The following is a 69,431-nucleotide window of genomic DNA, read 5'->3' on the forward strand; positions in this document are numbered from 1 at the left end:
ATCTTTCACCATAAAGCCCAACAACTTAGGCATGGGTATGCAATTACACTTCTTACTTTCCCGCTACCTTCTTTCTCATTACCGATAAGACTCATAATATGAAGTTATACCAACAACCCCAGATTTGGATGGTCGCTCTTACACAAATTTTTTTTATATCATTTGACCACTATTTTTTTTTGATGACTAGGGAACCCGCAGTCTCTACCCTTTCATTCAACGATTTCTTAACGTTCAAATTTTCACTAACTCCTGAACATTAAAAAAAATATTTGGCAGAATTTTCTTTGTGAATAAAACTATCCCAAAGTGTACACCGGTCCAATCTCAACTACAATCAACGCACACAACATTCCATGTACTCTGTATCACTCTCAGTTGCACATATGATGTTAAAAAAAAACTTTCGAATCAACCGTGACATCTAGCAGAGGAGGATATGCATGTCCTAGCCGTCTGCGGAACTTATTACAACAATAGACTAGATTCAACTCAACACACGAATAAGGAATGAAAGAAGGGGAACCATCGTAGATGTTCAGTAGCCTCAAGGTCATAAGTATGGGCGCCTACATACCGATGAACAAGACTCTACTAAACACTGCTCCATGGACCCGGGACTTAAAGCCTAAGCTCTGATACCAACTTTGTCACGTCCCAAAATACCCCCTAGACGTGATTGGCACCCAGCACACACCACCGGCAAGGCGAACCACATTTTCATATCCTAATCATAATTTTGCAGCATTAACCAAATTAAATAAGCACTCAAATAATATAATAATTAATTGTGGATAATTAGTGTCTCAAAATATTAACCAAATACTCTTGCCTAAATCCCACACTAGACCATGGAGCATCTAAGAGAATTACAAAAGTCTTGGGTTTTTAAATCCCAAAAGAAAAAAAAACATTAATAAATAAATGATAAAGACACTTTTAGTAGCCTCCACGAACAAAGCGGCGGCTCACCTCAACCAATAGATCAACTCTAGCAAACTCGTGAGCTACTAACTTCGTCGTCACCAATAGTATCTGCATGGACATGCAGGTAAGGAGTGAGCTATACGTAAATATAACCCAGTAAGATCCTCGACCCGCCACTTTAAATACCCCTGGAACAAGTGTTAGAAAATACAAACACACAACAAGCACAAAAATATTATGCGCATAAATATATCATTATATAATAGCAACCAAGGTCCAAACCATTGTTTATCAAATATATTATATATCTCAACACAATTTACACTACGAACCGTCATAAGTGGCAGTTAAAGAATTAGTCAACACTATGAATCCACGGCAACATACACAATGTGCCAAATATGTCAGGAAGCATACACAATGCTAAGGGAAGCATACACAATGCTCCAATATCATCAAGAAGCATACACAATGCTAAGGGAAGCATACACAATGCCCCAATATAATCAAAAAGCATACACAATGCTAAGGGAAGCATACACAATGCCCCAATATCATCAAGAAGCATACACAATGCCCCAATATAATCAAGAAGCATACACAATGCCCCAATATCATGGCTCACAGCCGTATCACATTACGAAACAATTTATAAATAGAGTTTTAGAGTATTTGAAAATAAAGTATATGCGGCTGGCCTTAAGAACCATCGATTCTGCCAAGCACACGCTCGCCCCAACACATGGACCAGGCAGACAAAACATATTTTTAAAACGGATTTTGAAAAGCAAGTACCCAAAGCTTAAAGTCTCACTTACCTCAAATTCATAATTCAATCACTCTTCCCAATAAATCAAAACTGCGTTCTCGAGTCTCCGGATTGCCTCAAACTACACAAAAACGGATTTAGAATGGTCAAAACCCTTAGGGTAAGCCATTTCTATATTTTTAGAGGCTTAAACGGTTAAAGTCAAATTTTAAAGGACGAAAACGCCCTCTGGTCAATGTGTTCAAAACTTGACAAGACTTATGTTTTAGGGAAGCTTTCGACAAGACGATTCCAACAATATATAGAAGTCTAAAATTTGATGTTGTTTGCCCCTTCAAAACAATAATTTAGGTTGAAGAACCCTAGGGCTAAACTTTCTCAATTCCTCAAAATATCCCATGTTTTCACCATAAACATTCACCCATAATTACATAATAAACTTAAATAAAAGATCAGAGGCATTACCTTGATGATTTGGGTTGAAAATCCTTATTTTTCTCCCCTCTTTTTCTTCCCTTCTTTTCTTTTCTTGCACTGCGTTTTCCTTTTTGCGTTCTATCTCTGTTTTCTGATTTTTGTTTCTCACGTTTAGACCATCAGACTTTAAACTCCTTTTGTTTTTTCCCCCCCCTTTTTGGGCTTGGCCCATTTCTTTCTTTTCCTTTTCTTCTCAATAATACTTAATTCCCTTTTGATAAATTATAAATTAACCCCCCATTAAAATTGAGGTTGTTACAATATCTCTTTTTTAATTATTTTTCATTTTTGTTGGAGGAGGGTAGATATGGATTTCAGCGGGGAACTTTGAATAAATTGAAAAGATTTGTAGAAAATATTATCCATAGAAAATTCTCCCCCTGTTAGATCTGAAATCATTTTTGATATGTCGTTTTCCTTTTTGGAAAGAAAATTTATGGAGATGTAAAGGAATCACATGTTTTTTGCTGGGTTCAACTCATAGCTATTAGTTTTGCCAGGTTAAAAACTTTATGGCTAATTTTAGTTTAAGGCTAGCGGAAGAAATTTGATGGTACGTTATCACCGGCCGTTTGTGTTTTTATCCCTAAGAATTATTCACTTTTTTTCCGGAATCATCGTTTGGTCATGAAAATTTCAAAATACAATTTGAAGTTGTATTTGGAATTTGAAAAACAAGAAAAACTTGTTTTTTAAGTTTTTCACTTTTTTCACAACTAAAACAAGTACATTTCAACAAAAAAAAATTACAATTTCAAAATCTATGGCCAAACACAACTCCAACTCCATCTCCAACTCTAAAATTCCCAAAAAAGTGAAAAGTTTTTTATTTCTATGGCCAAATGCTACTTAGATTTTAGCTAATACTTATTGCTTATAGTTAGAAAATTTTGGTAAATCGGCAATGGACTAAATCCGTTCCTATTCAAGTTGAGTATGCACGACTTCTATCACAAAGATAACTCTTTACATAATCTATCTATCTATATTATTATAAAAGCAAGAATATAAATATTAGTTGAACAAAATATACTTTAAATATTGAACGACTTTTATACCCTTTAAGCTATATTATTGCTTTAAAAAATAATTAGATATTCGATAAAATTGTAATATCTTGACTTTGTCTAATAGTAGACTTTGAATTCAAGTAGAATTTCGTTCGCTCAGTATTTTGGTATTTATGTAAAATTAAAACTTTTCCTCAATTAGAAGTTTGATTCCTTTAGGAGAACAGCCAAACATAATTTGAATTCGCGATAGTTTTGTTACCTAATGGCGGCTCTGTTAGAAGAGCTCAATTATTCCATTGGCAATAAGACTATTATGTTCCTTATTTTAATTGTGTAATGTAATGTAATATAAGTTCTTTTCTGTACAAATAAGTTAATGTGCATATACACGTCCGTTAGATACTTACTATTAAAAATTAGTTCTGATTTTAAGTCTTTAAATATTAAAGTTTACTATACGATGTAAACCAAACTTATAAGCACATTAGAACGAATAAGAAAATATATTTAAATAAGTTTAAAAATGACATGCCTTACGTAACAAGGTCTTATTTATCGTTTTAATTTGTCTTTTAATAGTTATTTTTAATATATTTAATTATAAATATACATCATAGGGAGTGTAAGTGTAGAATTTTCATAATGCAGGAAGTGTAGTGCTTGATTTTAAAATACACGGAGTCTATCCGTAAATGACTCATAGTACATGAGTGTTTAGTGTAATCAATTCTTATAAAAATAATAAAGAAAAATATCGCATATCACGTTCTATGTAGCCAATAAGACAACTGAACACCCAAACATTCAACTTAACACCCAAACATTTTAACATTTAATTATGTTAAAACAACCTCTTGCAAAAATGAGGGTAATTAAGGCTGCGTATAAGAGACCCTTATGGTCCGGTCCTTCCCTGAACTCCGCGCATAGCGATAGCTTAGTGCACCGGGCTGACTTTCGTTAAATTATGTCACTAGCAATAACAAAATGAAAAAAAAAATGTATATTAACATTTCAATTTTCCTGTTAATTAATTCATGTAAAAAGATTGAGTCACCAACAAAGGTAATGGGATCTAGGTAAAAAGTAATTAGTCAAACAAACAAAAATTAATCTACAGCCACCACCAATATTACTATTTCTTGATTCATAAGATATTCTTTTCCCCCTTCAAATTGCTTTAAAATTAATATTTCCATGGAGAAAAAGCAAAGAACGCTTTGTGTCATGATATTTTATAACAACAAAATCATTTGAAAATATAAAGTGAAAGCAACAAACATATAATTAATTTAATTTAATTTTTCATTGTTGAAGGTTCGAAATAATATCCAATTATCTTAAATTTAAATAATAGGTCTACATTCAAGTAAAATATACTATAATTTTTATTTAAATTTAATATCAGGAAATATATGTGCAAGACACATATATAAAATCTAGCTACATCTATATTATAAAAGAAGCATGAATATAAATGTTGGTTGACCAAATTACTCTTCAAATATTGAACGGCTTTTACACCTTTTAAGTTGAAATTTTCTCTAAAAGATAATTACATATTTGATAAAATTGTATATTAATTTTCTTTTCCTAATACCTAGGACTTCGAATTCAACTGAAAACTAAAATCCTAAACCGTCGTAACCAAATAGAAACCAATGTGGCCGACGTACTCCCTTGCTTCAATTTCTTTTTAAATTCCAGTTAGTAAGAGACAAGTATTCCTAAATCCTACTTACCCGGAACATTATTAGGTATCTGATTTCAACCAAAATCATTTTTTTTCTTGAATTTTATTAAATTAGCAAGTTCGAGCAAAATAAAACTAACACAAAAGTTTTTCCCTACTATATCTATTACTGATTGTCTTTTTTATTTCCTTTAAATTTTTTACTTGACAATGTCTTGTTTCAATGAAAACTTAAATATAATAACTGAGATCAAGACAACACTGGAATGAAAATACTTTTACTTTCTTGACATTATTGTTCATTATTAGTATTACTTTTTCATTTTCATGATCCTATATTCTTGTTGGTCATGGTGGTTTCATACAATTTTTAGCTTACACCAAATAAGTTGAATGATATAGAAATGTATTAGTGCATGGATAAATTTAAAAAAGCGTAACCAAGAAATGCCAAGTATTTAGTACCTTTAACTGATAATTTTTTTAAAATTTGTTTTTAGTAATAATTTTCAGCATATAATAACAATGAATACAATATATGGTCACTAGCTCAGTTCCTAATGTTGGCTTATTTTAGTCCTAACATATTTTTCCTTATATTCGAAAACATAAAGGATATATATACCAAAAGATAATACCTTAATGGGAAGTATTAAGTGGATACGATCAAATAATATTTTTGTACTCATAAAATAGATATTATATAATTTCAAACAACATTATCTAACATTTATTATGATTGACAGGGAATAACGTGCGAGACACGTTCATAGAGACTAGTTACATTAATAACTATATACTAAACGAAGCAGTCATTAAATTTCATCAAACAAGCGGTGTGTCTGAAGAAAGTGTGAGTGAAGAAGTAGGATGTCAAATGGGTGGGTTGAGCTGAATTTATGCAGGGCAAATGGAGAATTATAGCCTGTTTGGCCAAGCTTCTAAAATCAGCTTATTTTAAAAAGTACTTTTTTTAAAAGTACTTTTCAAAAAAGCAATTTTGGCGAAAATCAGTTTGTGTTTGGCTAATTAATTATAAAAGTATTTTTGAACAACAATTAGTGTTTGACCAAGCTTTTAAAAAGTATTTCTATTTGTATTTTTCTCCAAAGTACTTTTAAAAAAAGTGCTTTTGGGCAAAAACATTTTTTTTTTTGGCTTATGAAAAACTGCTTCTGCTACTCCCCAGAAACACTTATTTTCTTCCAAAAGCTTGGCCAAACACTTCACATTTTTTCAAATAAGTACTTATTGAAAAAATAAGTACTTTTGAGGGGGAAATAAGCTTGGCCAAACAGGCTATTAATAAATGACGGGTCGGGTTATTAACTGTCAAAAAGTTACTTGGACTGAAATTGACTAAAAACGGGTCATAACTCAGCCCACCCTATTCTTACTATGTTTCAATTTCTTATTTTGTTCTTATATAAATTTTTAATACCTAATAAAATTTATTATGACTATATATGACATATCAAATAAAAAAAATATTTTTTTAAATATTTTGATAAGATTTCGCATAAATCAATTTGAGGGACAACTTCTTGTGGCCTGAAATATGTACCTCATTTATCGGTTATATAATCATGAATTCATGATTGGCATTTGCCATGAGTTGGGCGTTTCAAATCAGTGCACAATTCTCATTTTCCACATGCGTTTATCTATGATTCTCCCAAATCCAAATCTTCACATGCGTTATGCTTATACGATTAGGATCGTTCTATCAGCAACTCTCAAATCTTTTTGGTAAAAACTAACAGATTAGAAAAGGAAAATTTCTTAGCTCGTACTAGGTTAAAAAAAAATACTTCCTCCGCTTAATTTGTTTATCTTGGTTTGATTTATAGGCTCGACACAAACTTCGCAGGTGAATCAAAGCAGAACAATTCGGATTCGGACAGTAACACTGCGCCACCGTTAAAATAGCGGACTCACATAACACGCCTGACCATTTAACAAACAGCTGGGGGCCCACAAGATTCCGACAAGAGATAGGGTCCAAAAATTGGTTACAATTTAAAGACGGACACGGAATGTTGCCGACGTTGTCCTCAAGCTTGACGGTAATGTATTTTACAATACAGTCCATACAAAACGGATGAACACAGCGATTTTGATTCTTGAATTTCTTATTGGGTAACAACATAGGCTCGACACAAATTTCGCAGGTGGATGGTTGAGAGTCATCTGGTAATTTTGTCACTGGCAATTCGTGTTCTTGAATATTTTCTGAATGGTTTCGACCTAGTTTTTGCGGTGTGTTTCCCATGATCAGTAGTGTTTGGTTTTTGTTACACTGTGCGAGCATAGGAAAGGGGTCAAATTTCAAACGTTTAGGGTCTTCTTCTTAATATTCGTTCCCTCAATTTTTTTTTTCAAACACCCCTATTTATAATATTAGAAAAACCTATTATAACTCAAAATAAAAAACTTATTTTCTATATGAATTGGACTATGTATCCTAATTAGACATGAATTAAAATATTAAATACTAATCAATTTTCGTTTCCTACAAATTTGAATTATTTTTTCCAACACCTTTGCAGTAACACCCTCTTTTCCAGACTAGCGGGACCTTCTTGGAATATTATAAGTTATCGTAAATATTTATTCATATCGGATGTTTTACATCAAAATTAATTCAATTTCCTATACTTTAACACGGTAAAAGTATGTATTACTTAATTATAATCTACATATATATTTATATAAAGCAGGGCACTAGACCCGTCATGTGACATGCCTCTTTGGCCTCAAATGTTATTTATCCTTTTTGTCATTTTTTTTATCTTTTCCTTTCAAATTTTCTATTAAAAAAATATTCTTCCATTCAATGCAAACAAGCCGTTGCAATTATTCCCAACAAAAACTAAACATTGCATCCCTTGAACAAATGAAAAACTAAACTGCATCCCTTGAACAAATGAAACGTATGGTTACAGTTGATTTAATTTAAACTTTTTAGTTACAATTCCACACTTAATTTCTCATTTTCTATACCATTCTTACATAATATATATTAGTTACAAAATTATTCACTGCCCAACGCATCTTTCTTTTTCCCTGTCCTCTCATCTTTCTATATCACTCTTTGTTTCCCATCTCGGTCCACAATACTGTCTCTTATGCCAAATTAATGTAATAATTACTCAGATTACAAAAAAAAAAAAGAAGACAAATTTAGGAAATTCAAAGTTTAAAAACTTTTTCAACAATATATATATATATATATTTTATCGTAGTTTGTCCCTAACTTTTTGTCCAGTTATTGTTGAACTTTTTAACATTCACCCATACATTATTCAATTGATACTGATACTCTTCAAGTTTATGCCTTGCTGCTTTTTACTAGAATGCTAAGTAACTTCCTCAAAACTACTTCATGGATTTAGGTATGAAGATTTCTACATTTTTCTTGATTTCTTATGTTTTGGTGTTTAGAAATATATCTTAACAACCTTTTGCTTAATTTTGTTTGTAATTGGACTATTTTGAGCTGAAAAGACATTAACTGCATTGGACATTTTTTATTTTTTTTTGGTTGTGTTATCGTGACCTCTTTTTTTTTTTTTTTTATTTCGAAAGATATGTTTTGATTTAGAAATCTAAGTTTCTCAAAGTACTTATTTGTTGTGTAATGAATTTATGTGCATCGTTGGAAAAAAAAAAGATATTCTATTTTTTGCAAAAATATATTTTATGGTTAGTTTAAGATTAGAGTATTTTTAGAAAAACCATTTCATAAATTAAGTTTGTGAAATTCTTAAATTGGTATCACTATGTTGTTATTTCTGATATTTTTTGTTTTTCAATTAAAACTTGTGTAACATGACAAACATTTTTGACAACAACAACAATTTTCTTTTTACTCGGACAATAGTTGAGGTAAAGGATTAATGATGTAGAAATTGCAAATATAGTGCTTGGTTCCAGCGTCACTTGTGTAAAAATTAATAGACAAAGATGATATCTTCAGCGAAGAACCTTTTGTAGTTTTTCTTTTTAATAAAGCAATTAACTATTATAGTTTCAATAGGGAAATAACACTTTTTTTTTGTATCTTACATGCCATCTTTTGTAAGATTTTTTAAAAGGTTACTTTTCCCTTGACAGTTTTATTTTTGTAGACACTTGAGAAAATGCGCGCTACGTTGCCTTCCTGAGATATTCTATATGTTAATAATTACTATGTGATTAATTATGGTGAACACTTCATGGTGATATAAAAAAAAAATTGGGTTTTACCTCTTAGGTTTCTGCTTTTTTCCTTTACGAAGTGGAAATAAAATAGAAACTTGTGTTTAAATGTACACTTTTAATTTGAAACTGTGTGTTAGTTTTACTAACTGTCCGTCCATGCATTAATAATATCATTATCTTCTAAAGATATTAAGTAAAGAGAGTTTTACTGCTTTGTTTGCATAATCTTATTACTATACGATTGTTATTAACATTTCTGAACAACATTTAAATAGGAATAAAGGGCGAGAAGACTTTACATTACATAATTTTTTCCTCTACACAATAAATAATTTTTTCCTCTACGCAATAAGTTCCCTTCACAATAGGAAATTTTATTTATTTGATTTTGTTTATATTTTATTTTTTCATATATATTTTGTTTTCCTTAAACATTTGATTTTTTTATTTTATTTGTGTTTGTCTTAGATTAAAGTTTAATTTTTTATTAATTAAATTTACAAAATAACGTATCTAACCGCGCGAAGCGCGGATCAATTAACTAGTTAAGTAATAATAGTGTATCATGTATCTATAATCTCGTATAAACACTTGGTGCGACTAAGTTTAACCATCATTACAGGTTATGATATACTTAATTTAATAAGTTAGTACTTAGGCTAATTTAACTGTCATGAATATTACTCCTAGAGTTTAAGTCCTATACAGTTTAACAGTACAAAGAATATAATACACTCATGTTACTTATAAAACATGTAGATTTTATAATAAACAATAAATGAAAAAATTATGACTATAATTATATTTTTTTCATAATTAAACAAACAAATGTCTCGTACTAAACCTAAAGAAATATGGACTTTTAATTGGCAAGCATCTTGGGATAGTTAAATGCAGCGAAATCCGCGCTGAGCTACTTTGGATGACTATAATCAGCACTATGGAAATTTAGTAATTTAAGAGTAGTCCGAAACATATTGCAGTTTCAAGTCATTTAACGCATTAAATGTTTATGCTAAATTAATATATGTTTCGTATTTTTATTAATTTGATTTGATATGAACGTCAAGTGTGAAACTGTGAATAAGTTTTATGTCTCTTTCATAACTTCCTTATTTAGTCACTATAATTGACCTGCACTTTACTTGAGTGAAGCCGTGTATAGGTAGCAAAAGAAGAAAAGGGGAAGGATCGCAGAAGTTTCCTACATTTATTAACCTATACTCTATATGATTCTCAGTAATTGAATGCAGCAAAAAGATTTTGCACCTTACATAATCTTTTTGCGGAAATTTTGCTCATATGGGTACGTAAAAAGTTCAATGAAGTTTCTCAGGAAAATGCAAAGGTCGCTCCCGAATTAACCTATACCCTTCCCGGTAATTTAAGTGTCCACTTAGTCTTCATCATTTTAAGAAAAACACTAGTAACTTTTAAACAAATATAATTATTTTGACTAAACTATTCTTAATTTAATACTACTTATAGTTTCTTGATTACTTAAAAATTCACTGATCTAAATCGGGTAAATTTGTAAGAAAATAATTAATTTCATTTTTATTATAAGTGAACACTTCTTTTGAATCAAAACAAAAGTTGGACACCTATTTTGAATTGGAGGGAGTACTTAACTTGAGGAAATGAGATCTTTACGGTTTTACTCACTGACCTCTATTTATATTTTACTCCTTAAGCGAAAAAAAAGATCAACTTTTTCGTGTAAATTGAAAACATTATTAACTATTTATTACTGTGTCAATTTTTTTGTGTAATATTCATAATATGGTTAGTGAATAGCACTTAAACTCTCCTACAAGTTTATTGTCTATGACAAATTTAAATTAGCCTAAGTATTAAATCATGAAAAAGAGTAACTTATTTAAAAGAAAAAATCTTTTGACCTGTTTCGATATTTCGATTCCACGAAAGTTCCGCTAATTAGGAAAAGTCATACGTGGAGGGAAATTTTGGTACAAATATTAAGAAGAAGACCCGGAACGTTTTTAGTTGACCCCTTCCTTTGCTCACACGAAGTGTAAACAACACTTCACTCACACTGATCATGGGAAACACACTGCAAAAACCAGGCCAGAATCATTCTGAAAATATCCAAGAACAAGAATTGCAAGTGACAGAATTACCAGATGAATCTCAACCATTCACCTGTGAAATTTGTATCGAGCCTATGTTGTTACCCAATAAAAAATTCAAGAATCAAAATCACTGTGTTCATCCATTCTGTATCGACTGTATTGTAAAATACATTACCATCAAGCTTGAGGACAACGTCGGCAACATTCCGTGTCCGTCTTTAAATTGTAACCAATTTTTGGACCCTATCTCTTGTCGGAATCTTGTGGGCCCCCAGCTGTTTGTTAAATGGTCTGACGTGTTATGTGAGTCCGCTGTTTTAACGTTGGCGCAGTGTTACTGTCCGAATCCGAATTGTTCGGCTTTGATTTTGGATGAGTGTGGTGAGAATGCGAAGCGATCACAGTGCCCAAATTGCAAGAATTTTTTTTGCTTTCAGTGTAAGCTTCCATGGCATGCTGGATTTCAGTGTGGGGAATTGAGGGATGGAAACGACGTCGCTTTTGGTATGCTTGCTGAGCTTAATAAGTGGAAGAGGTGTCCTACGTGTCGCCACATTGTTCAGCTTATTGAAGGTTGCAAAATTGTTAAATGCAGGTTACGTTAACACTATAATTTGCTTTTTCGTCTTCTCTTCCTTTTTTAAAATATATTTTCTGTATCCTTTGCTTAGGGTTATACATGTTAATACAAATATATGAAGATTCTAATCTTGGAAAAAGCAACAAAAAGAACACTCATATTTATGGATTACAACTTCTGGGGGTTGGTTTTTATGGGAGTCTGGAGTTTTGCTCCTTTGTTTTGGTATTAATTTCAAAAAAAAAAATTCAGACCCTATAGTAGTACTCCCAATCCCAGTGTGTCAATTCATGTGATACACTTACCTTTTTAATCTATCCAAAAAATAACGATACATTTCTATATTTAGGAATAATTTAACTTACAACTCTCCTTTTTACCCTTAATGAAATGATTTACAACCACACAAATATCTATGTCTTGTTTTAGACCATAAGTTTCAAAAGTTTTCCTTTCTTTTTTAAAACTTTATGCCTAGTCAAACTATATCACATAAATTGGGCCGAAGGGCGTGGTAGTTTTGAGGTTAGCTTAAAATAATTTTCTTTTGTTTTGCTGAGAATAAATCCAGATAAACATGTTGAAAACATACTTATAAGTATGCTCTCTTTTAGATGTGATGGTTAGACTTCAACAGAATACTAGAGCAGGTAGAGGTGCTAGATTTTAGTCTCACTGCCGCCCTTTATTAAAAGAATTTCTACAAGATTGACCCTTGAAAAACAATGCACATGAGGAATCAATGTTGAAGACATAATTAAATAAATTGAAGCGTGCCTTCCTTAATGCTTGACAAGACAATCATGCAAATATTTAGTATTGAACTGCAATTGGTATGAATAGAGCGGAGGTTTGGGATTGAATCATATGTAATTGATTCACAGTATTTTAACTACAGGGGAAGTAACGCGGATAGAAAATGCAGGTTTTGGCGGACTTGCACTTAGCTATTATAACCAAAACAAAAACAAAAACAAAAAATAGAATGTAATATTGATCCCTTCCCTGCATCCATGGCTCCCTGGAGTAAGGATCAAAAAGTTGTTGTTAGCAGCAGATTCCTTTAGCTATTAATGGTAAAGTTAATAACCTTGTCTTTCACTGTATACCTACCAAGTAAAAAAATTTAAAGCCTGTATATATTCTCGGTGTCATTCCTGTGTCTGATTAATAGGATCTGAAAATGGTGCAATAGTGATTATCTGAACCAGGAATTGCATATATCTGTACTTTCGCAAACAGGGATTAATTGTTATTATGTTTCTTCAAAATAAGGCCTATAGAACATTTGGCCTATCAATGTTCCACAAAGTTAGGCTACAGGTATGAAGGGCACAGGGAGTTGTCTGTGCCTCTGTGGAAGCGCTCTGCAGTTTCCTGAGCGGACTTGTACATCTATGAGCGTAAGAACTATCTTATACATGCTAAGGAATTAATATGTACGAAAAACTATCTAATATATCTCTAATGCCACTTAATTGAGATGAGCATTCTCAGTTTCCACTTATTTGAGATTTCAATTGCTATAGTTTTCTCTGTTGACATTGATAGGCATTGATCATATCAACCGTTATAGAGAGGACGAACTAGGCATGAGGACAATATAACATTTGATTCCCCTAAAATTAGATCTTGTATCTACTATGTTGATCTGCCAAACATAGCCTAGTTAATGGTCCAGTCCTTTTTCTCCCACCTTTTCTTCACATGTTTTTCAATTATTTAATTGAATGCTTATTTTCCTCACCAATTGAAATGATTATCCTATTACTTCTCTTCAGGAAAGAAACATGGGAGAAGATAGGGAATTTTATGTCAGATAGTCAAGCTTGGCCCTGTATATTCGAGTTTAGATTTGATCTTCCAGTAAAAATAACATATAAAAGAAAAAAGAGCCTATGAAGCCAAATAAATGATCTGGGAGGAAAAGAAGTTGCTCATTAGATCTATATTTTTAAATAAACCAGGTTTAAGACACAAGTTATCAGCATACCTGAGATATTGAAGTGTAATTGCTGGTATCCTAATTTCTGACAGTGCTTCTCATAATTCTGCGATTTGTATATCTTATCATGATGTCCTCTCCTATGCATTTCTTCCATTCTTCTGATTTTGTTCAGTTCTGAGGCCTTATAAAGGCATGCAGGCCTCGAGAAAGATATATTTTGTGTGAATTTGATTGATATTGTCACCCTTCTGCTCTGTCAAGATGTTGCACTATTTTGGAATTCAAAAAAGTGATTTTTCCTGATATTAACCATAAGAAATGGAGAAAGGGTTCAAGTGTTATACTTTGATCTGATTCTCTTATCATGTGGATGTAGGTGTGGTGCCAATTTCTGCTACAACTGCGGAAAACGAGTTTATAAACACTGGTGTGGTTGTGATCCTGCTACCAGGTGGTGGCTATGGTTAATCCAATGCTTTTGTCTTATGTTTGTTATCCTAGCTCTCCTCCTCTGCTGGGATATCCAAACTAGTAAAAGGTCTAAAAACTAGACTTGTGTATAGACATTTACTTCTATGACTTTGAGGTTCAGTGAGAAATCTTAGAATGTTTGCTTCTGTGTGTGCACTTGAGGCAGAGAAAGCAGCATAAACAAGAAAACAAAAACCAGAAGTTTGATTTCGGCTCGGTGAAGACTGACGAGATACATAATTGAAAAATAAATTCCATCTCATCTAAGGAAGAAATAAGAAGTACTCAGTATGACCATGTGGCAAGTAAATATTGAAAAATATTCACCTGAAAGCTGATTTTTCATATATATTTTTCATTCTCACTCGTCTAAAAAGGTTGTAGCTATGGTCCTTGCCAAGTCAAATCACCAGGGGATTGAAAGTTTTAATTTGCTAAAGTACATGGGTAATTAATATAAGCAGTATTTTAAATGTAAACATTACACGGAACAAATGAAATCAAGGAGCCGTTTGGACATGATTTGAAATCATAATATGAAATCAGTAATTTGAAATCATAATGATTTGAAGTTGAAGTTTTGTTTGGACATGTAATTTGGATTTCTTTAGTTGTATTTTTTTTCATAGAGATAAAAACTCCACAAATTGTGAAAACCATCAAGGCTTTCCCAATTCTTATACAATCTTATCAAATAAGCAAATCATAGTTTATAGCAAATTTAATACGATACTAGATGGTCTTTCTATAAACAACATCAATTAATTAAACTTTAGTTCAATAAAAAGGAAAATTGAACATGAGTTGTAGTGTAACTACTCTTTAATATAATTTTCTCACATGATTGGTAAGAGTAAATTTGTTATAAATATAGTATCAACTTGCAGATCATTTAATATTTCATATAAATAGTTAGTAAACATGATTGGTGAATATATCTACCAACTTATGGATATCTTTTTAGAAAATATAAACTTATGAGTCAAGTTTTATATTAAAAAAAAAATCATGATTTGGAATCCCAAATCATGTCTTTTTGGATGATTTGAGATTTAAAATCATGATATGAAGTTGAAGTTAGAATTTTATGCAAATTGCATAAACAAATGCTGATTTAAAATTATGATATGAATCATGATTTATCACACGTTCTAATGCCTACCAATTATAACGTACGATTATTTTAGCCCGTGCTTGATTGAATTTTTTATTTGACATAAGCAATTTCTGAATTGTTTATGTATCATAATTATGGTATTATTTTTATACAACACTTCACTTGAAATAACTATTACTAATCTCGAGATAAAACAACAATAGCATAATTGTCCTTCCAAAAAACTCTGAAGTCTTTTAAGAAGGCCTACATTTTAAATTGGAAACAACAATTAACTAAGTTTATCTAGTTTACACCAAACACGTGTCTTATATCTATCACATTTTTAATTTAATAAAAGAATATCTATCAACAAAGTATATTCACCGAATAATTTCATACATTATCCATTCCCGATAATATTTATAATCCTAGCAGGGTGAAAATGATTTTCACCCCTCAACTTTGCTTTAAAAATCAAACTCTCCCCTCAACTTTGAACAATAATCATTCTCCTCCCTTTATCCATTCCCGATAATATTTATAATCCTAGTCCTTCCAAATTACCCCATCTTGGCAAATGACACAAGGAATTAGCTATACTTGGGGAGTGATTATTGAATACGTTAAGGCCCCTTGTCAACACGTTTATGGAACCATTGTAGATGTTAAGCATAATTTGTTTTTAAAATTAAAGGAGAAAATCAACATTTTTGTCAAATTTATTATAAAATAATAAAGCAAGAAGGATAATATTGCAGAGAAAAAGAGAAGAGAGGAGAGTTCTCTATTTCTCTTGAGGGATGTTTTGACAATAAGGAGAACCTCATGTTCTTACAATAAGGAGAACCTCTATATTTATAGGAAAAAACTGACTTGATCCCAAAGTCACTAACCCTAATTTTTCTCCTAAGATGACATCCACAATGATAAATAATGTTTATAATACTCCTCCTTGGATGTCTATTTGATAGATAATGTGTCTCATTAAAACCTTACTAGAAAAAATCCAGTGGGAAAAATTCTAGTGAAGGAAAAAGAGTACACATTTCTAATAATACGCATTTTAGCTGCCTCATTAAAAACCTTATCAGGAAAGCCCAATTGGGACAAAACCTTGGCTAAGGAAAAAAGAGTACAACGCATATTAACTCCCCCTAATGAGAACATCAATCCAAAACTTGAATCTTCACATTCCAATCTTGTGCACCATTTTCTCGAAAGTTGTAGTTGGTAGAGACTTGGTGAATAAATCAGCCACCAATCTGCTGCACGTTGATATCACCATTCTTTTGGAGATCATGTGTGAAGAACAAATTTGGTGAATTATGCCTTGTCCTTTTATGAATCCTCTCTTTAATTGGCCTCTGTATGCTACTACATCTTCAGTCTTTGGTTAGAGTTGCATCAGCATATAGTATTGTTGAAATCACTCCAAGTGCATTCTTGACTTGCTTTATAAACAGATGTTATCTTATGATTTGATTGTCATGTAGAACAACATCGTATGATTGTAATCCCTCGGAGTCATAACAAAATATATAAATGCATCAATTGCGTAAAGATATGGCACTTCAAGACCAAAGAATTCTACAAGTTTCTCATTTCAACTTCTTTCAACAGATAATATACTGCTTTTGAGAACTCTTCAAGAGTTTCAATGATATTCAAGTCATCAACTTGCACCAACAATATGACAGATTTTGATTTCCACAAAGACGTAAGGATAAATAGAGTCATTTATGCCCTTAGTCAGTAAATATTCATTAAGGTGATAAAATCGCGTTCACCTTGCTTAACTTAATTCATATAATAATTATGCCAAATTTCTATAGCTTGTATAAGCTTCAGCCATTTAAAATTCTTTAGGAATTTTGTCAAGTAATTCATATAGGCTGTGACAACATCTATTTCTATTTAAATTGTTGACACTCAATTTTATCCCGCCTCTCCTCCAAAATATCTGTTTACGCTTCTAATATTTTTGAAAACTTTAAGAAATAACTATTTATATTTTACTATAATTATTGTCATACCCCATTTTAACCCGTGTTAAATTAGAAGTACGACATATTGGTGATTCCTATTTTTGTTTATTTGTTTTAAGGAGTCGCCACCTAATTATTTATGGTGAATTAGGACACCTAAAGTTTATTAAAGTTATTTTCTAAAGTTAGCTCTGTTTAAGGTCTGCGAAACTTAAGATTCTAGGTAAGGGTTCAATTAGTCTAAAGGGAAGGTATTAGGCATCCTTTAAGACCCATTAACAATGGTTAACCGACCGGACTTATGATTAGTTAGGCTAAGTGTAAATACAGTATTATAGAAAAGAGCATAGCTTTGTAAATATAACTAAAGTGGTAAATAGCCATGTAAGGATGCTATTTGAAATAGGACTTGTAGAAAATAATAATTTGTATAAAAGAGTACTTCTAATGCTATTTTGTTAAGGCTTTAATACTTGTAGAGGAGATTCAATAAACGTGAACTTTAGATAAAAAAATTATTGTGTGAATATTGCGATGTAGAAAAATCTAGACTTGTTTTTGTAAATAGGACGCAAAAGGAAATGAGTTTTCTTTCTCTTTTATTAACTTTATTTAACTAAAATATGCATAATTCTTGAAAATGTATTCATAAAATATATTTGGATTTATATTTACATATATCTGAAAAAATATATTACATTACAATATGAGTTCTAGAAAATTGTTTGTAACGTGAACTGTAGAGCAAGAACGGACATGGAACATACATTTTAATTTTTTCTTGTTATAAAGAAGTGTTCTTGAAAATCAATAACAAGAAAACAAATGAATCTTATGGAATGGATTGATTTTCCTTAAATTAACTATTCATTATTAAACTAAACCCCACTAATTTGCTAAAGTTCATCTAAGTTAGGAAAATAAAATAAGATAAGATGTTAGTCATACAAAGCAAATAAAAATACACAACAATAAAAATAAGGAAGAGAGTAAAAGAGTGAATGGGTTCGGCCCATTTATTAAGGCCCAGCTGAACTGTTCACGTTTATTAGACCCAATAAATTCCTCTATATTGCTGCTGTGGGCTGTCTTGTCTATTGGGCTTTGGCCCAGATTTTGTTTTCTTGTTTGGCTGCGGATTGGACTGACAGGAGGGGAAGATTCCGTTGGGCTTTAGCCCAACATCAAATGCGGAAGATGTCGAGTCCCGAATTAGGACTCCATTTTTTCTCCGAGGTGTACATGTAAAAAGATCAGGAGGATTAGAGTCGTACATAATTGCTAAATAAGGCAAAACATATATAACGTTAAACTTCCAAATACACATGTTGATAATAGGCATAAAGAAAGCCGCAGCAAATCTTGAAGATTAGTCGAACACCAAATTTTATGTTAAAGTTAAAATCTGTAAGATCCCAATAGCGTTTCGCTTTGTAAAAGACTCAACGTGTTGCCAGCAAAACTTGAATTCGATTATTAAAGATAGGCAGTCAACAAACCAAACATAAAGATAAATGTCGTGCTAGACATTTCAGGTACTAAAAGTTCACACTATTCGTATATGTGCTTCACCAGTGTTACACCGATCAACGTTTTAACTAACTTTTTTTTTATTAATATTCCAAGTAGCAAAATATTTCTTTTGTATGCTTTTGGTGAAATGATATTTCATTGGCATGATAGCTAGCTATGAGAATAATGGTTTAGTTCTCTGAACATTTTGTGGTGCTAAGATTCGGAACTGAAAGAGCATACTTTGCAACCTTTTTGGACTCAGAAAAGAAAACTTTGAAAGAAAGAATATTACTGATTCTATTAACTTTCAACACTTTTGATCAAAGACAATTAGTAGAACTTTCGGCATTTCTAAAACCTTAAAGAAACCCAATCCGAAGTGAATTATCTCAAATAACAATCAAAATTCTACATTAATGCCTATCAAGTTCATCATGTCTAGAATGTTTTGGCATAAAATGAATATCACATATATTCTAACAGATAGGTACAGTTGTGCATCCGAATATTCACGAAGTCAGCATTTATTTCACACAGAGAAAAAACTTAGGAAAAATTTGTAAAAGGAAAAAAAAAGCAAAACAACAATGACTGCCTATTCCTAGAGTTCAACTGACACCATATTTCAAATTGACACTTTACTGATCAGTTTATATTCAACGAAGCATAATGACATAAAGTTCAACCGGTAACCAGATTTCATCGACAGCCACTAGTATCTATATTGAGCCAAATAAGAATGATAATAGATGACAATATGCATTAGCACCTAGACCAGTTCTAAACAACGCCTGTAATCTATTCGAATGGAGTTATTCTCTAAATGTACATTAATATCCATGCTAAATAATTTACTCAAAACCACATGCTGATTCTATTTCCACATAAATTGTGTTGATCAAAACTGCAATACAGGTAAACAACTTGGTATACTAAGGAACCAGCAGATGACTAATATACATGATTTGACAATATTCAAATTTTTGAACAAACTTATAGGCTTGCTAATAATCGTCTTATTATTAAACAAGAAACTAAATTAGATCAACCACATCTATATGTTAAACAACTAGACATAGATAAGTATTGGTAGTGATTAAGCTGAATTGTTAATGATTAAACCAAATTAGCTTGTACCTAGACAAACAACAATCTAAATAGCATAGTCAGAGTACGAAATATGTTGATTAATCTGGGTAAACCTAACAGACCTACAACTAAGCAAGATTCCTGATAAGTCTTACCTAATAACTAATGAGTCAGCAAATATCCAATAAGAAACAGGATTTTGACTATCAGAACTTCAACCACCAACATCGACATGTTATATAATCACTTTATCGTATTTAAATCTAAGCATATTACATTCGTCCCAGGGTACATCATTTAGAACAACATGATTGCTAATAGGACTGAGCACAGAACACAGATTTGAGAACAAATTAAATCAACAACCAACATCGACGTATCGTACAATCATTTCATCATATCAACCCAAACAGATTACATTCATGACAGGGTATCTTATTTGAACAAATAGAGTAAAAAAGAAAGGGTCAGTGTCAAACTGTTCTAACATATACACAGTATACCTAGAATATACACATCCGAGTGTGTATATCATGTGTATGTCGAACGTATGTCTCCTTCCTACCTTGATAACCCACTGTATATCCTAGGTATATTTAGCTTTGAATAGGTTCTAATTCCTGAGAATTCGGTCTAAGCATCCAAAACTACGATGTACCTCTTTCAAATCCATTTTTAGTAATCAAACATCCTATCCTTACAGCACCCAAACATCAAGCAAATAACAGGGAAACCAAGAAACTACCTAGCTACTACAACGAAAACAGAAATGAGCTAGAATTTTAACTAAAGCGGAAACTAAAGATTAAAAGCAATAAATGTATCAAGGTTTACCTCTTTTGTGTGCAGTGAACGGGGCATCGACGGCATCGAATCTACTCTCGAATGTTAACAGATTGGGAATCGACACAAATGGATTCGAAGAGTTCTATCGTGGCCAAAGTCCACCAAGACAGAACGAACATTGTCACGACCCATCTAGGGGCCGTGACGGGTACCCGGGGCTAGCCACCGAGCACCACTCGTTCTAATACTCATCTTACTCATTTAATGCCCTTTTACCAATTTTATACACAAATTGTAGGAAAATCATATTTTATATAGAAACATAAATACTTATATACATTTGCCTCTCGGCCATCAAAATAATATATACATAATAATAACATCTTGTGAGACCATCTGACCCACACTGCGTATCTACGAGCCTCTACTGACATACTAAACATATAGATGGAACAAGACTCCGTCGTGCCCAAAATATGCATATATACCAAAAGAAGAATCATAAGCACCTCCGGACAATGGAGTGCTCTCAATCAGCTGACAGCTACTAAGGGTCTGGACCAAGCTCACCTCCCTGTCTACCTGTGGGCATGAACACAGCGTCCAAAGAAAACGGACGTCAGTACGAACATTGTACTGAGTATGAGAGGCATAAATAATAAAGAAAGACAGTGTTAATATAATGTGAACTTCAATATGAAACATCTAAATTTGAATGACAATCATAAAAGAAGTAATGCATGCTGTCTTACTCATACTCATCATAATTTCATATATGCATAATATGCAAGCTGCCCGTCCATATCGGAACGGTGTAATAATCAATAACATTAGCCCGCGTCCAGGCCTCCCGCGTCCGGGGTACCATCTCATGCCGCCCACTAGTGGTGTCTGCCCATGCCAAAAAGTCATGGTGTATCCGTATAGCTGCCCGCCTTGGCGGTGACTGCCCGGCCAACTAGGCGCGGTGTAATATGATCATGACATGCTCATCAAAAATACTTGTAATAATATGCTTATCATAGTACATGCATAAGACTCAAGATCAACTATACTCTGTCGGGGTGGCGTAAGGTCGTGATCCCCCGATTTCATTATGGAGTAATTATTGACATTCTGCCTCACCTTGAAAGAATTAGTACATAAGGTGAGTGTGAGAAATAAATAGCATCATTATCAATATGGCATCATCATAGCATATCTCTTATCTTATATAGACATTTATGGACTTAGGCTTCTAGCTTTCCGGAAAATAGGAACTCATGAAGAGGAAACGAACTTATGCTATAGGATTCATGCCATTAGAAAGAAAGGACTAGCCTCACATACCTTTGTCGTTTAGCTATGTTATCGTTCACTTGCTCTCCCCCAATGTCACGTTGTTACCTTCACGGGAGAATTTGTATTAACAATAGTTAATAGATTATAAGGACGCATCGTAAGTTCTAGAGAAAATTGGGCAGCATTTCCCCTGTAAACTTAGCAATCCTCGAAATTCCAACTTAGCCAAACGTCAATCAAAATACCAAAAACAACATTACCAACAATTTCATATCAAACTAGACTTAAATCCATCTTAAATTACTCCCAAAACAACCCAATATACATTCGGATGCCAATGCTTGTATACACTTCATTATTTCCGTATATCCATAATATAACAACAACAACTACAACCAATCCTCCGATATTCCAGCCCACAAAACAGTCCATAACGACCATAAAACAATCCCCAAAATATCATCGCAAAACAACCACAAATATTATACCAAACAGCTCCAAAATATAGTCACAAAATAACCACGAAAATTACATAAAACGGCTCCAAAATATTGTCACAAAACAGCCACGAAAATTACATAAAACAGTCCCAAAATATTGTCATAAAACAGCCACGAAAATTACATAAAACAGCCCCAAATATCGGCACAAAACAGCCCGGTATACGCTTTGTATACAATATCTTTATACACTTTATTCTCTCAAATTCAAGAACAACAACTTATCAACAACATCAACAACAATATCAACAACCTCATATAGCAATATAAGCACCTAGAAATCTCTCAAAGTTCCAATAAAAAAAACAACCCTCAAGGCAACCACATCAACCAACTAATCTATGACTTCATAACATAATTCCATTCACTTTAAACTAGGGAATTCCCCCATGAATAACTTAATTAACAAGAATAGAGTATATTACATACCTTATTGCCCAGAAAACTCAACTAAAATCCTAGCTCCAAGCTTCAATAATCAGCCACACATCAAACACCAAATACTATAATCCTTTCCTAACTAGTTTCCAATTTCCTAAGATGAAATCTTGCTTTGATTTGGAAGAGTTCAACTTGAAAGATTTAGAGAGCTTTTAGGAGGGTTTTGGGAGGGTTTAGAGAGAGTTTAGAGTGAGAGAGAGGGGTAGAAAATGAAAAAAAATCAGATTTTTTTCGTTTTTTTAGTCTCTGATTTTTACTATTCACCGATACTGTTCCTCCGCGTCTACTGTTCATCCGCGTCTACTGTTCACCCGCAGAATTATTTCATGGACTCAATTTTTTTTCTGAGGTGTAACAAACATTTACCAGTCTTAAAGTTAGAATCGTAATCAAAAGGAAAGTCATAAAAAAAATGCTAAAGATTTCTGGGTGATTCTTGTTGCATCCCCAACAAACTCAATCTGTCTTTTTCTTCGAAAACGTTGAGTCCCTTTCCTTTTATAGAGTGTGGAGAGAGAGGAGCGGGGGAAAGGGAACGGCGTGGTGGGGAAAAAGGGAAGAGGAGCGGCGGTGGTGGGGTGAGTGAGACGAGGGAGATGAGGCGGAAAAGAAGGAGAAAAGAAAGAGAAAGAGGTGGAGAAAAAAAAAAGAAAAGAAAGAGGAAGAGTAAGGGATTTAGGGTAAAAAATAGGTGGGCTGGACCGGGTATGGTAATGGAATTGGGCTGATTTGTTGGGCATTTTAGTTGGGCTGAAAAATGTGGGTTGAAAACGTGGATTGGGTAATAAAATGTGGTTGTTTATTTGGGTAGGGAAATAATGTTGTATTTGTATTTTGGCCATTAATTTGGCTGAAAATTGTTGATCCTTCCTCCTCTATTTAATTATTTTTGGGCTTCTAATTTAATAATCAGTACAACATATACTATGTAAAGACAATTAATAATTAATATGTAGAAAAATAAAGATTTTATAAAGTATTGTCTTGTAATTAATTTAACAATTCCAAACCCGAAAAAAATGAAACGATGACGGACATTCAAAATTTGCGATAAAGTAATGCTCGTGATATTGAAAATAAACGTAGCGAAAATAATAGTAGTGACATAACCATAAAGTATTTAGCTTGTCAATAAATTTAGAAGCCCAAGTAAATGGAATTAAATAAGGGAGGGACAATATTGGGTGTCAACAGATGCCCCTCTTCGACCGGAGATGATGTAAGAATCTTCGGGCGAAGAAGTTGACGTAGTAGCCAATTTTGTTCCGACCAACAAATACGAACATGGAAGAACTTGAGAAATGCGGTCTTAGGAAAATTAGCAGAAAATATTATGAAGGCAGAAGGAATTATGGTCGAACCTGTTGAGAGAATGTTATTTATGAATTTATAACTTTGCAAGGGTTGTAGACAGGTGACGAGAATGGAACATATGTTTATAGCCGCCTAATTATAAATGTGGCGCGCAACACACCTATAAGTAGGACTCTACTAGACATGATGTAAATTCTCCAAAAACAATGTCCCAGTGTTGAGTTATGGAGACGCTGGGGGATTGTAGAAAAGGATACGAGATTGCGACAAGAGTTGATTGAGTAGAATTTTAGCGGTGGATATGAAAGAAATTTTTTGGATAGCCTACGTATCACATGTTTGTGGACGTAGGCGGAGTCGAGTTCGAGAGTAGATCCGTGACCTTTGCTTGTGAGTTTGATATTCCTCTTCAGCAAATTTTCCCCAGTTCACTGCGTAAGATAAAGTTCCACGTTGTGTTGCGTCTCTGCAGGTTGTACTTTTTGCCAAAACTGAAATTTATGTCAAAATCAGTAATAAAGTCTGGGATGAATTTGAAAGTGTAAAACTTGTAAAAAATGATAATAAATATGAGCGCGAGAGTGACGATGAAGCCGTGTGGCTTATGATGAGGCCGTGTGGCTAAATGTTGTCTCTGGTTGTCTTCAAGGACTTGGATGAATATGTGATGTTTATGTTGAAGATGTAATAATATCTCTAGTTGTAGTTTGGAGATGATAGTGATACGGCCTCCGGCTGTCTTCCGGGACTCGATGATATAAATGATGTCTGCGAAATTTAAGATAAAGTCGTTAAAGTAGATGATGAAGTAAAGAAATAAAGTAAGGAGTAAAGTAAGTGTATAGCCGTTTGGCCTATGCAGATGAGGCCGTGTAGCCATGTGATATCTCCGGTTGTTTTCGGGACTTGATGATATGACATCTCCAGTTGTCTTCGGAGATTTGATGAAGATTCCCGTACAGTTCGGGGTGAAGTCGTAAAGTGGGTGATGTCTCCGGTTGTCTTCGGAGGCTCAATGATAATTCCTGTAAAATTCAGGGTAAAGTTGTTAAAGTTGGTAAAGTAAATGATAAAGTAGAGGGTGAAGTCGTAGTGTAGCCATCTGGCTTATGCGTATGAGGCCGTATAGCCGAATGATGCCCCCGGTTGTCTTCGGAGACTTGATGATAATCCCTGCAAAGTTCAGGATAAAGTTGTTAAAGTTGGTAAAGTAAATGATAAAGTAATTGGTAGAGTAGAGTGATAGTGTAGCCGTCTGGCTTATGCATATGAGGATGTATAGCCGAATGATGCCCCCGGTTGTCTTCGGAGACTTAATGATAATCCCTGCAAAGTTCAGGATAAAGTCGTTAAAGTTGGTAAAGTAAATGATAAAGTAATGGATAAAGTAGGGGGTAAAGTAAGAGTGTAGCCGTTTGGCATGTGCAGAAGAGGTTGAATAGCCAAATGATGCCTCCGGTTGTCTTCAGAGATTTCATGTTGATTTCTGTAAAGTTCGGAGTAAAGTGATTAAAGTTGGTAAAGTATATGATAAAGTATTTGATAAAGTATAGAGTAAAGTGATAGAATAGCCGTTTGGCTGATGATGTTGACGGTATCGTGACAGGCTGAATTAATGACACATAATCCTGATTTTATTCGTCTTTAACCTACAAAACAAGTATATTTGTTAATGAAGTCATAAATTTGTTGTGATAAAATAAAATTAAAGATAGAGTTAGAAATAAAGTCGTTTAGCTTTTAAGGAGAGGCCATAATGGGCCAGATGATGCTTTTCGGTCGTGATTGATAGACTTGACCGTTGATCTCGCGGTTTTAGGTTCCTGCACTCAAAGAAAAATTCTTAGTTTGGGAGGGGGAAGTTGATTCGTGTTGACTCGAAGCTTGACATTGTTGGCGCTCCATTCGTCCTGTTTGTTTGGATCTCGTGATCTCCGTTCAAGCCTTGGTAGATGAACAGTAGTGAAACAATTGAAAGAAGGTGTTTCATTTGAAAGATAGGTATGTAAGTATATGTATAAGGAAAGATATATACGTGAGTATATGTATGTAAGGAAAGATATATATGTAAATATATGTATGTGAGGAAAATGCATATGTAAATATATGTATGTAAGGAAAAATATATATGTAAACATATGTATGTAAGTTGTAAAATATTTCTGCCAACTTTCGATTGTGATACTTTCGAAACAATTGAAAAGTCATTTTTCTATACTATTTCCTGTCTGGTAGCCTTAATATTGTCGATGTCAAACTTTCTCTTATCTAATCTTTCAAAATACGCTCCAGTTTTCGACTTAGAAGGGTATACTAGACTTATGTTGTGGTGTGACCGAACCTTATATAGGTTGCCTACGTATCCCTCCAAAGGAATCAGGTCAGAACGTAGTTCGTAAGGTACATAGAAATGGTTTGAAATTTTCTGATAAAGGGACCGAACCCGATGTGGATTGCCTACGTATCCCACCAAGGGAATCAGGTCAGCGTAGTTCTGTTATGTAAATGGTAAAAGGTTTGTTGGTTTTCTACCTAGGTGTGACGGATCTGTATGTTGATAGTCTACGAATCCCGCCGAGGGAATCAGGCCATGTGTAGTTCTCCTGGTATAAGGATTTTTGGATTTTCTGTTATAATGCAACCGAACCCTATGTAGGCTGGCTACGTATCCCACCAAGGAATCAGGTCAGCGTAGTTCGTAACTTCTTTATTTTCTTTTCTTTTTTGATTTTTGTTCTAAATGCAACCGAACCCTATGTGGGCTGCCTACGTATCCCACCACGGGAATCAGGTCGGAACGTAGTTCGTACCTGTTAGGAAAGGTTGCGAACTAGGTTGTCTAACCTAATGTCATACTTTGATTTCTCCTTGAATTGCTAGCTTTCTGTTTAGGTCATTGTCTATCGGCTATTTCGATTTCTTCCAAGTGGAATATTGTCTTGTACTCGAATTTTCCTTGTTACTCTCTCGAGATGTATGTTTTTTTATTCGTTTATTTTGTGTCACAATCGTAGAGTTGACAGTTTTGATAAATAAAGTAGAAAATAACAATAATAGATGATTTAAGGAAAATCAGAAATGCATTCATAGGTTTGCAATCCAAAAGATGAAGCAAAGCAACAAAAGTTTTACGCGTGATTCAAAAGATAACAATCCACTACATGTTCAGTCTACCAAGACTACCGGCGCATCAGAGACGGAGTACAAGTCAAATTCTTCAGAGTCTCTCCAGGTTCGGCACCCCGTATTGTCAGTGCCTTGGTGTTGTGAGTAGTTGTAGCAGTAATCTTCATGTGTGTCTGTCTTTGGACTGTTCATGGGAGCGACAAAAGTTGATGACATGTCTCCTTTTCACCCTCCAATCGACATACTGGATTCGCTCAAACTTCGTGAGCAGGCAAAGGATTGTTGACCACATTGGGCTTAGCTTCCGCGAGCTGGACTACTCCTTCCTTAATCAGGGCTTCGATTTTGTTTTTAAGCCCATAGCAATCTTCAGTGGCGTGCCCAGCAACTCCATAATGGTATGCACAGCGCTTGGAACCATCAAACCATTTTGGGATAGGATCGGGCATTTTTCCTTCAATCGGTTGTATTACGCCTGCTGCTTTCATTCTTTCAAACAATTGAGCCAAGGGTTCAGCGATCCGAGTGTAATTACGGCTGTTTTTGGTGTCATGGTTTGGACGGGCTCTGGGTATAGCATGTGGTCGATTTTGGTAAGTTGGGGCTTGGACGGGTTGATATGGACGTGGGTTTTGATGCGGAGGTGCTCGGGGTTTGTAGTAGTTTGCTTGGGTGTTGTAAACAGGGTAAGGAGATGGTGGATCTTGGTAGGGTTCAGGGTAGTGGTAAGGGTAGAAAGGTTGTGGTGGGTGGTTAAAGTATGTAATGGCTTGGCTCGGCTTATGCCCTTGGATATTCATGACTGCAGCGACATCTTCTTTCTTCTTTTTAACCCCGCCGATAGAACCAGATTGAAAAGCTTTGTTTATTGCTTGTAAAGCAATAAGATCCTGAATTTTCCCCGATTTGATTCCTTCTTCTAAGGCTTCTCCCATTCGGACAACTTCTGTGAATTTCTGTCCCATCATACCTATCATTTTCTCATAAAATACGTCAGTCTGGCATTCAATGAAGGTAGCAGTCATTTCTCTATCATTCATCGGAGGTTGAACCCTGGCCGCTTCTGACCTCCAACGTAACGCATACTCGCGGAACGTCTCAGTTGACTTCTTGGTTAACTTAGTCAGGTAAACTCTGTCTGGTGTGATGTCGGTGTTGAAACTGAATCGGTCCATAAAGTCTTGGGCCATGTCACTCCAACCACGCCATTTACGGACGTCCTGTTGCGTATACCAGGTAAGAGCCTTACCAGATAAGCTCCTTATGAAGAGCTTCATCCTTATATTCTGGTCTCTACCTACTCCGACCAGTTTGTCACAATAGGCCCTTAGATGCGTGTGAGGGTCGCCTGTCCCACTAAATGTATCAAATTTCGGCGGCTTGTAGCCTACGGGAAAATCGACATCAGGCTGAACACAGAGATCTTCGTATTCTACACTCTTAGTTCCCCTAGCAACTTGAAGATTTCTCATTGCTTCTTTGAGACTGTGGATCTCTTTTAGCAATATGTTGTCTGCCCCTGCTTTTGCATCCTTTTCCATTTCCTCGTATTGATCTACCTCGGGTTGGAACCTGACCGTTACTGGGTTGGTAAAGGTTTGTGTTTCTGCGACATATACCGGAGGAACATATTGTGCATTAGGAGTGACAAAATATCCCCCTTGTAGATGCTGGTTTGGATAAATTTGGACGGTCGGAGCGTTTTGGATAGGAGGTGGTGTGTTATAGGTGGTGTTTGTAGGTGGTTGATTTGGTAGGTTTAGAGGCGTGGTTGTGGGTAGTGGATTAGTGTTGGTAGGCAAAGGAACGTAGAGAGTGCGAACTAGCGATTGACTTGGTAGGTGGACGGGTAGTGGATTGGGACTAGCATAGGTAGCGTAGATGGGTGGTTGAGTTTGTGGAGGGGTATAGAGGGATGATGGATTTGGTGGATTTGCGGGGGTGATCGGGGGTAAGTTGTTGTTGGTAGATGCATTGTTTTGGGGAGAAAAAAGCTCAGGAACTGGAGATTCAAGTGATGGGAAACGAGGTGGGTTTGGTGCAGTATTTTTAGGTTCAGGAGGTGGACTTTGGAGTGTGATGGATAAATTGGTCAAGTCCCTAACCCGATTCAGTTCTCCACGAAGATCCTCAATCTCTTGAGTCAGACGGGCGATGTGTTCGTCTCTTTGAATAGTCGTTCTGTGCTCAGAAGCCTCGGGGGGATCACTAGGGATCACGATGTTTTCCGTATCAGTTGCAATAGGTGCGGTCGGATCAGACATAGTAATTTCATTTCCTTGAACAACCCAACTGCGCTCAGGTAACGATGACGTCTTTGACCTTGTGATGTAAGGATGGTCGGCCATCGAGTGTCAACACGAATCAACTCTCTTTTGGGAATAAAAAGAAACATAAAGTAGAAATGATGTCAGTCTCATTAATGTGTCTAGGTAAAGTCATGATCACGTAAAGTCAAGTAAGTCATGTAGCAAATAATTCATCAAATAAAGTCAAACAAGTTGTCAGATAAATGTAAATGATTGTATCAAACAATAATAATGCGTCCTAAGATGCATGTGACCTCTTTGTGCCAGAGGTAGGCCTAACGTTTGTTTGAAGGGTAAAGTGTGCCATAATATGTCATCCCATCGCTTTGATTAATTAAGCAAATTCTATTTCCCCAAAAAATAAAATACAAAAGTAGTGTAATATTTATTACATGCTAAATGAATAGTACATAAAGTATTTCCTAATCCGAGTAAAGTAAATAATTTCCTATGTCTAAATTTCAGCTCCGTTTTGTGACGTCATTGATCTTCGCCATTCGTTGTACTCCGATGCAAATCCATACCTGTCATAGAAACGTTAGTCATTCCCTCCCTCCTAAAGTTTAATTAATTAGAGCAAATAGTCAATATTTAGGCACAGTTATCCTTCAAACATGCACATAAAGTATGATTAGTGTCACTCGGGGTTGTGAACCCGCTTGGACGTTTGGGTAAAGTCATCTAATGAATTTAATACACCAAGGGTATTAAACCTCCTAGGTCACCAAGGGTATTAAACCTCCTAGGTCATGAAATGTATGCTCTTAATAAAGGGTGTTGGTTTAGCTCTATCTTAGGCTGACTAAGAGTTGTTTTCCTATGACACAAGGTTCTCCCAAGTGGACAACTTGGGAGTGGAAAGTCCGTGGCCGTCGACTGCACCGCCGATCGACTAAATCCACAAGATCGATCCAACTAAAGGGTGATTTTGTAGTGTACGGCCGCGAACCGCGAAACCGCTTTAAGTGTGTGAATTTTCCAGGAGTGGAGGAAGTATGAACGGAATGACAGTTTTATCAAAGCAAGTAACACATAAACAGTTTATATCAAACAAACAGTTTATATCAAACAAACAATTAATAGCATGTAAAAATCGTTAACAAATAAATAAAGTAATTAAAATAAGCACACAAAGTCTATTTAAACTAAGTCCGTTATGGATAGAACCTAATTATTCCCCAGCGGAGTCGCCAAGCTGTCATACCCCATTTTAACCCGTGTTAAATTAGAAGTACGACATATTGGTGATTCCTATTTTTGTTTATTTGTTTTAAGGAGTCGCCACCTAATTATTTATGGTGAATTAGGACACCTAAAGTTTATTAAAGTTATTTTCTAAAGTTAGCTCTGTTTAAGGTCTGCGAAACTTAAGATTCTAGGTAAGGGTTCAATTAGTCTAAAGGGAAGGTATTAGGCATCCTTTAAGACCCATTAACAATGGTTAACCGACCGGACTTATGATTAGTTAGGCTAAGTGTAAATACAGTATTATAGAAAAGAGCATAGCTTTGTAAATATAACTAAAGTGGTAAATAGCCATGTAAGGATGCTATTTGAAATAGGACTTGTAGAAAATAATAATTTGTATAAAAGAGTACTTCTAATGCTATTTTGTTAAGGCTTTAATACTTGTAGAGGAGATTCAATAAACGTGAACTTTAGATAAAAAAATTATTGTGTGAATATTGCGATGTAGAAAAATCTAGACTTGTTTTTGTAAATAGGACGCAAAAGGAAATGAGTTTTCTTTCTCTTTTATTAACTTTATTTAACTAAAATATGCATAATTCTTGAAAATGTATTCATAAAATATATTTGGATTTATATTTACATATATCTGAAAAAATATATTACATTACAATATGAGTTCTAGAAAATTGTTTGTAACGTGAACTGTAGAGCAAGAACGGACATGGAACATACATTTTAATTTTTTCTTGTTATAAAGAAGTGTTCTTGAAAATCAATAACAAGAAAACAAATGAATCTTATGGAATGGATTGATTTTCCTTAAATTAACTATTCATTATTAAACTAAACCCCACTAATTTGCTAAAGTTCATCTAAGTTAGGAAAATAAAATAAGATAAGATGTTAGTCATACAAAGCAAATAAAAATACACAACAATAAAAATAAGGAAGAGAGTAAAAGAGTGAATGGGTTCGGCCCATTTATTAAGGCCAAGCTGAACTGTTCACGTTTATTAGACCCAATAAATTCCTCTATATTGCTGCTGTGGGCTGTCTTGTCTATTGGGCTTTGGCCCAGATTTTGTTTTCTTGTTTGGCTGCGGATTGGACTGACAGGAGGGGAAGATTCCGTTGGGCTTTAGCCCAACATCAAATGCGGAAGATGTCGAGTCCCGAATTAGGACTCCATTTTTTCTCCGAGGTGTACATGTAAAAAGATCAGGAGGATTAGAGTCGTACATAATTGCTAAATAAGGCAAAACATATATAACGTTAAACTTCCAAATACACATGTTGATAATAGGCATAAAGAAAGCCGCAGCAAATCTTGAAGATTAGTCGAACACCAAATTTTATGTTAAAGTTAAAATCTGTAAGATCCCAATAGCGTTTCGCTTTGTAAAAGACTCAACGTGTTGCCAGCAAAACTTGAATTCGATTATTAAAGATAGGCAGTCAACAAACCAAACATAAAGATAAATGTCGTGCTAGACATTTCAGGTACTAAAAGTTCACACTATTCGTATATGTGCTTCACCAGTGTTACACCGATCAACGTTTTAACTAACTTTTTTTTTATTAATATTCCAAGTAGCAAAATATTTCTTTTGTATGCTTTTGGTGAAATGATATTTCATTGGCATGATAGCTAGCTATGAGAATAATGGTTTAGTTCTCTGAACATTTTGTGGTGCTAAGATTCGAAACTGAAAGAGCATACTTTGCAACCTTTTTGGACTCAGAAAAGAAAACTTTGAAAGAAAGAATATTACTGATTCTATTAACTTTCAGCACTTTTGATCAAAGACAATTAGTAGAACTTTCGGCATTTCTAAAACCTTAAAGAAACCCAATCCGAAGTGAATTATCTCAAATAACAATCAAAATTCTACATTAATGCCTATCAAGTTCATCATGTCTAGAATGTTTTGGCATAAAATGAATATCACATATATTCTAACAGATAGGTACAGTTGTGCATCCGAATATTCACGAAGTCAGCATTTATTTCACACAGAGAAAAAATTTAGGAAAAATTTGTAAAAGGAAAAAAAAGCAAAACAACAACGACTGCCTATTCCTAGAGTTCAACTGACACCATATTTCAAATTGACACTTTACTGATCAGTTTATATTCAACGAAGCATAATGACATAAAGTTCAACCGGTAACCAGATTTCATCGACAACCACTAGTATCTATATTGAGCCAAATAAGAATGATAATAGATGACAATATGCATTAGCACCTAGACCAGTTCTAAACAACGCCTGTAATCTATTCGAATGGAGTTATTCTCTAAATGTACATTAATATCCATACTAAATAATTTACTCAAAACCACATGCTGATTCTATTTCCACATAAATTGTGTTGATCAAAACTGCAATACAGGTAAACAACTTGGTATACTAAGGAACCAGCAGATGACTAATATACATGATTTGACAATATTCAAATTTTTGAACAAACTTATAGGCTTGCTAATAATCGTCTTATTATTAAACAAGAAACTAAATCAGATCAACCACATCTATATGTTAAACAACTAGACATAGATAAGTATTGGTAGTGATTAAGCTGAATTGTTAATGATTAAACCAAATTAGCTTGTACCTAGACAAACAGCAATCCAAATAGCATAGTCAGAGTACGAAATATGTTGATTAATCTGGGTAAACCTAACAGACCTACAACTAAGCAAGATTCCTGATAAGTCTTACCTAATAACTAATGAGTCAGCATATCCAATAAGAAACAGGATTTTGACTAACAGAACTTCAACCACCAACATCGACATGTTATATAATCACTTTATCGTATTTAAATCTAAGCATATTACATTCGTCCCAGGGTACATCATTTAGAACAACATGATTGCTAATAGGACTGAGCACAGAACACAGATTTGAGACCAAATTAAATCAACAACCAACATCGACGTATCGTACGATCATTTCATCATATCAACCCAAACAGATTACATTCATGACAGGGTATCTTATTTGAACAAATAGAGTAAAAAAGAAAGGGTCAGTGTCAAACTATTCTAAACATATACACAGTATACCTAGAATATACACATCCGGGTGTGTATATCAGGTGTATGTCGAACGTATGTCTCCTTCCTACCTTGATAACCCACTGTATATCCTAGGTATATTCAGCTTTGAATAGGTTCTAATTCCTGAGAATTCGGTCTAAGCATCCAAAACTACGATGTACCTCTTTCAAATCCATTTTTAGTAATCAAACATCCTGTCCTAACGGCACCCAAACATCAAGCAAATAACAGGGAAACCAAGAAACTACCTAGCTACTACAACGAAAACAGAAATGAGCTAGAATTTTAACTAAAGCGGAAACTAAAGATTAAAAGCAATAAATGTATCAAGGTTTACCTCTTTTGTGTGCAGTGAACGGGGCATCGACGGCATCGAATCTACTCTCGAATGTTAACAGATTGGGAATCGACACAAATGGATTCGAAGAGTTCTATCGTGGCCAAAGTCCACCAAGACAGAACGAACACTTACCAGTCTTAAAGTTAGAATCGTAATCAAAAGGAAAGTCATAAAAAAAATGCTAAAGATTTCTGGGTGATTCTTGTTGCATCCCCAACAAACTCAATCTGTCTTTTTCTTCGAAAACGTTGAGTCCCTTTCCTTTTATAGAGTGTGGAGAGAGAGGAGCGGGGGAAAGGGAACGGCGTGGTGGGGAAAAAGGGAAGAGGAGCGGCGGTGGTGGGGTGAGTGAGACGAGGGAGATGAGGCGGAAAAGAAGGAGAAAAGAAAGAGAAAGAGGCGGAGAAAAAAAAAAGAAAAGAAAGAGGAAGAGTAAGGGATTTAGGGTAAAAAATAGGTGGGCTGGACCGGGTAGGGTAATGGGATTGGGCTGATTTGTTGGGCATTTTAGTTGGGCTGAAAAATGTGGGTTGAAAACGTGGATTGGGTAATAAAATGTGGTTGTTTATTTGGGTAGGGAAATAATGTTGTATTTGTATTTTGGCCATTAATTTGGCTGAAAATTGTTGATCCTTCCTCCTCTATTTAATTATTTTTGGGTTTCTAATTTAATAACCAATACAACATATACTATGTAAAGACAATTAATAATTAATATGTAGAAAAATAAAGATTTTATAAAGTATTGTCTTGTAATTAATTTAACAATTCCAAACCCGAAAAAAATGAAACGATGACGGACATTTAAAATTTGTGATAAAGTAATGCTCGTGATATTGAAAATAAACGTAGCGAAAATAATAGTAGTGACATAACCATAAAGTATTTAGCTTGTCAATAAATTTAGAAGCCCGAGTAAATGGAATTAAATAAGGGAGGGACAATATTGGGTGTCAACAATTATTAAATAATGTTTGGGCACCCGATAAATATATAATTAACTAAAATAGGTCTTTTACTTAAATTCAGAAGCCCAAATTACTTCTTTCATCAGTCCATATGTTTAATTCATTTAATCCAAATCTACAATCAACCCACAAATGCCCAATCCGTATGAAGCCATTTTAATACCCAGCCCAATATTGTAATTCATCCTACCCAGCCCAAATCAGCTAGCCCATTACCCGTTAACTTACCCGGACCCGACCCGACTCTTTTAGAACATAATGAACCACTAGGATTTTATTCTTCAGCCTCACTCTCTCTCTCCTCCCTCTCTCTGTCGTCTTCTCCCTTTCCATTTCCAGCCAAGAATCAAACCACCTTTAGACATAAATAGACTTATCATTCCATTTCTATGTAAAATTCGTCCTCATCCGTCTTTGTTCTATCGTTGAATGGCAGAGAATTCCATTTTTTCGTTCCAAAACACAACGAATCTTCACAGACCATGAATGGTCGAACTATTTTCAGTAACCCGAATCAAATCACGTGAATTTTCTCGATTTCAACGGTTCATTTTCTGGATTCGTTTTTCAAAAATTCAATTTCAAATCCCGCCCAAAAAAACGAGTGGAACCCTAGCACTCATCTGCTATAAATACAACTTGAAATCGGGGAAAAGGGAGGTTCTTTCAGTCGCTTCAAACCCACCTTGAAAAGCAGTTCTTTTTGAGCCGCTTAAACTACTCTTCAAAAACATTAGTTTTTAATCTGCTTTACATCGTCTCAAGACACTAAGTCCATTTTCTGTTTCGTCTCTGGGTATTTGTTCGGGTTCATATTTATACAAACTCGGAGAGTGGTGTTCGAGTAGATATCGAAACCTTCGCCTCACTTCGCTGCACCCGAAGAAGGTAAACTTTCCTCCGTTTAGCATAATGCCTTCAATTTACTGTTTATGTTCGTATGCTTGATATTTAGTTGTGTTTGTTTAGATTAGTCTATGATTAGTCTTAATAAGTCTGCTTTAGGTTTAATTATTGTTGTTAAGTTGTTGGTTGCTGACCAGGGTGTGAATTAATTGGTTTGTTTGATGTTGATGTTGGTTCACATGAGTATACCTAACTAATTTTGGCAAATAGATATAAGTTTGGAACCCCCTGGAAATCGCTAAATGCTAACCATATCTGCCCAGCTATGTCTGTTGTAGTCGTTTACTATTTGTTTGAGTAGTTGGTCAACCTGCTAGTCTTCATGAAATCAATTAGTCAATCCGGTGTGTTTGCAGACTGGTCTAGTTTGGACATTGGCTTGACCATGTGTTTATGGATGCTGTCTAGTACCCTATTTGAATGATGTTCGTGTTAGTTCATATTAGTCATGTATTCTCATGTAACTAGGTCATGCTTAAATCGCTAACTTTCTCACATGCTTACTAGTTTTTAGCATAAGTCCGTTGTTGTCACTTGTTGTGTTATGTGTCTGTTAGAATGTTCATTAGTGGGTAATTTCGTATACTCTATTTAGTACAGTCTATATCACTTACATATCGGACAGGTTCGATATTGGTATAGTAGCATGTTTAAAAAAATTGATTTGCTATGCGGTTAACTCTAGTCTGGACTGATCATCCCTTAAGGATTCGTGAAGGGTCTAGATTTAATAGAAAGGCTGAAAATGGTTTCAAATTAGTTGTAGGAAGTCCCTACATGTAAAGTGAACTCGAAGTGATATTTAAAGACTCTAATATGATTGTCCAAACCTATGTTCACTCGACCTAATATGGAGATTGTCTTGCGTTTCTTTACATCAAGATAATGTGCCTCATTTCCTTAATGAAACATTATTTATCTGTTCTCTTATGTCCATCTGAAGTTAAAGTATAAAAGGTCTCAAACGCAAATGACTAACCCACACTTATGCACTTATCTGATTCCTTTTTGTGGTTTGTGACACATCGTGGATATTCTAGGATATTGGTTTGTTCCTATATGTCGCCTGAATTACTTTATATTTGTCCGACTCTTCCGTAACTTATTGGAGAATAAAGCATGTTTTAAAATAAGAATCTCACATGTTAATAAACTAGCTTGATTCACAATCGGTTATAGTTGTTGCTACTGATACGCTCAAATTACACCTATTAATGGCGTAAAGCGGACGTTGTCAAATATAGTAACCCAACAAGGTTGGGGTCGAATCCCACAGGGAATATGGAGAGAAAAGAGTACTAATCGTATGCGATACCAATCTTTAAAGGCTTTAATCCTATTCCGGATAGTTTGAATTGATTGTTGAATAATGTAATTGAATACTTTGACTTAGAATGTAATTAATATGAGAGAGAGACTAAGGTTGTGTTTCCCAATTTGATTAGATATTATGCTTCGGATTTCAATGTGATATACTTCTAATGGTAGTTCTAAGAATATGCACTTGATCTCTTAAAGACTTCTTAATGTTTCCCAACAGTTAAGCAGTATTTCCTCTTTATGATTCTTCCGAATATAAAAGAGTTACAATCGAAGAGCGACCAATAATGCCAATTTAGACTTATTCTTATTCCTAAGTTAGTCTATTAAACGAGGGTTAACGCCTCGAGTCATTGTTATTCAATCTTACCAATATTGACTCTCTTTCCCAAGAAAAGTCAATATAATGGCTTCGGCTAATGCTTGCAATCATTACCCAACGTTACAACACAAAGATAGAATAAATAACAACAACCATTATGCATATATCAATAATAGAAACCCATTCACATAATACCCATCATGGGATTCACAACCTTAGAATTGAAATTAGCTACTCATAATGTTTCTTGACAGAAAAAGCTTAAAGATTAACATAATACACTTACAATACTAATACAAGATGGAATGAGAGTGAAGTTGTTGCCTTAAATGCTCCAATCACTTCAAGATTAAAAATCTAGGGTTTATGCCTCTAAAATAAAATCTGAATAATGAATTAAAACCCTACATTATGTATTTATAGAGCCAAAAATCGCGCCAAGTTTCTGGACAAAAATGCCCTTACGCCGCATTGTTACGGACCGTAACTCAGGTTACGGTCCGTCCTTCATTTCGTCATTTGACCACTTCGACGTTACGGCCACCATGCGACGGACCGTACCCTGTGTAACGGTCCGTCCTTCTGAAGCGTAAGTGGTGACAATTACTTGGCAACTCTCTGGAAATTTGGATGATGTTACGGTGAAGGGTTACGGACCGTAACATGAGTTACGGACCGTAACACTAAACCGTAACACTGAAGATTTTATTGAAACTCTCTGGAAATTTAGCTCATGTTACGGTGACATGTTACGGACCGTAACATGAGTTACGGACCGTAACACTTCACCGTAACACTGATGGTTTCAATGAAACTTTCTGGAAATTCAGGCCTTGTTACGGTTCAAAGGTACGAACCGTAACATGAGTTACGGACACCGTTACGGTCCGTAACATGAGTTACGGACCGTCGCTTAGCTCAAATTTGTCCGTTTTTCCAGCATTACTTCTCATTTCCGATCCTTAGTTAATCAACCCTATAAAACACAAAAATAACATAAGAAACAATATAAAAACACTTAAAATCAAGAACTATTTCTAGTTACAAAGGCATAAAATGTGCCAAAATTCACGGCACATCAATATGTGTTGAATGATTTTATTCCTAATGAAGTGAGTTATTGTTTCTTTAATTAATCTCATTTTGAATGATTCTTAAGGGAGTAGCTAACCCTAAGACTTGCCCATTTATTTCGGTTTAAACTTGGAAGAGGCAAACTCGGGATTGGGAAAGATTAATTAACAAGAATTTGGGGCGTTAACCCTCATCTAATGGAAATCGACCTAGGAATAGGCGACACCACTTGTAGCCATATTCGGGTGTTCTTAATGCTCCTAATTGCTTTAGGGATATTCAATTAGGTAGTCTAGTTAGTCTTCGGAAGAAGCTAATTTAGAGTCATTATCCGAGGCTAAGTAATATAAACTCACCATTATTTGTAAATCATGAAGTACATTGGATCGTTACTTGAGCGTAGTTTCCCTTGTATCCATGCTTGTGGCCATTGATCATTTTACTTGCTTTCTAGGTTAGTTTACATTTTTGCATTAGTTATAATTCTCTCAAACAAAACCAAAACATTATCTATCGTTTGGCTTTAGCGTAGTTGGTGAAAATTCCTACTTTTCCTAATCGCCTACATATTGTTCTCTGTGGGATTCGACCCCGACTCATAGTTGGGTAAATTATATTTGCATACTCCTCAACGGGGACAATTACCGAGTGATACAGTTCCTAATTCAAAAGGTAGTGGAGTGAACTCTGTGGAGAATGTACTTGCCATTAGCACCAGAAGTGGAAAAATACTTCAGGGTGACAATAAAAAGCCAATTGATCAGGAACCAATTGTTGAAAAAGAAGCGCAGCCTAGTGTATTGGATGATATTGTCGAGGAAGAAGCAGGGGAGGAAGTACCCATTGTAGTTGAAGAAGAGCTGAATCTTAATAAACCAAAGGAACCGGTGGAAAACCAGGAAAAGGGGAAGGCAAAACTTTCCGGTGCTCTTCGCCCTTTGAGCCAATTGTTTAAATCTTCACCGCCTTTTCCTCAAAGGTTGGTGAGAAAAACAGAAGATGAGAAGTGCTTGAGATTTTATGATCAACTCAAGCAGTTGACGATGAACATTCCTTTCATGGATGCTGTTAAAGAAATGCCTGGCTTTGCTAAGTATTTGAAGGATCTTTTAACAAAGAAGAAAAAGCCATTGAAACACGACACTGTGGGTATCACTCACCGCGTTAGTGCCATTCTTTCCAAAACCACTGTGCAAAAGAGGGAAGATCCTGGAGCATTCACAATTTCATGCACCATAGGGCAGCAAAATTTTGCCAGGGCTTTGTGTGATAACGGGGCTAGCATAAATCTTATGCCCCTGGAAATTTTTAAGAGATCGGGGCTAGCTATGCCAAGGCCAACTACCATGAGGTTGCAGATGGCTGACAGATCGATAAAAAGGCCAGTTGGAGTAGTTGATGATGTGCTGGTTCGAATCGGGGAATTTCTACTGCCGGCAGATTTCGTGATTCTTGATTGTGCTATTGATCAAGAAATTCCTATTATTCTGGGAAGACCTTTCCTTGCCACAGAGAGGGCTCTTATGGACTCCGAAAAGCACGAAATAAAGTTCCGGGTGAACGATGAGGAGGTGACTTTTCACGCTAGCAAAGGCATGAAGTTACCTAGTCCTTATCAAAGCATTTCAGTCATAAACTCTGTTGACAAGGTGGATGAAGCAGTGGAATTTAAAATGGAGGAAGAATGCTTGAGCGAAGCATTGTTGGCCATCTTGGTGAATTTTGATGCCGACCAAATGGAGGGATATAATGAGACAGTGAATTCACTCACAGGTCTGGGGTCTTACTCTTATGAGCCCAAGAAATTGTCTCTTGATCTAGAGAAACGAACAACTCCTCCAGCAAAACCATCAATTATTGAGCCACCGAAACTGGAACTCAAGAAACTGCCATCACATCTTAAATATGTATTTCTTGGAGAAAATGCTACTCTTCCAGTTATTGTGTCATCGCTTCTGAATGAGGGCCAAATTCAAAGACTCATCGTAGTCTTGAGAAAGCATTTAAGAGCTCTGGGTTGGACTATTGCAGACATCCGGGGGATTCCCGCCGGAATTTGTGAGCACCGAATACAGTTGGAGGAGGAAAGTTCGCCGAATGTTGAACATCAGAGAAGATTAAATCCACCGATGCAAGAGGTGGTGAAGAAGGAGATCATTAAGTGGTTAGATGCTGGGGTGGTTTACCCGATTGCCAACAGCCCTTGGGTAAGCCCTGTTCAGTGTGTGCCAAAGAAAGGGGGCATCACTGTTGTCCTTAACTCGAAAAATGAGTTGATTCCAACAAGGACTGTCACCGGTTGGAGAGTGTGTATGGACTACCGGAAGCTGAATACCGCATCTTGCAAGGATCACTTCCCTATGCCTTTTATTGATCAAATGCTTGTTCGGCTAGCCGGAAGATCTTATTACTGTTTCTTGGATGGGTACTCAGGATACAACCAGATCAACATTGCGTTGGAAGACCAAGAAAAGACTACTTTCACTTGTCCCTATGGGACATTCGCTTTCAGCCGGATGCCATTTGGTCTTTGCAATGCACCAGCTACATTCCAAAGATGCATGATGTCCATATTCTCTGATATGGTTGAAAACTTTCTTGAAGTTTTCATGGATGATTTCTCGGTGGTGGGAGATTCATTCGATGAATGTTTGGGTCATCTTGATCGGGTGCTGCAACGGTGTGAGGAAACCAACCTCATGCTCAACTGGGAGAAGTGTCATTTTATGGTCAAGGAGGGCATTGTCCTTGGCCATAAGATTTCAGAAAAAGGGATTGAGGTTGATCAAGCTAAAATCGATGTGATTTCACAACTCCCTCCGCCCGTTTCAGTAAAAGGAGTTCGGAGTTTCTTGGGGCACGCCGGATTCTATAGAAGGTTTATCAAAGACTTCTCAAAAATTGCAAATCCCATGTGCAAACTCTTAGAAAAAGAATCCAAATTCAATTTTGATGAAAAGTGCATCAAGGCGTTTGACGAGTTGAAGCTGAAATTAACCTCCGCACCGATTGTGGTGTCCCCAGATTGGTCACTTCCCTTTGAATTAATGTGTGACGCCAGTGGTCTTGCAATTGGTGCTGTGCTTGGTCAGCGGCTAAACAAAATCCTACACCCAATTTATTATGCCAGCAAAACATTGAATGGAGCCCAGCTGAACTATACAGTAACGGAGCAAGAATTACTTGCTATTGTTTATGCTTTTGAAAAGTTCCGGGCTTATTTGTTGGGTGCCAAGGTAGTGGTTCACACTGACCATGCTGCATTGCGCTATTTGATGACGAAAAAGGATGCTAAGCCTCGGTTGATAAGATGGGTGTTGTTGCTACAAGAATTTGACTTTGAAGTCAGAGACCGGAAAGGGTCAGAAAATCAAGTAGCTGACCATCTTTCCAGACTGGAAGCACCAGGGAGACCGAGTGATGTGCTAGATATTGATGACACTTTCCCGGATGAAAGAGTTTTGGTCATTTCCAATGATGTGGCACCATGGTATGCCGATATTGCCAATTATTTGGTAACTGGCATCGTTCCTGAAGAGTTGAAGACATATCAAAAGAAGAAGTTCTTGCGAGACTGCCGACAGTATTGTTAGGATGAGCCTTACTTATTCAGAACGTGTGCTGACAATATGATCCGGAGATGTGTGGCGGAATCTGAGGTGATGGACATCTTGAAAGCGTGCCATGATTCTCCAGTTGGTGGACATCACAGTGGAAATCGAACAGCAGCCAAGGTGCTAGAGTGTGGCTACTACTGGCCAGCCATTTATCGTGATGCAAATATGTTGGCACGCTCTTGTGATAAATTCCAACGCCAGGGCACAATAGGTCGGAGGCATGAAACTCCGATGAACTTTGTTCTTGAGGTGGAGCTATTTGATGTATGGGGAATTGATTTTATGGGGCCCTTCGTGAGCTCCTACGGCCTGAAATACATTCTTGTCGCAGTGGATTATGTCTCCAAATGGGTGGAGGCGGTGGCCTTGCCTAACAATGATGGTAGGAGAGTCAATGCGTTTCTCAAAAAGAACATCTTTACTAGATTTGGCACTCCTAGAGATATTATTAGCGATGGTGGATCTCATTTCTGCAATAAACCATTTGCTGATCTTCTTGAAAAATATGGCGTGCATCACAGGGTTGCCACTCCATATCATCCTCAGACGAGTGGTCAGGTTGAGGTCTCAAACAGAGAAATAAAAAGCATCTTGGCAAAGACGGTCAATGTGAATCGCACTGACTGGTCTAAAAAGTTGGATGATGCTTTATGGGCATATCGCACGGCATTCAAAACGCCTATAGGGACTTCACCGTATAAGTTGGTATTTGGGAAGGCATGTCATTTGCCTATTGAGCTTGAGCATAAAGCCCTTTGGGCATTGAAAAAGCTGAATATGGATTGGCATGAAGCAACTAAGCTGCGGTTGTTTCAAATCAACGAGATGGATGAATTTAGGTACAATGCCTATGAAAGTGCAACACTGTACAAGGAAAAGATGAAATACTATCATGACTCGAAGATCCTAAAAAGGGATTTTCAGCCAAAAGACTTGGTCTTGTTGTACAATTCACGCCTGAAGTTCTTTCCAGGCAAGTTAAAGTCTCGTTGGTCTGGTCCTTTTGAAATTGTGAGTGTGTCCCCAAATGGAAGCGTCATTGAGGTGAAATCCGAGGATGGCACTCGGACTTTTAAGGTGAATGCACAAAGAGTGAAGCATTACCATTGGTGTATTGATGATGGTAAGGTCGTGGATAGGTATCGTTTGAAATATGGCTCCTGAACTCGAAAATGAGGTACCACCTCGAGCCGTGACGTTAAACCAAGCGCTGTGTGGGAGGCAACCCACATTTACCGCTTTGTAAGTAGTTTAAAGTTTTTATTTTCATTGTATTCTTTTGTGTTGTTGATGTGCTAATGTGGTGGGATTTTGAGAACTGAAGGGACCAAATAACTACCAAGTGATCCAAGGCGAGACGCTCCACGTTACGGCCCGTAACTCTTGTTACGGTCCGTATCATGAAGCGTAACAGGCAAAAAAGAAAAAAAGAAAAAATCACTGAAGGGTGAGGACGAGTGTTACGGTACGCGTTACGGTCCGTCGTACGTGTTACGGACCGTAACACTGTGTCGTAACTTTGATGCAAAATATGGGCTTCACTGGAAATTTCCAACATGTTACGCCAGGTGATACGGACCGTAACACGAGTTACGGTCCGTCAATTGGACTGCCAGGTCATTAATGAATAAACGAAACGGGGTCGTTTGATGAACCGTAACACAAGATACGGACCGTATCCTATGATACGGTCCGTAACAGGTAACGTAATTGTCGGAAATGTTTAAATACATTACCGACGGTTCCCATTCCAAATTATAACGATTCTTCACACGTTTTTCAACTCCCTCTCCCTCATAAATCCTCTCTTCTCTTCTTCACATCCTCCTCTCTTCATCCTCCTCCCATTCTCCCCCATATTTCTCTAAAATCTCATTACTATTTTCTTATCCACAATCACTGTTTTAAGTTGAGTTTCATCCTTACAATCGCCAACGATCAGGTATTACATGTCTTTACTCTTTTCTTTTAGCTATCAATGCGAGTTCTATGATGCTCATGAGTAATTTCGTAAAATATGTGTTAAAATTCGTGTTTTGGGTTGTGTTGATTGAGTTTGCATTTAAATTGATAAGTTATGGGGGATTTGACATTGGTTGGGGGTTGGGATTGGTATTGGTGCTGTTTAAAAGATTCGTGGGTACAAGCAACTGCTTCCCACTGAATTGGAGGGCAAATCCGGTTGAAGGTTTCATTCGTGAAATTACTAAATCGGTTTGCCCACCAACTGTTCGATACAAGTCCCCAATGAAAACTTTAATAAAATAGGGTGAAGTCTGAGTAACCCGAGGCATGTGAGGGGATATAATATTGTTTCACAACATACCCATGGATCATTAAGTCGAAAATCTTGGCCTCGTGCTTAAAACGATAAAATTTGGCCAAGCCATTTGTTTGCTACTCTGTTGCCCGTCATTATGTGTTACGGACCGTAACGTACGTTACGGACCGTAACATCACACCGTAACACCTCTCAAATTTCCAGTAACTTTTCTAGAAATTTTGATCACGTTACGGTGAGACGTTACGAACCGTATACTATGATACGGACCGTCGACTGTGTTACGGTCCCTTTGCTTAATTGAACCATTTCAGTTACGGATGAAGATACGGCCCGTAACACCATCGACGGTCCGTCGACTGTGTTACGGTACCTGACCTAATTAAAGTCTTTGGCTTAAATTCATAAGGTGTAAAATTTTTACAACTTCTCGTACATCATATCTAACTTTTCCTTCCACAGGTATGGGTAAACCACGACAATCAAAGGAGGCTTTCACCTAAGGTCGCGCAAAAAGGAAAAGGTCGTGCTGCAAGAAAGGTAACCTCACGGCTGCGCGACGACGATCTGATCAAGGACGCCAGGCCTAAAAAGAGGCCGGTCGCACCCAGCAAGCCACCCCCACCAGTTGCACCCAGCCAACCAGACCCACAATCAGAAAGTTCCTCCTCGACTGAGGAGTTAAGAGAGTCGAGCTCGTCGAGTTCGTCGAGCCTAAGTGAACCCCAGCGGGCTATCACACCAACACACCGACCTCAACCACCCATTAGACAGTCTACTGCGGAGGAGCGCGAAAAAGAGCGCGAACAGGAAAGAAGGAAACTTGACATTCGGCTGCAAACTATGACTGAGAAGATCCTCCGGTTTAATGTGGAGGGATCTGAAGATTTGTATAACAAGGGGTGTGAGCGGGTAAAAGGTGAGGGAATGGACCCAAGGCGGAGTATTTTCCAGGAACGGAATGTCATTTTCGATGGAATCGAAGGATATCCCGGCATTAGTGATACTATCCGATTCCACAAGTTGGAGTTTTTGAAAAACCCCGTTGGGTCCTACATATCGGTTTTTGTTAGGGAATTCTACGCTTCATATGGGGCAGCTGTATTCAAAGTAGTGAAGAAAGGGCAGCGAGCAACTCAAGTACCGGCAATGAATGAGGTTGTATTCCGGACAAAGAAGATAGATGTCTCTCCATCGGCTATAAATAAAACACTATTCGGGGAAGATTATATAGAGCCTACAGCAGCGGAAGAAGGGGAGTTTGCCTACAAAATTGAACAGAAGGATACAATCCCCGTCCGAAAATGGGTAGCTTCTGTTATTGCACGGACAACAGATCCTGAATGGGCCATAGTGCCAAAGTTGACAGCCACCACGCGGATTTGGAAAAACACCCTAACGCCAGAGGCAAAGTTTTGGTGGCAAATTGTTCTGTTCCGAATCCGTCCTACCCAATCAGATAATTATTTGACTCCAGACAGGGCTGTTCTTGTGGCTTCCATAATGTCGCGATATAAGATCAACTTCGGGCGACTGATAGCCGAAGACCTCCGAGAGAGAGCCACCCAGCCGGCCACTTCCCTCATTCATCCATGCCTGCTTACGCTACTATGCTTGTGTGCAGAACCAGAACCCCTACCCCATATCGATCACAGTGTGATTGCCAGCCATATTTATGACATCACAAAAGGGAAAGATGAGGTGTTCAGCCAGGGTTCGTTGCCCTCTGCATCGGTTTCTGAGGTGCCGGAGGGGCCTACGGGATCAGATGTTATACCCTTGGCTATCATGGGTGAAGAGGGAGCTGCTGCGGATCAGCACACAGATTCTGAGGCTCCACCGGCTGATCATGCTACACAGCCTATGCCACCTCCAGCCGCACCTACTTCGGGTGGTCCTACCTCTTCCACTGGAGCAAGCCCAGCACCACCGCAGGCAACACCAGGAGTCCCACCCGAACTTGCGAGAAAAATGATGTTCAACCGGGATAATTTTGGGGCGGTGGTCTTACAAGCGGATCGCACAGATAGGCAGGTCAAGCAGATCATGACTGAGCTAAAATTATACACAAAAAGGGCTATTGATGCAGCGCTGCGACCGATAAAAGAACAGATGGCTGCGGACCACCTACAATCATTACAAATCCACTCCCGGATAGATGGTATTGAGCGCAGGATGACTGAGCTGATTAGGACACACCCTACTATGGAATTGGGCGTTATTCGGAGTGAGTTGCGGTCTGTCAAGGATGATGTGCAGAAATTGAAGGCCCAGGAAGTGGCTGTGGCGACAGACCAGCTTCCTAAAGTACACACGGAGTTGGTACAGACCCTATACCAGCCGATTCAAAGCTTACTAGGGGATGATGACAACGATGACACGGTTGAGGAACAGCACGACGAGGAGTTGGAGGAGGATATCCCCTCTTTGGACAAAGGGAAGCGAAGCAGAGCCTCGCCAGATCTCGAGCCCACTCTCCAAAGTCTTGATCCATATGCTGAGTTACGCCCACAGAATGAGGAAGAGGAGCGGCGTACTTTGAAAAGAATCCGCCAGGAGTCCCGGTTAAGTTCTGACACCGCAGGAGCTACTTCTAGCTCAACTCAGCCTACAGAGCCGGCTCACCGTATTTCTCCCCCATCCACTGCTCCACCCCATGATGCTGCGACAGATCCGAGTGCCTAGTGCGCTCCAGGGAGGCCCTCCAAATTTTTTACTGCGTTATATTGATGCTTTGAGGGCAATGCATGCTTTTAAGCTGGGGGTGTGGTATTTGCTGATTGGTTGTTGGGATTGCTGTTTTAGTATACTGGATATTGTTTTTATTGTTTTGTTTTGGTAAATATCTTATCAAAATTGTGATAGTAAGCATGTGTTTAAGACAATTGTTATTGTTTTGTTTTGTTGGTATTGTTTTTATTAACAAGTATGTGTTAGGACGTTCTTCGGCTGTTCTTTGCTATGTGTTTCTATTCCCGAAGAATGCTGTGTGTATGTTGAACCTAGCATGTTTAGAATGTTTAATATAGAAGTAAAGTAATGCTGACTTAAGTGGTGGTGGTCCGTGTTTCTAGCATAGATAAAAATGGTTTTTACAAGTTCAATGATATCCCTCCGAAAAATATTTTGTGATGTACATCAAAACTGAGTTGTTGATATTGACATGTATGGTTCTTTTAATGACATTGCAAAGAAAGGGTGTTTATGTATGTGAAATCTTCAAACGGAAATGAAGTCGGAGTATTTAAACAATCCTTATGCCATTGTGTTGTGAGTTTTTAGCTTCTATTTGCATATGATGCCTGCAATCTAGAACTTGCCCGGTTGGTCGTGCGTGAATTCTAAGGAGAATTAGATTGTGAAGTGATCTTAGGCTTTCTTTGTATTAACCCCAAAGTATCTTAAATGAGCCTGGCCCGTACAGAAAATGATCCCTAGTCTCCCATTTTTGAGCCTATAGACTTTTTCTTCGAATAAACCCATTTGGCACCAAGTCCCTCCTTGACACGGAAGATTGACAAATGAGGCTAAAAGCCTAAGTTGGGGGTGACAAGTCAAAATTGCGGAAAATGAGGCTAAAAGCCTAAGTTGGGGGTGATAAGTCAAAGATGAGGAAAATGAGGTCAAAGGCCTGTTGGGGGTAATCACGAATATAAAGGGACATAATTCAGCGTGGATATATATATATAAAAAATAAAAAAAAAATTTAAATAAATAAATTTGTTCAAACTTCTAAATAAATCCACGCTAAAAAGGGAGGGTCGGAAATGATAGGAAGAATGGTGAATGTAGTAAAAAATTATTTTGAGCAAGTAACTTTGCATATGTCAAACTGCGGGTTGACAATAAACGCACATGTGACCGTCTTTTCGATGCATCTATTTAAGACGTTGTCACACCCCATTTTTTAACCCCGGAGGGTTAAATTAGAAGTATGACGTATTGGAGATTCCTGTTTTGTTTGTTGTTAAGGAGTCGCCACCTAATTATTTATGGTGAATTAGGACACCTAAAGTTTATTAAAGTTATGTTTAAAGTTAACTTTGTTTAAGGTCTGCGAAACTTAAGATTCCAGGTAAGGGTTCAATTAGTCTAAAGGGAAGGTATTAGGCATCCTTTAAGACCCATTAACAATGGTTAACCGACCGGACTAAAATTTAATTAGGCTAGGTGTAAATATAGTATTATAGAAAAAGAAAGTAATTTTGTAAGTATGGCTAAAGTTATAGATAAATATGTAAGAATGCTATTTAAAATAGAACTTGTAAAATAATAACACTTTGTATAAAAGAGTACTTTTAATGCTATTTTGAAATACGACTTTATAAATGTTATTAAGATTTTAAACGAAAGTATAATAATGTTGTTTTAAAATAATACTTGTAGAAAACATAATAATTTGTATAATAGAAGATTCTAAATGTTAAATGAACCTTAAATATATTGCTAAAGCCTAAAATGAAAATATAGTAATATTATCCCAAAAATAAGATTCATAAAAAATAGAGTGGTTTGCTTATGATTAATAGCCCTTTTTTTAAAAAAAATGATTTGTCAAATGTGATCTTTAGATAAAAATGATGTTATATGAATATTATGATGTAAAAATGCCTAGACTTATATTCTTAAATAAGATGAAAAAGTCCATAAGTTTCTTTCTATTTTTTATAACTCTTTGTTTAACCAATTTCGGCTAAAATATGTGTAATTGGATGAATCTTGAAAGCAATGTTTATAAAATATACTTGAGTTTATATTTGCGTATTAGTGACGTTTGGAAACGTTTATGATGAAAGTATGATTCCTTTCACTTAAAATATATAGTCATGCCATTTTGCGAATCAATCATTCCGAATAAATATAAATATTAAACGTTATAAATAGTTTTAACATAAAAGAAGATAATAAAATTTATGGAGTTGATTATTAATCTTTCTTAAACTAATTACCCGTTACTAAAACTAATCTATTAATTCATTAGGAATCATCTAAAGTTAATAAAAATGAGATAAGGTTAGTCATACAAAGCAAATAAAAATACGATAATAAAAATAAGGAAGAGAGAGAAAGAAAAGATGCAATGGATTTGGTCCATCTTAAGGCCCAATAAATTTTATATGTTGCTGCTGTGGGCTGCTGCTGCTTATTGGGCTTTGGCCCAGAAAATTTATGTCTTTCTATTTTGATGCAGACAAGGGGCTGGACAGAGGGAGAAGATTGCTTCGTTGGGCCTTGGCCCAACATCAAATGCGGAAGGCGAATCTCTCGGACTCGTATGCGAAGGTCATGCATAAAATGAAAGGAAAAGGATTAATATACGATCAATTAGATTAAACGTATAAAGATACAAAATTTCAAAGCAACTCCATAGATTGTATATATATGTTATGTACACCAAAGTGTATTTGTGGAATGAGACAAATCCCTATTAAGGCTCATCTAAAACAACAAACTTTATAAGGATAGAAACATATCCAAACCCAAGCATGTTACAGCGGTAAAAAGAGAATAAAATATGCCCAGGCGAAGTACCAGATGGCCAACCACAAACCAAATAAAGTCAATTGAAACATAGATGCAAAGGGAGCCCAATACGGCAAAAAAAAAAGAGGAGATAATGCCCAGATCAAAGGATTTTACAGTATAGAGGTTTAAAATTCTGAGTCCTTACGAGTGGTATTCATGTATATACTGAATATACAAGTTTATATATGTCAGGTGTACAGAAAGATACAACGGGGTCACAAAGGTACAACAATGAGCAATTTTGACAATGCCAACTGACTGTGGATAGACAGCAGTTCAGAACAAGGTTTCAAAAGTCATTTGACACGTAAAGAATCCTATATAGGTATTGCCAAAGGATAAAGAAAAAATGAAAAATAGATCAAACTACCAGATCAGTATACAGCAAATAAACCATATCAGCATTCTTTGATATTCTTTTTTAGTCACACTAGTGAGACCTAATGATCTTAACCTTCACAAGACCAAGGCATAATATCATGAGAGATTACATAACCTTCTAACTCATACAAAGTCCTTGAATGCGCAAGCAAAATTAAGTTCAACAAGAAAATGATCGTGGGGCATAAAACTTGCATTTTTATCAAACAAAGCACATTAAGTAGCCTTCCCAGTTTAGCAGAACACTGACAAGAGTTTTCAGACACTGAAACTGGACTTAGAATTCTTTTAGAGTTCTTCTAAGCATTTTCTGGGGGGTTCAGATTCATCTGAACTAACAGTAAACCAATAGCACAAGTTTCATACTTAGGAAAACAAATGCATACAGGGAACATATAAGGTCTCTATCACTTTTAAACCAACTGATAGGTCTTTTAGTATCAAAAGGTGCAGTTTTAAGCTTAGTAAATAAAGAGGTCTCATTAATAATACACCTTTTCCAGAACTGGGCATACAAAGGGCAGTAATAGCTTAAGCAAACATGGGACTGTAAACACAAAACTAGTGGGTTCATTAAGATGTATCACAGTTTTACAGAGTTTGCACAGACAACCCATGATTTCTTTAAGCTACAATTACATAACAATATAGCCAAAATGCAGATTCAAGTAAGGAACATAGGGACATGTTTTAAATGAAGGCAGTGAAAGAATTTCAGTTAGGATAGCTAATCACACATTTCTGAGCTTGTACACATACAAATCCACACACTTAACAGCTGTGTATGTTTTAGTTCATTAACATTACTAGGATTAATCAAACATGCGGATAAATCCAGATAACTTAAAAAAAAAGCAGGGCTGTAACTCGTGCATAAGTTTTATTATAGGCTGCATCTCAATCTCATTTAGACCATATAACAGGTATTCAAATACTAAGCCTAGTGTTCAAGCGACAGACAGACATATACTTGACTGAGGATGAACTAATGGACATACTAATCTCACACTCCATAAACTAAAGACATATTCAGATCCAACTAGCGGACTAATCGACTTAAAACAGAACTGGATTTGGTCATATTAAGCACTCCCTTAACAGTAACAATGTCACTGCTGCTATTTTGTACTAGCATTTACAAACAGAAAACTCGAACTTGCAGATGGAAGACAATTGCATGGATGATTCAGTGTCGGCCTGTTCTAATCATATACGTAATATACCTAAGCTATACACACCATCAGATGTATATCAAATGTATATCTTTTCCTTATCGTGATAATCCACTGTATATCATATGTATATTCGACTTCATCTAGATTCTAAGTCTTGGAAATTTAGTCTGAACCTCCAAGTTACAATATACATCCTTCAAATTCGTTTTAGCAATTAGTATTCTATCCTAAACAGCTCTCAAACATCAAATAAATAACATGACGATAAGCAAACTACATAACTGCCACCAAAAAATAGAGCAGAATAGGCGAAGATTTCAACTAAAACAAAAAAAAAAAAAACTAAAGACTAAAACAATAAGTGTGTCGAAGTTCACCTGTTTTGTGCGCAATGAACTGAGGCGTCGATGTCGTCGAATCTACTCGAACGCGACAAACTCGAAATCGATTAAGGAAAACTAAAGTTTCAACAGAGAATGAAAGTAAAATAGAGTAGTTGTTCGTTGTTCGTTGTCTTTGTTGACTAAAATTGGTGTTTGATAGGGAAATTTTGGTTCCAGATCTCTGTTCGATCTCTAGGGAATTTTTTCCCGTCCCCTTGATCTTGTTCATTTCCGATTTTTATAGGAAAATATGAGGAGAAAGAGGAGCGTATGAGAGAGACGAAGGAGCGGGGAACAGGGAAGTGGAGAGGAACGTGAGGAGACAGAGGCGTGTGGGGGACAAGGGTGAGTGGGAGGAGGCGGCTGAAGAGGGAAAGAAAGCGAGAGGAAAGGGAAGGGGGAGCGGCGAAGTGGAGAGAGGAGGCGGCTGAAGAGGGAAAGGGATTAGGGTTGGAGTGAAGGGAATAAGAGAAGGGGAAATGGGTTGGGCCGGTTCAGGTAAGGTATGGGCTGGACCAGGTATTGTGTTTGGACTAATATAATGTGGGTTGGGTATTAAAATGTGGGTTGTTTATTTGGATAGGGAAGTAATATTGTATTTGTATTTTAAGCCATTAATTTGCTGAAAATATTGGTCCTTCCTCCGCTATTTTAATTATTTCCGGGCTTCTAATTTAGTAACTAGTACAATATTTATTATGTGAAGATAAATAGTAATTAGTATATAGAAAGTAAGGATTTACAAAATGTTGTCTTGTAATTAATTTAACGATTCCAAACCCGAAAGTGAAATGACGATGAACATTTAAAATTTGTGATAAATTAATACTTGTAATGTTAAAATAAAAGTAGCGAATATAAATAGCAGTGAAAATAAAGTATCTAGCTCGTCAATAAATTTAGACGTCCGGGTGAATAAAAATAAAGGAGGGACAAAATTGGGTGTCAACAGATGCCCCTCTTCGATCGGAGATGATGTAAGAATATTCGGACGAAGAAGTTGACGTAGTAGCCAATTTTGTTTGGACCGACGAATATGAGTTTGTAAGAAATTACTGTTTAGGAAATTTGATGGAAAATATTATGAGGACCGAGGGAATTATGGAAAATTATGGCCGAATCTCAATTTCGAGTTATCTACATATCTCGATGATGTATGAGAATCAGACCATGTGTAGTTCGAAAGTTTTTGGTGGATTCCAATCCTGCGGGGGTTGTAGACAAGTGACGAGACGTTCAAGAATGGAACACGTTTTTATAGCCTCCTAATTATAAGTGTGATGCACAACACACCTTTAAGTAGGACTCTACTAGGCGCGATATAAATTCTTCAAAGATGCCCCAGTGTTGAGTTATGGAGACACTGGGGGTGTGGAAAGGAATATGAGGTTGTGAAAAAGAGTAGATTTAGTAGAATTTTAGCGGAGGATGTGAAAAATAAATTAACCTACGTTTCACGTGTTTGCGGACATAGGCGGAATCGAGTTCGAGAGTAGATTCGCGACCTTTGCTTGTGAGTTTGGTATTCCTCTTCAGTAAATTTGCCCCAGTTCACTGCGTAAGATAAAGTTCCACGTTGTGTTGCGTCCCTGCAGGTTGTACTTTCTGCCAAAACTGAAATTCACGTCAAAATTAGTAATAAAGATGAAAGTGTAAAATTATAAAGAGTGTAAAATGATAGTAAATATGAGTGTGGGAATGAAAGTGAAGCCGTGTGGCTAATGTTGTCTCTGATTGTCTTCAGGGACTTGAATGAATGTGTGATGCGTATGCTGAGGATGTGATAATATTTCCAGTTGCATTTGCAGATGATAGTGATAAGGTCTCCGGCTGTCTTCCGGGACTCGATGATAGATGATATCTGCGAATTTGAAGGTAAATTCATTAAAGTGGTAAGGCAGATGATGAAATAAAGGAATGAAGTAAGGAGTAAAATAAGTGTATAGCCGTTTGGCTTATGCAGGTGAGGCTGTGCCGCCGTGTGATGTCTCCGATGGTTGTCGGGACTCAATGATATGCTGATGAGGCTGTACAGCCAAACGATGTCTCTGGTTGTCTTCGGAGGCTCAATGATAATTCCTGTAAAGTTCAGGGTAAAGTTGTTAAAGTTGGTAAAGTAAATGATAAAGTAGAGAGTAAAGTCAAAGTGTAGCCGTCTGGCTTATGCGTATGAGGCCGTGTGGCCATGCGATGTCTCCGGTTGTCTTCGGGACTTGATGATGTCTCTCCGGTTGTCTTCAGAGATTTGATGATGATTCCCGTAAAGTCCAGGATAAAGTTGTAAAGTGGATGATGTCTCCGGTTGTCTTCGGAGGCTCAATGATAATGCCTGTAAAGTTCAGGGTAAAGTTGTTAAAGTTGGTAAAGTAAATGATAAAGTAATTGGTAGAGTAGAGCGATGATGTAGCCGTCTGGCTTATGCATATGGGGCAGTATAGCCAAGTGATGCCCGGTTGTGTTCGGGACTTGATGATCTGTCTCCGGTTGTCTTCAGAGACTCGAATGAACATCTCCGGTTGTCTTCGGAGATTTGATGATGTGTCTCCGGTTGTCTTCGGGGACTTAACAATGATTCCTGCAAAGTTTAGAGTAAAATGGTTAAAGCTGGTAAAGTATATGATTAAGTAATTGATAAAGTATGGAGTAAAGTGGTGGAATAGCTGTCTGGCTTATGATGTTGATGGTATCGTGACAGGCCAAATTCAAGACACGTAATCCTGATTTGATTCGCCTTCAATCTCGTCAACCTACAAAACAGGTATATAAAGTCATAAAATTATTGTGATAAAAATAAATTAAAAGATAAGGTTGGAAGTAAAGTTGTATGGCTTTTGAGGCGAGGCCACAATGAGCCAAAGGATGCTTTTCTGCATGATTGATAGACTTGACTGTTGATCTCGCGATTTTAGGTTCCTGCACTCAAAGAAAAATTCTTAGTTTGGGAGGGGGAAGTTGATTCGTGTTGACTCGAAGCTTGACTTTATTGGCGCTCCATTCATCCTGTTTGTTTGGATCTTGTGATCTCCGTTCAAGTCTCGGTAGATGAACAGTAGTAAAACAATTGCAAGAAAGTATTTGGTTTGGAAGGTAGGTATGTAAGTATATGTATAAGGAAGTGTAACTATACGTATATAAGTTGTGAAATATGTATATGTAAATGTACGTATGTAAGGAAAGATATATATGTAAACGTATATATATGTAAGTTGTAAAATATTCTGCCAACTTCAGATTGTGACACTTCTAAAGCAATTGGTCTATAATACTTCCTGTCTAATAGCCTTAATCTTGTCGATGTCCAACCGTTCTTTCGTCTATATCTTTTCAAAACATGCCCAGTTTTTGGGTTCAGAAGGGTATGCTAAACTTATGTTGTGGTGTGACCGAACCTTGTATAGGTTGCCTACGTATCCGCCAAGGAATCAGGTCAGAATGTAGTTCATGAGGTATATAAGAATGGTTTAAATTTTTCTAATAAAGGGACCGAACCCAATTTGGATTGCCTACGTATCCCACCAAGGGAATCAGGTCAGCGTAGTTCTGTTGTATAAATGGTAAAGATTTGTTGGATTTTATATCTAGGTGTGACGGATCTGTATGTTAATAGTCTACGAATCCCGCCGAGGGAATCAGGCTAAGCATAGTTCTCCTTGTATAAGGATTTTTATTTTATTTTTCTGTTATAGCACAACCGAACCCCATGTGGGCTGCCTACGTATCTCACCATGAGAATCAGGTCAGAACGTAGTTCGTACGCATGTCAATGGGAAAATTCTAACCTAGTATGACCGAGTCCCTATGTGGGCTGCCTACGTATCCACCGAGGAATCAGGTCAAGCGTAGTTCGCAACTAAAGGAAAGGTTGCAAACTAGGTTGTCTAACCTAATGTCGTACTTTGATTTCTTCTTGAATTGCTAGCTTTTAGGCTTATGTTATCACCTATCGGCTATTTCAATTCTTGTGAGTGGAATCTTGTCTTGTCCCCCTAGTTTCTTTGTTACTCTCTCGGAATGTGTGTTGTCTATTCGTACATTTCATGTCACAATCGTAGAGTTGACAGTTTTTGATAAATAAAGTAGAAAATAGATGATTAAGAAAAATCAGAAATGCATTCATAGTTTTGCAATTCAAGCTTCCACAAGGTGAAGCAAAACAAACAAAATTTTGAGTACGGTTCCAGCATCAATAAAAGAAAACAAGTTCACTACATGTTCATGCTACCAAGGCTCCCGACGGATCGAGGACGGAGTACAAGTCTAATTCTTCAGAGTTTTTCCTGGTTCGGCGCCCCATATTGTCAGTGCCTTGGTGTTGCGAGTAGTTGTATTGGATTGTTCCCACGAGAGCGACAAAGTTGTTGATCTGACTCTTTCCGCACTGGACTCCTCTAAATCTTGGCATTTCCGTGAGCAGGCAAAGGATTGTTGACCACATTGGGCTTAGCTTCAGCGAGCTGAATTACTCCTTCCTTAATCAGGGCTTCGATTTTATTTTTAAGCCCATAGCAATCTTCAGTGGCGTGCCTAACAAATCCAGAGTGGTATGCGCAGCTTTTGGAACCATCAAACCATTTTGGGATAGGCTCGGGAATTTTTCCTTCAATCGGTTGTATTATGCCTGCTGCTTTCATTCTTTCGAACAATTGAGCCAAGGGTTCAGCGATCTGAGTGTAATTACGGGTGTTTTTGGTGTCAGGGTTTGGACGGGCTCTAGGTATAGTATGTGGTCGATTTTGGTAAGTTGGAGCTTGGTTGGGTTGATACGGGCGTGGGTTTTGATGCGGAGGCGCTCGGGGTTGGTAGTAGTTTGCTTGGGTGTTGTAAACAGGGTAAGGAGGTAGTGGAGCTTGGTAGGGTTCAGGGTAGTGGTAAGGGTAGAAAGTTTGTTGTGGGTGGTTAAAGTATGGAATGGCTTGGCTCGGCTCATGTCCTTGAGCGTTCATGACTGCAGCGACATCTTCCTTCTTCTTTTTAATCCCGTTGATAGAACCAGATTGTATAGCTTTGTTCATTGTTTGTAAAGCAATAAGATCCTGAATTTTTCCCGATTTGATTCCTTCTTCCAAGGCTTCTCCCATTCGAACAACTTCTGTGAATTTTTGTCCCATCATACCTATCATTTTCTCGTAAAATATGCCAGCCTGGCATTCAATGAAGGTAGCAGTCATTTCCCTATCATTCATCGGAGGTTGAACCCTGGCTGCTTCTAACCTCCAACGTAACGCATATTCGCGGAACGTCTCAGTTGACTTCCTGGTTAACTTAGTCATGTAAACTCTATCTGGTGTGATATCGGTGTTAAAACTGAACCTGTCCATAAAGTCTTGCGCCATGTCACTCCAACCACGCCATTTACGGACATCCTGTTGTGTATACCAAGTAAGTGCTTCGCCAGATAAGCTTCTTATGAAGAGCTTCATCCTTATGCTCTGGTCTCTGCCCACTCCAACCAGTTTGTCACAATAAGCCCTTAAGTGTGTATGAGGGTCGCCTGTTCCATTGAATGTATCAAATTTTGGCGGTTTGTAGCCTACGGGTAAATCGACGTCAGGTTGGACACAGAGATCCTCATATTCTACACTCTTAGTTCCTCTAGCGACTTGAAGGTTCCTCATTGCTTCTTTGAGACTGTGGATTTCTTTTAGCAGTATGTTATCTGCCCCTGCCTTTGCATCCCTTTCCATTTCTTCGTATTGATCTACCTCGGGTTGGAACCTGACCGTTACTGGGTTGGTAAAGGTTTGTGTTTCTGCGGCATATACCGGAGGAACATATTGTGCATTAGGGGTGACAAAGTGTGCCCCGTGTATATGCTGGGTCGGATAAGTTTGGACGATGGGGGTGTTTTGGACAAGAGGTGGTGCGTTATAATTGGTGTTTATAGGTGGTTGATTTGGTGGGTTTAGAGGAGTGGTTGTGGGTAGTGGATTAGTGTTGGTAGGCAAAGGAACATAGGGAGTGTGAACTAGCGATTGATTTGGTGGGTTGACGGGTGGTGGATTATGAGTAGCATAGGTAGTGTAGGTGGGTGGTTGATTTTGTGGAGGAGTATAGCTAGTGTAAGTGGTTGGTTGACTTTGTGGGGGAGTATAGACGGATGTTGGATTTGGTGGATTTGCGGGGGTGATCGGAGGCAAGTTGTTGTTAGTAGGTGCATTGTTTTGGGGAGGAAAATGCTCAGGAACTGGGGATTCGAGTGATGGGAAACGAGGTGGTTCTGGTGCAGTATTGCTAGGTTCAGAAGGTGAATTTTGGAGTGTGATGGATAAATTGGTCAAGTCCCTAACCCGATTTAGTTCTCCACGTAGATTCTCAATTTCTTGAGTCAGGCGGGCGATATGTTCATCCCGTTGAATAGCAGTTCCATGTTCGGAAGTTTCAGGCGGATCGCTAGCGATCACGAGGTTTTCTATACCAGTTGGAACAGATGCGGCCGGATCAGACATAGTAATTTCATTTCCTTGGACAGCCCAACTACGTTCAGGTAACGATGACGTCTTTGACCTCGTGATGTAAGGATGGTCGGCCATCGAACGTCAACACGAATCAACTCTCTGTTCGGGAATAAGATAAAATAGACATACAGTATAAACGATGTTAATCTCATGAACATATCTAGGTAAAGTCATGGTCACGTAAAGTCGAGTAAGGCATGTAGCGAATAATTTATCAAGTAGAGTCAAATAAGTTATCAAACAAATGTAAACGATTATATCAAAACAACTAGCACGTCCTAATATGCATGTGACCTCTTTGCGCCAGAGGTGGGCCTAACGCTGTTTAAAGGATAAAATGTGCCATAATATGTCATCCCGTTGCTTTGATTATTTAAACAAATTCTATTTCCCCAACAATAAAGTACAAAAGTAATGTAACGTTTATTACATGTCAAATGAATACAACATAAAGTGTTTCCTAATCTAAATGAAGTGAATACAATTTCCTATGTCTAAATCTCAGCCCCGTTTTTGTGATGTCATTGATCTTCGTCATTCATTGTACTCCAATGCAAATCCATACCTGTCATAGAAACGTTAATCATCCTTCCCTCCTAAAGTTTAATTAATTAAAGCAAATAGTCAATATTTAGGCACAGTTATCCTTCAAACATGCACATAAAGTATGATTGGTGTCACTTGGGGTTGTGAACCCGCTTGGACGTTTGGGTAAAGTCATCTAATGGATTTAATGCACCAAGGGTATTAAACCTCCTAGGTCATGAAATGTATGCTCTTAATAAAGGGTGTTGGTTTAGCTCTATCTTAGGCTGACTAAGAGTTGGCTTCCTATGACACAAGGTTCTCCCAAGCGGACAACTTGAGAGTGGAAAGTCCGTGGCCGTCGACTGCACCGCTGATCGACTAAATCCACAAGATCAATCCAACTAAAGGGGTAATTTAGTAGTGAACGGGCGCGAACCGCGAAGCCGTTTTAAGTGTGTGAATATGTGTGAGTTTTCCAGAAGTGGAGGAAATATGAACGGAATGACAGTTTATCAAAGCAGTAACACATAAACAGTTTATATCAAACAAACAGTTTATATCAAGCAAACAATTAATAGCATGTAAAAACAGTTAACAAACAAATAAAGTAATCAAAATAAGCACACAAAACCTATTTAAACTAAGTCCGTTATGGTTAGAACCTTTCTACTCCCCAGCGGAGTCGCCAAGCTGTCACACCCCATTTTTTAACCCCGGAGGGTTAAATTAGAAGTATGACGTATTGGAGATTCCTGTTTTGTTTGTTGTTAAGGAGTCGCCACCTAATTATTTATGGTGAATTAGGACACCTAAAGTTTATTAAAGTTATGTTTAAAGTTAACTTTGTTTAAGGTCTGCGAAACTTAAGATTCCAGGTAAGGGTTCAATTAGTCTAAAGGGAAGGTATTAGGCATCCTTTAAGACCCATTAACAATGGTTAACCGACCGGACTAAAATTTAATTAGGCTAGGTGTAAATATAGTATTATAGAAAAAGAAAGTAATTTTGTAAGTATGGCTAAAGTTATAGATAAATATGTAAGAATGCTATTTAAAATAGAACTTGTAAAATAATAACACTTTGTATAAAAGAGTACTTTTAATGCTATTTTGAAATACGACTTTATAAATGTTATTAAGATTTTAAACGAAAGTATAATAATGTTGTTTTAAAATAATACTTGTAGAAAACATAATAATTTGTATAATAGAAGATTCTAAATGTTAAATGAACCTTAAATATATTGCTAAAGCCTAAAATGAAAATATAGTAATATTATCCCAAAAATAAGATTCATAAAAAATAGAGTGGTTTGCTTATGATTAATAGCCCTTTTTTTAAAAAAAATGATTTGTCAAATGTGATCTTTAGATAAAAATGATGTTATATGAATATTATGATGTAAAAATGCCTAGACTTATATTCTTAAATAAGATGAAAAAGTCCATAAGTTTCTTTCTATTTTTTATAACTCTTTGTTTAACCAATTTCGGCTAAAATATGTGTAATTGGATGAATCTTGAAAGCAATGTTTATAAAATATACTTGAGTTTATATTTGCGTATTAGTGACGTTTGGAAACGTTTATGATGAAAGTATGATTCCTTTCACTTAAAATATATAGTCATGCCATTTTGCGAATCAATCATTCCGAATAAATATAAATATTAAACGTTATAAATAGTTTTAACATAAAAGAAGATAATAAAATTTATGGAGTTGATTATTAATCTTTCTTAAACTAATTACCCGTTACTAAAACTAATCTATTAATTCATTAGGAATCATCTAAAGTTAATAAAAATGAGATAAGGTTAGTCATACAAAGCAAATAAAAATACGATAATAAAAATAAGGAAGAGAGAGAAAGAAAAGATGCAATGGATTTGGTCCATCTTAAGGCCCAATAAATTTTATATGTTGCTGCTGTGGGCTGCTGCTGCTTATTGGGCTTTGGCCCAGAAAATTTATGTCTTTCTATTTTGATGCAGACAAGGGGCTGGACAGAGGGAGAAGATTGCTTCGTTGGGCCTTGGCCCAACATCAAATGCGGAAGGCGAATCTCTCGGACTCGTATGCGAAGGTCATGCATAAAATGAAAGGAAAAGGATTAATATACGATCAATTAGATTAAACGTATAAAGATACAAAATTTCAAAGCAACTCCATAGATTGTATATATATGTTATGTACACCAAAGTGTATTTGTGGAATGAGACAAATCCCTATTAAGGCTCATCTAAAACAACAAACTTTATAAGGATAGAAACATATCCAAACCCAAGCATGTTACAGCGGTAAAAAGAGAATAAAATATGCCCAGGCGAAGTACCAGATGGCCAACCACAAACCAAATAAAGTCAATTGAAACATAGATGCAAAGGGAGCCCAATACGGCAAAAAAAAAAGAGGAGATAATGCCCAGATCAAAGGATTTTACAGTATAGAGGTTTAAAATTCTGAGTCCTTACGAGTGGTATTCATGTATATACTGAATATACAAGTTTATATATGTCAGGTGTACAGAAAGATACAACGGGGTCACAAAGGTACAACAATGAGCAATTTTGACAATGCCAACTGACTGTGGATAGACAGCAGTTCAGAACAAGGTTTCAAAAGTCATTTGACACGTAAAGAATCCTATATAGGTATTGCCAAAGGATAAAGAAAAAATGAAAAATAGATCAAACTACCAGATCAGTATACAGCAAATAAACCATATCAGCATTCTTTGATATTCTTTTTTAGTCACACTAGTGAGACCTAATGATCTTAACCTTCACAAGACCAAGGCATAATATCATGAGAGATTACATAACCTTCTAACTCATACAAAGTCCTTGAATGCGCAAGCAAAATTAAGTTCAACAAGAAAATGATCGTGGGGCATAAAACTTGCATTTTTATCAAACAAAGCACATTAAGTAGCCTTCCCAGTTTAGCAGAACACTGACAAGAGTTTTCAGACACTGAAACTGGACTTAGAATTCTTTTAGAGTTCTTCTAAGCATTTTCTGGGGGGTTCAGATTCATCTGAACTAACAGTAAACCAATAGCACAAGTTTCATACTTAGGAAAACAAATGCATACAGGGAACATATAAGGTCTCTATCACTTTTAAACCAACTGATAGGTCTTTTAGTATCAAAAGGTGCAGTTTTAAGCTTAGTAAATAAAGAGGTCTCATTAATAATACACCTTTTCCAGAACTGGGCATACAAAGGGCAGTAATAGCTTAAGCAAACATGGGACTGTAAACACAAAACTAGTGGGTTCATTAAGATGTATCACAGTTTTACAGAGTTTGCACAGACAACCCATGATTTCTTTAAGCTACAATTACATAACAATATAGCCAAAATGCAGATTCAAGTAAGGAACATAGGGACATGTTTTAAATGAAGGCAGTGAAAGAATTTCAGTTAGGATAGCTAATCACACATTTCTGAGCTTGTACACATACAAATCCACACACTTAACAGCTGTGTATGTTTTAGTTCATTAACATTACTAGGATTAATCAAACATGCGGATAAATCCAGATAACTTAAAAAAAAAGCAGGGCTGTAACTCGTGCATAAGTTTTATTATAGGCTGCATCTCAATCTCATTTAGACCATATAACAGGTATTCAAATACTAAGCCTAGTGTTCAAGCGACAGACAGACATATACTTGACTGAGGATGAACTAATGGACATACTAATCTCACACTCCATAAACTAAAGACATATTCAGATCCAACTAGCGGACTAATCGACTTAAAACAGAACTGGATTTGGTCATATTAAGCACTCCCTTAACAGTAACAATGTCACTGCTGCTATTTTGTACTAGCATTTACAAACAGAAAACTCGAACTTGCAGATGGAAGACAATTGCATGGATGATTCAGTGTCGGCCTGTTCTAATCATATACGTAATATACCTAAGCTATACACACCATCAGATGTATATCAAATGTATATCTTTTCCTTATCGTGATAATCCACTGTATATCATATGTATATTCGACTTCATCTAGATTCTAAGTCTTGGAAATTTAGTCTGAACCTCCAAGTTACAATATACATCCTTCAAATTCGTTTTAGCAATTAGTATTCTATCCTAAACAGCTCTCAAACATCAAATAAATAACATGACGATAAGCAAACTACATAACTGCCACCAAAAAATAGAGCAGAATAGGCGAAGATTTCAACTAAAACAAAAAAAAAAAAAAACTAAAGACTAAAACAATAAGTGTGTCGAAGTTCACCTGTTTTGTGCGCAATGAACTGAGGCGTCGATGTCGTCGAATCTACTCGAACGCGACAAACTCGAAATCGATTAAGGAAAACTAAAGTTTCAACAGAGAATGAAAGTAAAATAGAGTAGTTGTTCGTTGTTCGTTGTCTTTGTTGACTAAAATTGGTGTTTGATAGGGAAATTTTGGTTCCAGATCTCTGTTCGATCTCTAGGGAATTTTTTCCCGTCCCCTTGATCTTGTTCATTTCCGATTTTTATAGGAAAATATGAGGAGAAAGAGGAGCGTATGAGAGAGACGAAGGAGCGGGGAACAGGGAAGTGGAGAGGAACGTGAGGAGACAGAGGCGTGTGGGGGACAAGGGTGAGTGGGAGGAGGCGGCTGAAGAGGGAAAGAAAGCGAGAGGAAAGGGAAGGGGGAGCGGCGAAGTGGAGAGAGGAGGCGGCTGAAGAGGGAAAGGGATTAGGGTTGGAGTGAAGGGAATAAGAGAAGGGGAAATGGGTTGGGCCGGTTCAGGTAAGGTATGGGCTGGACCAGGTATTGTGTTTGGACTAATATAATGTGGGTTGGGTATTAAAATGTGGGTTGTTTATTTGGATAGGGAAGTAATATTGTATTTGTATTTTAAGCCATTAATTTGCTGAAAATATTGGTCCTTCCTCCGCTATTTTAATTATTTCCGGGCTTCTAATTTAGTAACTAGTACAATATTTATTATGTGAAGATAAATAGTAATTAGTATATAGAAAGTAAGGATTTACAAAATGTTGTCTTGTAATTAATTTAACGATTCCAAACCCGAAAGTGAAATGACGATGAACATTTAAAATTTGTGATAAATTAATACTTGTAATGTTAAAATAAAAGTAGCGAATATAAATAGCAGTGAAAATAAAGTATCTAGCTCGTCAATAAATTTAGACGTCCGGGTGAATAAAAATAAAGGAGGGACAAAATTGGGTGTCAACAGACGTCAGATAACAGCTGAACGGGCTCATATTCACCTTTTATATATTTTCAGAATTTAAGAAATTCAATCCCAACATTAGCTAGTATAATCAACTTATCATGAAAACAAGCAACACAAATAAATTCTTGAAGAATCTTCTAGTTCTTCAATATATGTCAAATACTCAATCTGCAGATCATATTTGAATCGGGATGACCAAACCGCTCATACCGACTAATAAAATTATTTATACTAGTAAACTTCAAGTTTACCATGCCATGTGCTATTTGTTTTAGTAAACTTCTGATTTACCATGACACGAATTCTTTTTCGCATCGATAAACTTCTGGTTACCATGACATGTGATTTCATCATGCATATATTGTAGTACAATTTAGAGAATAAGGCGTGTAACTTTCACATAGATATTTCTTACCCGCCATTATTTCGAAAATATTTGATCATCCTATCATTTATATCTACAATATGATAGTTATTTACTTTAGTAAACTTCGGGTTTACTACAACTTATATTTCAATCATAACAACTTCATATGATACAATCTCGAACGAATAACATGATAGTATATAAGCTCTTCAGGAGCCTTTAATTTACTCTCCATAATCAAATATTGTTTGGACACTATTGGTGTCGTGATATTCTAGATATAGTTAGCTCTTCTGGAGCCTTGATTAATTTTGTACTACCAAGTATTGCTTAAATACTGCTGGTATCATAAAAGAAATTTTGATTAAATACTGCTGGTGTCATGAGATAAACAATAGTAGAGTTCAAAATTTGCTACTTCGGGAGCAGAGTATTTAGAATATTTCTTCTCAATTATTCTACCTCTTCAGGAGGTGAGACGTGATATTTTCACAACCAAGAACACGTTTGTATTTATAATCTTTACTAAATAAGTAAATATCTTTACATTCACTTCAGGAAATGGATCTGTATTTATAGCATTTATCAAAAGCTCTCCTTCTTCAAGAATGAAACATAATCATCTGAATGAGCCGTAATCACATCAAATTGTGATAAGTTGGATCCTCTTTAAAATATTGCTACTTTAGTAGCAAATCGATGCATACTACAATATCGAATTTTTTTTTCTCACATATCTTTATAATAATTACAAGAAGCCTATGAAATATTACCACTTTTGGTGGCATAGACTTAATAAGATATTGAATAGATAACAAAAATGACCTTTGAAAGTAACAAATCCTGCCGATACTGAGAAGGTTAATGTCAATTCAAAACAACAATTTTAAGATATTGTTATTGCAGAACAAATAAAGGTGGTTCTTTTCAAAATTTCTTAACATAAAGGAACGTATCCTTGATAACCAGCATTCTTGTATTAGTGTGACAAACTATCATCATCGTACTTTACACAATAATTATGTGTAAACATCAACGTGCACAAAAAGGAATCAAGTTATGCATATCCATTAATACATCAGACTCATCCATAGATCTATATATTGAAATCAAGTTTTGCTTTAAAATTGTTTTCAGGACCACGTGAATTAAATCTGGAATACAACTATATCAAATAAACTTTGATTCGTCTGTAGCTATCCACGAGATAGAGAATAATTTGATATCACTGTTAAAATGGCTTAAAGTAAACTTACCTTTATCTTTTCATAATATTTGTCCGAGATGTTAGAGTCTAGTGCTGATAACGTGTTATAAAGCAATAAAGCAAGACGAATAATATTGCAGAGATAGAGAGAAGAGAGGAGAGTTCTTATAGGAGAGTTCTTTATTTCTCTTGAGGGATGTTTTTACAATAAGGAGAACCTCTATATTTATATAGAAAACTGACTTGATCCCAAAGTCATTAACCCTATTTTTTCTTCTAAAGATAGACATCTACAATGATAAATAATTTTTATAACAAACCTTAAACTATTACTCCATACTATTTTGAAAAGTGCTTTTCAAAAAAATATTTTTAGTAAGAAGCAATTTGCATTTGGTAAATCAATTTAAAACACACTTTTGAACGTCAATTAATCTTTGAGCATCAAAAATACTTTTTCAAAAAATAGAAGCTACTTCTTTCAAATTCTCAAATGCTTCTACTCAAAAAGCACTATCTCTTCCTCTAAAACTTAGTCAATCACCTCATTTTTTTTTTAAAAAAAGCACTTTTTGACATTGGAAAAGCTTGATCAAACAGGCTATTAATTGATAAGCATATTTGGATAATTAATTGCAGTTGAATCCGCTCTCAACAACTTCTGGATGACTATAATACGAATTCTAGTAGTCCGAATATTGCAGTTTCAAGTTATTTAACACATTCAATGTTTTTGCTAACAACACCAATAATAACAATATACCCAGTGTAGTCCCACATTGGGTATGTAAACATATTTTATGCTAAACTAATATATTTCTTATTAATTAATTATTACTATTATTAGCGATAAAGGTTACATGTGTCATATTTTAGTTTAAATTTAATATAAACATCAAGCGTATCAGTGTGAATAAGTTTTATTTCTCTATCACATACTTTCCTTATTTAGTCACTGTACTTGCCATGCACTTTGCTTTGAGTGAAGCCGTGTAGGTAGGCCTGTGCACGAATCGGTTCGGTTCGATTTTGACCATCATCGAGTTGAAATTTCGAATTTCGACTTTCTAAAATTCTCAACCAAACTCGATCCACTCTAGGTTCAATTCAATTCGTTTTTTATTATTTCGGTTCGGTTACACAAATTGGTTTGCTCGGTATATTCGAAATTTAAACAAGTAACTATTTTCATTTCAGTTTTAGAGTAAATACAATAAAAAATAATGAGATCCTAAATTTGCAGCCTTATAACTAAGACATTAACCAAGAAAAAATCATAAACTTGCAAGCATAATAGCATATAAATAGCAACAAGAGTTTGGCAACTTGTGCAAGCATATAAATCCGCCAACACCACATTACATATACCAAATTAATAATCCAGCATCTTGCAACTTGCAAGCAGACAAGTATAATAACTCAGTTTGCATCCTCAAAAAAACCAAAAAAGAAAAAAAAAACTCTAATTTGTACAGGCGAAGATCAAAGAACAAAAAAAACCATGGGTGAAGGTAATGGCCAAAAGAAAAAGATGGCTCGTGAGAAGAACGCTGAAAAGATGAAAGACCAAAAGGGAAGTCAGCTTGAGGCGAACGAAGAAGGCCATGAATATCCAGTGCAAGGTGTGCATGCAGACATTCATTTGCACCACTTCTGAAGTTAAATAAATATTACTTCACTATTAAGTATTAAGCTTATATATAGTTAGACTATTAGAGTATTAGTCATATTAGTCATTAGTGGCATATAAATTCGGTTTATTCGGGTCGGTTCGGTTGATAATTGAAGCCAACCGTATTCGGATTGTTAAACCGTAATATTTTACAATTGCATTTGTAAATCGAAATCGAATTGTATTATCCGAATTGAATTATCCGAATTGTTTCGAATCGGAAATTTGGATTGAACCGATTTATGCACAAGCCTACGTGTAGGTACCAAAAGAAGAAGAGAGGAAGGATACTCAAAATTTAAAACACACTTTTGAACGTAAATTAATATTTGAGCATCAAAAATACCTTTTCAAAAGATAGAAGCTACGGAGCCGTTTGGACATGGTTTGAAACCGTGTTTGAGCATGTAATTTAGACATCTTAAGTTGTATTTTCTCTTATCGACATAAAAACTCACAAGTTGTGAAAATTATCAAAACATTCCCAATTCTTATACAATCTTACCAAATGAGCAAGTCATAGTTCTTAACAAAATTAATACGCTACTAGAAGGCCTTTCTAAAAAATACAACATCAATTGATCAAACTTTAGTTCAATAAAAATGAAAATTTAACATGAATAGTGATGTAACTACTCTTTAATATAATCCTCCCACATGATAGACATAAATAAAGGTTGGTGGAAGTTAATGAGGTTGGTAAATAGCTAGTGGGAGTAATTGTTAAAAATATTTACCAACTTATGGGTCAAGTTTTATATTTAAATTTTTTGAAACCATGATTTAAAACCCCAAATCATACCTTTTTGGATGATTTGGAGTTTCGAAATATAGTTTGAAATCATGAGATGAAATGTATGTCCAAACACTGATTTTATTCTCATGATTTCAAATCGCATGTCCAAACGCCTACTACTCTTTCAACTGCTTCTACTCAAAAAGCGCTATCTCTTCCTCTAAAACTTAGTCAATCACCTCTTCTTCTTTTTTTAAAGAAAACAAAGAAGCACTTTTTGACATTGGAAAAGCTTGCTCAAACAGGTTGTTAATTGATAAGCATATTTGGATAATTAATTGCAGTTGAATCCGCTCTCAACAACTTTTTGATGACTATAATACGAATTCTAGTAGTCCGAATATTGCAGTTTCAAGTTATTTAACACACTCAATATTTTTGCTAACAACACCAACAACAATATACCCAGTGTAGTCCCATACTGGGTATGTAAACATATTTTATGCTAAATAACTTGAAACTGCAATATTCGGACTACTAGAATTCGTATTATAGTCATCAAAATATTAATTAATATATTTTGTATTAATTAATTATTACTATCATTTGCGACAAAGGTTACATGTGTCATATTTTAGTTAAAATTAAAATTTGATATAAACATCAAGTGTGTCAGCGTGAATAAGTTTTATTTCTCTATCACACACCTTCCTTATTTAGTCGCTGGAATTGCCATGCACTTTACTTTGAGTGAAGCCGTGTAGGTACCAAAAGAAGAAGAAAGGAAGGATACTCGAAGTTTCCTACATTTATTAAACTACTCTATATGTTATCTGTAGTTCAATGAAGCAGAAAGATTTTCAAACTTTACGAAATCTTTTTCTCCCACATGAGTACGTGAAAAGCTGAACGAAGTTCTCAGGAAAATGCAAATATCGTTCCCGAATTTACATCTACCCTTCCCTACATATGTTTTATCGTTTTTTTGCCGAAGTAACTTATTAAGGGCCCGTTTGTCCATGAGAATTATTCACTTCTTTCCAGAATGTTTTTTTACTTTTTTCACTTTATGGTATTTGAC

At 36.0% G+C, this 69,431-nt stretch overlaps 1 protein-coding gene across 3 annotated transcripts; it reads left to right on the top strand.

Moving 5' to 3' along the window:
- Positions 1 to 11,013: 11,013 nt before the first annotated feature.
- On the top strand, positions 11,014 to 14,330 carry LOC132599210 (E3 ubiquitin-protein ligase RSL1-like). 3 transcript variants are annotated; one of them, XM_060312485.1, is made up of 2 exons: positions 11,014 to 11,770; positions 13,537 to 13,782. In XM_060312485.1, the coding sequence occupies exons 1-2, from the start codon at positions 11,145 to 11,147 to the stop codon at positions 13,655 to 13,657; spliced, it is 747 nt and encodes a 248-aa protein (XP_060168468.1). In that variant the 5' UTR covers positions 11,014 to 11,144; the 3' UTR covers positions 13,658 to 13,782. The 3 variants fall into 3 exon arrangements, with proteins under 3 accessions (XP_060168468.1, XP_060168469.1, XP_060168467.1); XM_060312486.1 differs by lacking the exon at positions 13,537 to 13,782 and adding an exon at positions 14,080 to 14,330 and having other exon boundaries at positions 11,019 to 11,748; XM_060312484.1 differs by lacking the exon at positions 13,537 to 13,782 and adding an exon at positions 14,080 to 14,330 and having other exon boundaries at positions 11,029 to 11,770.
- The last annotated feature ends 55,101 nt before the right edge of the window (positions 14,331 to 69,431 follow it).

Source organism: Lycium barbarum, chromosome 6 (assembly GCF_019175385.1).
Source record: "Lycium barbarum isolate Lr01 chromosome 6, ASM1917538v2, whole genome shotgun sequence".
Taxonomy (NCBI): Eukaryota; Viridiplantae; Streptophyta; class Magnoliopsida; order Solanales; family Solanaceae; genus Lycium; species Lycium barbarum.

Bases quoted from the DNA above. Each gene is read 5' to 3' on its own strand.
- LOC132599210 (XM_060312484.1), top strand. From the start codon at position 11,145: ATGGGAAACACACTGCAAAAACCAGGCCAGAATCATTCTGAAAATATC. The intron at 11,771-14,079 runs GTTACGTTAACA...ATGTGGATGTAG, and splicing joins TGCAAAATTGTTAAATGCAG to GTGTGGTGCCAATTTCTGCT.